Raw genomic sequence first — 67,607 nt, 5'->3', positions numbered from 1 at the left:
TTAATATAATTTTTAAAGCAACTCTTTTACAATTATTTAAAAAAACACATTGTTTTGTTATTCAGGATACGTGTACATAGAAAACGATGGAGTAAAATTTGAGAGGAGAAGTTGCCGAACACTGGATAAGACCTTGTTGGAGAGCTTCTATTAAGCCCAGCTTCTCTCAGAATTTCCAACACTTCCAAAGTCTAAACAGTTCAGATTAGTACAAAGATTCTAAGACTAATTAGTTACAAAATCTAGAAAATAAACTAGAAATCAGAAGATGAGTAAACCAGTTTTTTTTAAAAAAAAATCTAACAAAATGATTACTCATCAGCTGATTCTCGGAATTTTTGGCTCGTAGAGTAACTAAGCCCTAAACAAACTCCCACCAAAACTGCACCTATGCTTTGATCTTGTTCACACCAGTAGCTTCAGCACAGTTGTTTTATTTCTGAAAATTCACCATTTCACAAACACCAAATGGATCGTAACACGAAGATCACAATGGAGAGGAACTGAGGAAGGTCTTGTTGGCTGTGGAGGACAACAGCTCTTGAACGGCGAACCAGTAACCACCAAATGCGGAGGTATTGCTTTTCAAGACCAGCCATCAAAAAACTGGAAACCAGTCTGCCTCGGAAACCACACATTGTACAGATTGTACACTGTACAAGTTCACTCGTCTTCACGTATGAAATTATGGATACGGCCTGGCGAATACGAAATGTAAATGTGTCTTATTCACCTAAGACCAAGTCTAATAGTATAGCCCACTATTAACTCCAATTTATCTATAGCCAATCTAATAGACAATTCATACAATAGTTGTTTATCATACTATTAATATATGGTCCCACCTGTCATACACACATTGCGTCTTAGAGTCCGTGCTGCAGCTGGCTACATATCTGTAGCTCGCTCATCTTCTCTCTCATCTTTTATCTCATTAAAATATGTTTATAGCTGGCTAATAGCCTGCTATTATACCTGCTCTAATTCAGCTCGTGTTCATCACAACTTCCCAGCTCATAGACGTGACAACTGATGGACTGAGATGGCCTATAACCTGCCCGGGTCAAATATTTTGCTTAGAGGTAAAGATCATTGCAAATTGCAGCTGTGCTCAGAACTAAATTAACTATGAGTCTGAACGGAGGATGTACACTTGAGTAATTAACAAGATCCAATTAACAATTAACAAGCTGTAGACAGGCTAATTTCTGAACCTGGTCCTTCTGCTTATCTGCTCCCATCATTGAAGGCTCACTTAGGTAGATTTTTGGAACAATATCACTCCATATCATATTCAGATATCATATTCAGTAGAGTGTAGACCATGTCCCTTTTCTGACTAGTACAAGATACCTGCGGGGATCACTTGCAAGGCCGGGCAAGCAAGCAAGAGAAAAGATGCAGGGACAAGCACAGCTTCAGATTGACATTTCCTGCAAAAAAATCAGCAATTTGTGTTACTTTGCATGGCAACGGCAAGCCCTTTTGTGTGCATGGGGGAATCCTTGGAAACGACCTTCATCTTTACTACATCTCTTTCAGAGGTTGGTTGTCAATTACACCTCTCACTTTCAGCTTTATATTGGATCCCCTAAAATATAGTTTGATAGATGATAACAGTTAACAAAAATATATTCCACTGTCAGAGATTTGTGCTAATCATTTAGTAGCTGTAATTTAAGTAGTGAACCTAACGATTCTTTACACCACTTATAGCCATTCCAATCTTTTACCATTTGTTTTTTTGATGGATACAACTGTAAAGGGGGGAAAAATCTCAAGAATGCAAGGTCACGCTTACGAGTAGGAGAGCACAACAAAGTGGAAAAGACGTTCAAAAGGGTTAAGATGAATGCTGAAGAGACCCCATCCAAGCATGATCCACCCAACAGTTAAAAGAACAGCACTAACAAAGACACACACTTTTCTGATCAAGAAACGAACAAAAAGGGAGATGTATAAATAAAAAAAAACAAGTGATAATCCATTAATTGTTCAAGGTGTCAATGATACCATCTCACGAGCTGATGAGCTTAGTAGTTGGTATACACCCGTGAGTGTGTGGCTGACAGCTAGGAGTAGAGTATATATATGTTGGGCTGAATGATGCTGTTTGTTGAACTGTGACAGTACTAGTACAAATATACTCCCTCCGTTTAAGAAAAAACTCAATTTAAAAGATAATGTGACCCTCTTAAAATAATAAATTTGAACTACTCTTTATCTAGATTATATTAGGAGGGATCATATCTTCTCCTATATTAAGTTTTTTTTTATACGGAGGGAGTATACAGGAGAGTACCAATGTAAGTGGATTTGGTTATGCACTAGACGTAGTACACATAAGTAGGTGTAGGAGAAAGAAGATACCATTTGGAATTTGTTCTAGAAGGTTAATTTGGTTTTATTATTGGTTGCGACGTTGCCGTCCGAGGAGATCGTTTTCTATTGTTTAGAGGTGAAGTCTACCTTTTTCATGTATTCGACACGCGTAATTTCTTTTTCTACGAGATGGCATGCAATTTTTACTTTAACTCCCTTTATCGTGAATATGTGGATTTAATTTAAAATTTGGTGGAGTGGTACATGATATTATACTCAGGTTGTAGACCTTTTCCCGTATTTTCTGTATTATACTCCCTCCGTTTTAAATATTTGACGCCGTTGACTATTTTAAATATGTTTGATCATTTGTCTTATTAAAAAAATTTAAGTAATTATTTTTTTTCTATCATTTGATTCATTGTTAAATATACTTATATGTATATATATAGTTTTATATATTTCACAAAAGTTTTTGAATAAGACGAACGATCAAACATGTGCTAAAAAATCTACGGTGTTAAATATTTAGAAACGGAAGGAGTATTTGAGAGCCACGAGGAGGATATGGGCCAAGCATGAAAAAAGGCCAACTTAGTCTTGGCTCTCAGTTCAGTTTGCATTCCAGCTTGTAGCCTGTAGGCCCAAATATAGCCCAATGAATTATTTTCGAGGTAGAATAACTGGCTAGATGAGACCATTGCAGTGCAGTAATATTGTCAAATCAACTAATCACAAGGACAAAATTCACTAAATTATTATTTATTCCATGGACAAAAAATTACATAGACTCTGCACAAATATCTATCATGACTTAATCACATCTCAAAACCCTAAACTCTGAGTACTATATTTATCGAAAACTCCTTAGACTAAACTTAAGACGACGACAACCGGCACATGCGGTGAGTGGTGACGGACTAAGGTGACACACCTGCCAAGAATAAAATCAAAAGGACATTTTAGTATAACATCTCAAATTTTTAACAGATCGCACAAAATTCAGAGAGTTTCAAATTCAAATATGAATTTACCTGAAGATCTATGAAGATGGGGGACTAGCAGGCGCTGGAGCAGCGGAAGGCATCAATGGCGGCACTGATGGCGCTGTCAAATCAAACACGTCACCAGATTAATCAGATTAATCTCTTCAAACAAACAATGCATTAGAAATAATAAACATGCTTTACGATAGGGTTTAATTAGGGTGTAATTTGATTAGCAAGAACTTACTGTTGCACATGGAGAACGTCTGAAGTGGGACCGTGGCGCCGCAGGTGTTGGGGAGCGTCATCATCTTCATCATGTCGACGGGGAGCGGGAGGAACTTGCTCAGGTCGCCATTGATGCCGTGGCACAGGCAGATGGGCGCCGTGCTCACCAGCGACTTGAACCCCTCGCAGCAGGTGCCCGGCGGCGTCTGCGCGCTGCTGTTCGTCAGGTAGTCCGCGCACGACATCATCGACAACAGCGGCGTCAAGCACTCCTTTGGCTGCGGCGGCGATGGCGGCGCCGGTGCCGCCGGCGAGGCGGGTGATGCTTGAGACGGTGGCGAGACCGGCGAGCTGGGGAACGGGAACGGGAACGCCGGGAAGCCGGACCCAGACGACGGCGGAGCGCCGCCCGGCGAGGCGGGCGCAGGGAACGGCAGCGGGAGCGGGAACGGGAACCGGAAGCCAGAGCCAGCCGAAGGCGGAGCGGCGCCGCCGCCGCCAGAAGAGCCGCCGATGGGGATCAGCGGGAACGGGAGCGTGAGGAACGGGAAGAGCGGGAACGGCAAGCCGGGTAATCCCGGCAATGTCGGCGCTCCTCCTCCGGTGGCAGCTTTGGACTCCCCGGCTGCGGCAATGGCAGGCTCGGACGCCGCTTCATGGTTGAACCCTTGGACCCTCGCTTCTGCGGCCGGTGCCAGCGCCGCCGCCGCCACGACGGCGAAGGCGAAGAAGAGGGCGGCGAGCTTGGACGACGGCGCCATTCTGTCTCGTCGGCGAGAGATCGGTGGTGGGTGGTGAGATTGGTGTTGCGGCTTTGGCTGATTGTTGTGCAGAGCAACGTGGGATCGCTCGCAATTTATAGCGTTAGAATGTAGAGATTTGGAGTTTGAATGTTCGTGTAATAAGATTGGACTCTGGATTAATTTCTTGTACGTAAAAGCAGATTTTAGTTTGAACGTTCATGTAACGAGATTGAACTCTCGACTGATTTTCGTACGTGATTAAGAGATATCTAATGAACTTATTACGGGTGCAAAGTGTATGATGTTTTCTCATCTGTGCTTTCGTTTAACGTTAAGGATGCAATAGAGAACATCATGATACAGCCTGCAATCCTGACGATCTCAAACTACATGGGTGAAATTTTTCAAATTTTCAGATATAAGTTGACAGAATTTGTAAGTTTGCAGTTGTTTTCATACACACAGGAGGAGAGGAGAACGCCATTGTTACGGCACATGGAGTCTGAAGCTAATACTTCGTCCTGATACTTATCTGAATTCTGGATTACGCTGGCTGAACAATTTTTGCGAGTCCAACCAGTGTGAAGCTGTCTCTTTTGTTTTGATTGCCTCGAAGAGATAATATAAGCTCGTAGTAGTAATAATTCTTAATTTCTGGTGATATTGAGGACATATAACTCTTTTTTTTCAGATAAACCGCAGAGTATTCCTTTGTTTTACCTCAAAAAAGAAAAGTATGTCGTTGTCCAGAGTTAAAACTTCAATTTGTAATTATCAGAACTATACTGAAGATACGGGACTCTGCAGTCCTGAACAAATAAATGCCGTCTCGTCATTTGGATATATCATATATGCATAGTTACGGCAATTGCGTGATGAAGTCTGGAGCTGATACTTCTGTTTGTAATAAACCAGAGATTTAAACCAAACACAAGAATTTTGATGAGTCCAATCAGTGTGAAGTTCTATCTCTGGGTTCGCTTGTCTTCCAGATCACACAGCTTCTAGCTATTCTGAATTTAGATTGATATTGAAAACACAGAATTCTTCATATTTTTAGATAAACCGGAGTACTATTTCTTTTATGGGAACAGAGAGTTTTTTTTCTATGTTTTCCTCCAGCATTGGTCTTCCAGAATGTTTGGGTTAATGAGAAGCCTACCAAAGCAAAGCGTTTGTCGATCATTTATTTTATAGATTCTGGAGAGTCCCGTTTATCTGTTTGAATCTTTTCTTCCGGACATCACAGATCTTCAAAAGTTCAGAATAGATTTGGCTTCGAATTTTAGGATTTCACTACAGCTTGCAAGCTGCAAGCAACAGGGGCATCAATCTGGCAAGCAACAACAGGGCATCAACACGCATAGCGGTTCAATAGATTACGTAACTCGACACAGGCAGCACACAGTAAAACATATACTAGCATAAAAACCTGAGATAATATAGCATCAGCACTGGCAATCTGGCACAAGTCAAACAGCCTCAAAATCATAGTACATCTCAAGAGATAAGAGATAACAACGCATTACAGGAGCAACAGCTGCCAAGTGCCAAGTCGGCGGCTAGGAAGAGAGGACAAAGCATTACTGGAGCAACAGTTGCCAAGTCGGCGCAGCAGCAACTTTTTCAGCCGTAGCCAAGCCACCATCAGCAATATACAAGCTAAAGAAGAACAGTGAGCACATCAGCCATAGCCAAGCAATCTGCAATCAGAAGGGTTTGATCTGCAATCAAAGAGAAAACTATGTGCCAAACCGGTAGCAATACAAATGTGTACAGTACACAGTCAGAACAAGAGCATAATTTAGACAAATTTGTTTGTCAGATCAAATTTTTAAGCAAAACATAAGAAACAGCACAAAAGGGTATAGCAGAAGCAAAATTTGGACACAATGATTAGGGATCACTTATTCATTATAGTTCTTCCATGCTGCTCTACCACAGCAAAACGTTTCAGACACCATCAAACCAGACTTAAGGATACACATTACAGGTAAATAGTACACAATGAAACGGGACACGACCAAGGACCAGACCAGACAACCATAGCTCCATTGGGGAAGACAAATAGGCAGACTTGTGAACCCTAGAACAGCAGCAGCTCCATGGCTGAGGACTTACTGGCCACCACGGAGGCGGAGCACCAGGTGGAGTGTGGACTCCTTCTGGATGTTGTAATCCGCAAGGGTGCGGCCATCCTCAAGCTGCTTACCAGCAAAGATCAGACGCTGCTGGTCCGGGGGGATGCCCTCCTTGTCCTGGATCTTCGCCTTCACGTTGTCAATAGTGTCGGACGACTCAACCTCAAGGGTAATGGTCTTGCCAGTCAGGGTCTTCACGAAGATCTGCATCCCACCCCTGAGCCTGAGAACCAGGTGAAGGGTGGACTCCTTCTGGATGTTGTAGTCAGCCAAGGTGCGGCCATCCTCCAGCTGCTTGCCGGCGAAGATGAGGCGCTGCTGGTCCGGGGGGATACCCTCCTTGTCCTGGATCTTGGCCTTCACGTTGTCGATCGTGTCCGAGGACTCGACCTCAAGCGTGATGGTCTTGCCGGTCAGGGTCTTGACGAAGATCTGCATACCACCCCTGAGCCTGAGCACAAGGTGGAGGGTGGACTCCTTCTGGATGTTGTAGTCGGCAAGGGTGCGGCCGTCCTCCAGCTGCTTGCCAGCGAAGATGAGACGCTGCTGGTCCGGGGGGATGCCCTCCTTGTCCTGGATCTTGGCCTTCACATTGTCGATCGTGTCCGAGGACTCGACCTCAAGTGTGATGGTCTTGCCAGTCAGGGTCTTGACGAAGATCTGCATACCTCCCCTGAGCCTAAGCACAAGGTGGAGGGTGGATTCCTTCTGGATGTTGTAGTCGGCAAGGGTGCGGCCGTCCTCCAGCTGCTTGCCGGCGAAGATGAGACGCTGCTGGTCCGGGGGGATGCCCTCCTTGTCCTGGATCTTGGCCTTCACGTTGTCGATCGTGTCCGAGGACTCGACCTCGAGGGTGATGGTCTTGCCGGTCAGGGTCTTGACGAAGATCTGCATACCTCCCCTGAGCCTGAGCACAAGGTGGAGGGTGGACTCCTTCTGGATGTTGTAGTCAGCAAGGGTGCGGCCATCCTCCAGCTGCTTGCCGGCGAAGATGAGACGCTGCTGGTCTGGGGGGATGCCCTCCTTGTCCTGGATCTTGGCCTTGACATTGTCAATGGTGTCAGACGACTCGACCTCAAGGGTGATGGTCTTGCCAGTCAAGGTCTTGACGAAGATCTGCATGCCTCCCCTGAGCCTGAGCACAAGGTGGAGGGTAGACTCCTTCTGGATGTTGTAGTCGGCCAGGGTGCGGCCATCCTCAAGCTGCTTGCCAGCGAAGATGAGACGCTGCTGGTCCGGGGGGATGCCCTCCTTGTCCTGGATCTTGGCCTTGACATTGTCAATGGTGTCAGACGACTCGACCTCAAGGGTGATGGTCTTGCCAGTCAAGGTCTTGACGAAGATCTGCATGCCTCCCCTGAGCCTGAGCACAAGGTGGAGGGTGGACTCCTTCTGGATGTTGTAGTCGGCCAGGGTGCGGCCATCCTCAAGCTGCTTGCCAGCAAAGATGAGACGCTGCTGGTCCGGGGGGATGCCCTCCTTGTCCTGGATCTTGGCCTTGACATTGTCAATGGTGTCCGAGGACTCAACCTCGAGGGTGATGGTCTTGCCGGTGAGGGTCTTCACAAAGATCTGCATCTGCACACACAATTACCGAAGCATGGTCAGCAACTATGAACATGAAATTATAACAATACCAAGCAAGTACAGCAGAAATCAGTCAATCAAATTATTCCAATATGTTAGATACACGACCTAAACCACAATAACATCAGTGTACCTATCAACACCAACAGTGACCTAACAAAATAGAGAGACGCACCGTGCTCGAGTTCACAAAAATAATCTGCAGGTCTATGAACTACTAGAATTCCATCGGCAAACTGATTCAATAACTACTAGCACTATCCCGAGAGCACATAAGGCAGGTTAATTAACATAGGCTAGAATTTACAGGTGCAACAGTTGATAAGATAGGCATAAGCAAGTAAAATATCCTGAAAGCTATGCTATGTAATCACTAATCAACAAGACGCAGCCCTTAGATTAAACATGAACAGAGTAGAATCTATGCAACTAGAGGGACTGAATCAAAAACAACCTAAGCAAAATATACCTGAAGCTGCTACTTGGATCAACGAGAAAAACAGAGACTAAATCCTACTAATTGAACAGATCGGAACAAATCACAACCCTAGCACAGTTCTACTTCTAGATCCGAACCAATCAATACTTGGACCACGAACAGCATCGCTCATAATCACAGATCCAGCATACCACGCGAACCCCATCTAAACCTGTTCAAATCTACCACAGATCGCAAAACGGAGACTAACCACAACATCTCACAATCACGAACAGGCCGGGAAATCAAATCAAACGCGAGGAACGGAGAGGATCAGAAAATCGCATACCTTGAGAAGGCGATTCGACGCTTCGCTTCGAGGGGAGATTTTTTTTTCTCTGCGATTTTGGGGTTCGATTGACGGAGGAAGAGGCGAGGAGGGGGTGGGGTATTTATAGGTGGGGAGGGGGGGACTCGTGAGTGGGCCCAGGGGTGCGGTGGGTGGGGCCCAGTGAGAATATAGACAAATAAAGAAAGGAGAGAGGGAGAGGCGGTTTGGGGAGTCCGTCCCCACCACGCAAACGCGAGAAGGAAAGAAAGGAACGGAAAGGGGGCGGGTCCAGACGGCGCCGCGGAGATATCGAGGAGGTGGAAAGCTGATGCCGTTTGCTCACGGCGGGGTTGGTGGCCGTTAACACGCAGCGAAGCGGCGTTACTGCCGTGTACGTTTTGTGACCTTTCGAAAGAGAGCCCCAGCCCAAGAAAGGCTGGCCAGGTTTTTTTGTACTGTGTACGATTACGATGGAAGAAAACATACTCGTTGTTTTGTATTGGTACATACTGGGCCGTAGTAAAATTAGAATCAGTTGTTAATTGGTTATTATATATACCATCTTAAGCTACCAAAATTAATAAAGTTGTGATGGCTATGGTATATTTTGGTAGTGAATTATATTGATTTGGTATATATTAGAATCAATCCAACCACAACACAACCAAAAATACCTGAAGCTCAATATTGATGGTGCTTTTCGACTATCTAGCAAATGTGGTGAATGGGGCTTTATAATTGAAGCAGCCCAGGATGCACTTTGTGCAGAGACTGATGTGATATATATATATATATATATATATATATATATATATATATATATATATATATATATATATATATATATATATATATATATATATATATATATATATATATATATATATATATATATATATATATATATATATATATATATATATATATATATATATATATATATATATATATATATATATTAAATTTGTTTGGTGCTATATAAGAAACATAATATCTTCGTCCCATAGGTGTCTTCCCAGGGAAAAAAATATCTTTCAAAAAATCAAATAGCCAAAAGAAAATCATGATCAACAAAATAATCATCAGGTCGACATTCCTGATGGCACGTAGCATCTGCCCTGGCCTCCCACGCGCAGGCGCAGCGACGTCGGCGTGCCGACGTGATAACGGAGACGGAGGGAGACGCGCATCTGCCAACGGCTACGGCGCCGTGCCTTGCGGTCCAACCACACCCCACGTCTCTTTCTCTCTCTCCTGAATTTTCTTTCCTTTTTTCCATCATCAAAGCTGCATGATTTGGCCACACGCTGGTAGTACCAGCAAGAGCCAAGGACCATTCTTGCTTTAATAAAAAAATCAAAGAAAAATCGAGAGGCTGAGGCTGAGCCTGAGGGAGAGAGGCTGTGGTTTTCGCAAAGGCGGTTTTCCTTCTTATCCGCTGGTTTTTGGTTTTCCCTCGTCGTCGTCTTCCTCGTTTGAGAATCACAGTGACTTTGCAATAGACAGGCATTGCAGAGAAGAGAGAGATTGAGAGAGATTCCTATCTCTCATCTTCAGATGACTGTTTGTTTGTAGAGATTCTTTGCAGTATTTGCAGCTGAACTGCATCAAAATTTTTAATCAGATGGTTTCTTGTAGTGTTAGTTTTTCTCGTTGTAAGTAAAGGATTTCTAGTTCTGTACTCATGTACTGGTACTGAAAGTCTGAAACTTGGCGTGCCGCGTTCAGTTCAGTTCAGTAGTGTCTAGGCAAGGTATCTTCAGATAATCAGATGAATAGCATGAACAAAAAACTAGTAACTGAACACTACATGATTTTAATCAATGGCATGAACGAAAATAGAGAAACAATACATGATTTTAATCAGAATGTCAACCTGACAACCTGGATTTGCTCAAGGGCTCCATCGGTTGATTTAATAAACCAAAGTCAAAGCTAAAATTTGAATTTTCAAACTTAATTTTAAAATATTTTCAATGTAGTTTTTTTAAACATTGTCTTTTACCTCCTCCGTCCCAAAAAAACCTAATCCCAGCTACAAACCTGGACATAGGTTCATAGCTAGGGTTTGTCTTTTTCTTGGGACGGAGTAATAGCTCATTAAAAACACATATACAAAAGTTTTACCTGTAAATCAATTTGTATTATACTCCCTCCGTCCCATAATATAAGGGATTTTGAGTTTTTGCTTGTACTATTTGATCACTCATCTTATTCAAAAAAATTATGCAAATATAAAAAATGAAAAGTTGTGCTTAAAGTACTTTGGATAATAAAACAAGTCACAAAAAAATAAATAATAATTTCAAAATTTTTTGAATAAGACGAGTGATCAAAGAGTGCAAGCAAAAACACAAAATCCCTTATATTATGGGACGGAGGGAGTATTATGGTTTATTAGGGAATGTGGGTAACTGATGAGGTTGCAGGTTGCTGTCGTTTGTCATCTAATCCTGCTAATGCTACTAGATTTTGTTAGTAAAATTGTGCTACGTGCGTAAGGTGAAAGGAGCTGTTTGCTGAGAATTATTTTTTTGTTTCCCAAGCTGATCAGGACAGCATGTTTTACGGTGGCTCTTAAGTCAGCAACCAATTGCTTAAATGACACTTGCAGGTAAACAAACACGCAATTCATCATTGACTTGTAGGATCAACCGACGACTCCGTCGTAATTTAATAGGGCCATACAATTGAAAACGACCCTGCAACTAATGCCAAACCACTCGTGACGTGTTTTAGTTGGAACTAATCTCTTCTTTGTACTGCAAGTTGAAGCTAATTCCAGGACTAATAGTAGTTAATGTTTGGCCAAATGGCGATTAAAACTATGCTTAACGATGAGCAAGATAAGAACAATATGTGCATTGGATGACTAGGCAGGTGGCAGCATTCGTTAGGCTCGGTTGAATTGAACCATTAGTTGCGGGGTGCATACATATTGAACAAGACTATTATGAGCCTCCAAGCTGGAATTATGTGGATGTTTCTGCTTTCGATTTCAGAAGTCTTTCTTATGAATTGAATGTTCTAGGATAATCTAGAAGACTAGAACGAGCGTTCCATGAAAATTCTAGAATTAGTTCCTTCCTAACATTGAATTCAGTTCCCGTACCTATGCGTATCCATCGAGTTCCTCCAATGTCTTTTTTTTTCTTAATCTCATTGCGCAAATTATTTGTATTTTGAGAATATGTTACTCTCATAACTTATTTGGGTTCAGAGACAATGGCAAGAGTCTCCAGCGATTGGAATATTACTGTGAGTATTGAAATGGCACACCGCACAGATCGTTCTTCTTTTGACATATTTTTTTGGACAAAATTCTTTTGATCTTTGCCACAAATCATTATTGTCGGAAACAATATCTTGATCTAGTAGACCTATTTTGTTTCAATACCAAGATCTAGTAGTCATGATCAGAGAGTATATATTTAGAAGTCTGTCCATTCAGATTCTTTGACACAATGTTTATACATGACATGAAAAATTTCTTCGACAATATTGCTTCTTGTAGCCAGCTCTTTTGGTTGTGGAAATAAGTAGAGAACTACAGTCTAGAGACACACTCTGAGCTTCTTTTTTTTTTTGAACGAATTACACACTCTGAGCTTTCAGCCGAAAACTAACAATCCCATTCATATTTGCTCTTATTCACGGCCATTTCTCTTGTTCAGACAAAAAGCATAATGAATTCAAGGATATATATATATAACGCAATGAACTCTCCAGTCTTACTATACTGCAACAAGCTTCCCTGTAACTTCAGTAAGGTAATGACATAATGTCCTACTAACAATGTCACAAAGTCACAGGTCTTTTTGTTTCATCAGAGTTATGCGCTTATCCCACTTCACTTCTTTTGCCTCCTCTTCAGTCTTCAGATAGCGAGCAAGTGACTCAGAGGAAAAGGAAGAACAATGCTTCAGTAATTTTCTGAATTTGGTTTCTCGAACACAGCTGCTTGTCTGATTGTCGTGCTACATCTGAATACAGGATGTCTTGTGCTATTGCTTTGGAAGATAGCTATTGAAATCTAGCTCAACATCTCTTAATTCTTTGGAAGTGTACTGCTTCCTGACCCTGTACTCTACTATTGTAGATCATTCAGATAAGTGCGATATTTACATAAACTCATTCTCAAATCATTTACTTTTGCATAGAAAAATTGCTCAAAAACAAGAGATTGGACAGGCATCTTGTTTTTGTTTCAGACTCTCAGTTGCGCTGGTCCATTGGTTAGAAAATTAATCCTCTTGGTTTGCCTCCTAGCAGCTATGTCAGGTGTGAGGGCCATGGCGACGGCGAGCCGGCCGTCTGCATTGGCTCCGGCAGCCGGTGGACGGGGAGAGGAAGCACCGAAGCAGGCACAGCGAGGGAAGAGAGGCCGATCGGATGAAGACACTTTGGACCGCTGTATAGATGGCCATATGGGCCGAGCCTTCCCGTGCAGGCCCAGGTACGGAGCGGCCCATCTAGCCGTGCCGTGCTTGGGCCGGCATGGCATGGCCCCTTTCTTTTTCGTTTTTAGCGAATCTCGTCCATATTTTCTCCTATTTCCCCTCATTTCTCCTAATTTCGCTATGTTTTTCCTAACTTTTTTCTGCTTTTATCTTTTTTCCTAGCCTAATATTTCAAATTATAGGGTTAAATATATGGATGGGCTGGCAACAACCCATGCACCTCTAGCGGTTTGCACATAATGACCCGTAGCCTTCTCGACCAAGGCCACGTGGCCCAGTACGACACGGCCTATTAACCATGCCGCCATCGGGGCACGCGTCGTGCTCAGGCGGGGTAATCCGTTTTGCCACCTATAGATAGCTGGTTTCTTGAGGTTACCCTTGGATCGTTGTCTCAAGGTGAGAGGGCTGTAGTAATGGTAAGCTTGTCGTCACTCGTCAGCAACAATGTTAGACCTCGACAGATAGGAAACTAAAGTAGCCACGGCGAGGGAGGAGAGAGGCAGATGCAGATGAGGGTGGTTCTACGAATTTGTTGGACACCGATGTAGATGGTTGTGAAGCAATTAAAAATGGATCAATTTGTACATTATTATTATAATCGATATAATTAGTAGCGACTGAAATATGATTTTTTTTCTAAAAATAATTATGATTACCGCCAATGGTAGCGAGACAAATCAAAACTTTCCTGCAAAATCATAAGGTCACTAGGAATAGTAGCGCCACAATTTTCGCTACCGATTTAGTGCGATAGGAGTGAACAAGCAGCATATGACTATTGACCATAGTTTGATTTCAATATCAAAAGTTTTTGTGTAAATTGTGATATAAAGGGTTGTTGCTACATAAGAAAGAGCATGTAGGAGTATAAAGCTATAGGACTTCAAAGAAGTTTGAAGCTTAGTATCTATAAACTTTTCTTTTTATAATCTTCTAGTTCTCTTATTTATTTAGCTGTTTCGAAGCTTTTGTAAAATTTGGCTATTAATATCCAACTGTAAATATAAAGACGGGATTTCTATCAATTATGTAAAAGAATCCTAAAATTTTAGGAAATGTTAGATCCAAATATGTGGTCCCGAGTTTACAACATATTTGCAAACGAAAAATAATTTGTGAATAAAACTTTTATATACGTGTTCTTAGCGATCTAAAAGCAAAGGCTGAAAAATAAACTTCGATGAGAAAACTTCAAAATCAACTCTAAATTTAAAGTTAAAAATTTAAATTTTGGCTGATAAGCTTAAGTATAAGTATAGGCGAGAAGATGAGACCACTTATTTGTAAAACTTTAGGATCGCTTCATCGCCTTATCAACATTAAATACGGAGTACAATAGATCCGGACGTTGGATTAATCATGCACGGTCCGGATTGAGTCGCGGAAGAGATCTGCATTTTCTGCGAAAACCCTCGCACTATTTCTAATTTTATTATTACCCTTGTTGCCTTCCTCCCCCTCCTATACCTCCCCTCGGCGGCGAGGCGGCGGAGCTCCGGCGAGCCTGGAGCACGTCGGGGTTTCCCCTCCCGCGGCCTCGCCGTATCGGATCGCCGGCGTATGGCCTACGTCTACCTAGGTATTCCTTCCATGCATGGCCTCCGTGCTCCGGCTAGCCGTCCCGCCCCCACGGTCGCCGCCGTGTCCCCGCGTGCTGCCGGCCACCTCCGGGGCGCGGCGGTGCGGCGGGCTCAAGCTGTAATCAGCCGAAGAGGCCTCGATATCCCTTATCCCACCACCTGCAGATAGTGATACAGTGCTCCAAGTGTGCGCTAATTCTCTGAAGTCTGAACATGCCCTTGGCAACCGATTTAACCCAGTGTCAGCGATACTCTATTAGTTGGTAGGAGTACTACTAACTATGTCATATTAGTCACAATTCACCAATTCTATTGTCTTGAATTGCAGTTTTTTTTGGTTAATTTACAATTTATTTCCCCTCTTCAGAGTTCAGATACTATGCGAGGAATTGAGAGACAGCCGAGCTTCAGGTACATTCTGAATCCTCCAAGCTTACCACACTTCGGTTTTCTTACCAATATTCAGTTATACGGTATCAGAAAGACAGCGAAGAGAAGTTGGTGAAGAGTATCATATTCTAATGCGAGATTACTCATTTACTCTGTTGCTTCAGCCTTCATTATAGTGCTCACCTAAGCAGCATCTTAATATACCAACCACTACGAGTACACTTGACAAGTTGTCAATCACAGTGTGGTGATTAATGACAAGTATTTTAACTTTCTAGTTTCTACATCAGTAAAGTGGTTGTTACTATGTATGTAGATAGCTAGATGTGGTGTGACTGTCATGGACCATATCTGCAAGTATTTGGTCCAGGAATCCATCATAGGTCTAAGTATGTTGCCCACATCCTAAATTGCAAACAATGCCAGTGGTTGGGTATAGTAGGTGCAAGGCATGATCGTTCAGATTAGATCTCGTCTTCAGGAAAAAAAAAGAAAACAAAAGATGAGATGTTTGTTTTGCTTTTGGATGCCATCATCTTCAACTTGGTAGCTATGTTTGTTTGTTTGTAGCCTGCAAGAAACTGCATCTTTCAATTGTTTGCATAAAGTTCCACAAAAAGAGCATAGCTGTTGACTAGCCTACAAGTTAATATCCTGTATTAACAATGTGTATCTTTCAGCACAAATAAAAATGGAGCATCTTCCATATCCCAACGACCCTGATGTAGCCTGCAAGAGACTGCATATCTCTTCTGAAACTTTGAAAATATAAAAATATATTGCAGAATAAGAGCTTTGCTGTGATGACTAATCTTCTCTAGTTGGTGGTCCCATGTGGTCAGAGGTGTCTCTAAGGAAGCTAAGAAAGAGCTGAACTCTGTGATTATCTTAGTGGCCTGGGAAATTTGGAAACACCGGAATGACTGCATCTTCAACAATGCCACACCTAGTACTGCTGCCGTATTGGATGCTTTGGCAAGGGAGAGTTTATTATTGTGTACTGCTGGGGCAAGAGCTCTTCATGAACTCTTGGCCCGGTCGCTCTCCACCTAGGAGCTTAGCTCCTGCGGGAGTTGTTGCGCATCGCCTCGGCGATGTTTTTGTGTTTTTCTCTTCTTTTTTCAGAGTGTTCCTTTGTGAAGCACTCTGCTGTACATACCTTTTCTTCTCCTTAATGAAATGAAACGCATGGCTCTTGCGTTTTTGAGAAAAAAAAGTATCTTTCATCAATACAATATGTTATATACTGACTATTCCATATTCATGATAAAACGGACCATTTTGTTTTATGATAACAGGTGTCCCTTTTGGTCGATTTGAAATTATATTAAGGGACGTAGACCAAATCACTATGCAAATGAGGAACAATGATGTTCTGAAATCTGTTTTGGATATGCAACTTCTATATTTGCAAGGTACCTGCAGCTTATGAAGCCTGAAATCCTGGCAAGGTACTAATGAAGACAAGCAGTTCCATGAAGTCCTTATATAACAACAGTGAAGTTCTATATTGTTTTATGTTCTATTTTCTTAGTTAGTATCTTGTTTAGAGAAAAGGCTTTACACCCTGCTTTTTTAGTAAGCAACAAGAGTACAGGCATGGTGTCACTGGGGACGATTCCAGCTTAACTCTTAGTGTTTGCAGGTTTCCTATCTGTTACGCCTTTAATATCTCAAAGAGTACAGATTTAATAGGCAAAGCCCAGAGAAGTACTAGCACCCAAAAAATTTGTTGCTGATGTTGAACTGAAAGTAAGAACCAGACTAGGTAAGCAAAACCTATGATCCACAGAAAAAAGAATTAAGTCTGCTCACAACTACACTTAGGTGTCAAACATAGGTTGCTACGGGACCACTGAATTTAATTTAAGTTGATAAAAAGATAAAGTATGATAGCAGCATGGAAATATTTTTAGTTAAGAAAAATGCTTATATGGTTTTCCTATATCTAAGTGTACGCTTCAGATAATATCTTTGGTCCAAATTTAATGTGGTCCGTTTTGGGACGAGGTAGTGGTATTTTTCATCTAACTGTTAATGATTGCCATTCATTTTTCTACAAGCTTTATCTTCAATATTATGAGTCTATAACATTCTCTATTCCAATGTATTCTACCCAAAATAATTAGGCACGGCCAAGTACATAGAGGTTATTACCTTAATTTTTACAGTTCAAGGTCAAGACCATACTTTATAACCAAACATTTGGTTGTTTGATGATTAAAAGGAAATAGGACCATCAGACCCCATGCATTAATAGAGGACAGATTTGAGCAAAACTCAGCTTTTAAGGATCTAATCTACCTCAAGCAAGGCTGTATTCTCTTTTCATGCCAAGTGAAAACTAGGCAGGTGCACTTGCTCCGGCACTTCATTTTCTTCTTCAGTCCATACTCATGCAAGTAGCTTGCTTGGATGATTTTGAGTAAATTTAGGATGTTACTGGAGGGCACAAAGGAATTCAGGTAGATCAAGCTATTGTGCATGTAAAATGTGTATCACATAGATCCAACATTTCGTTCCATTCTATTTGGTGGAGACTGGCCCAGAATACTTATGGTAACTTGTCAAAGACAGCAGCATGTGAGAGTGACTATGCAACAAATCTTTTGCATTGGTAATATGCAACTATCTGGAGCAGATCATGCAGAAATTAAGCGCTAGCAAGAAAATGTTTAGGGAGAAATGGCATATTTAAGCTCACGATAAAGTAATCCTTGAACATTAAGATCAAGAACAGCTAAAACATCACATGTTATCAAATATACACCTGTCTTATGAAATGGCCCAAATGAGATGACAGCAGACTTTTGGAATAGGAAAAGCCAGCTAACTTGTTAGTTGTCACCTTTATTTAAGTAGTCTTGAGCTTACTCTTATTCTCACACTCTCTCAGCCCATTCTGTTCCTTCTCATCCCTCTTTCTGGTGTGTAGTGTGTCCAATAATTAGGAAGCAGGGCTGGTTGCTTCTGCGATAGGAGAAAACTGCAAACCAGTGTAGGGGCAAAAATGGCTGCCTGCTGACAAGTTCTAGTTCACAGTCAATAAAGCCATTCACCTTGGAAGTGACTCCCTATTCTGATCAGCAGTCATACACAAATTCATGCAGTGTATGATCTTGGTCTCCATGCATGAACTCTGCTACCCCACATTCTGAAGATTAACTGATGCTTAGATATGTGCATGGCAAAGTAATACACTAGTTCGTGAGTATTTCCTTCAGGACACTTATGTTCTTTCTTTGTTTGGAGTACTGAGGCACCTCACCAATGGAGATAAAGATGAAGGGGATATTCAAAGGTTTGAAGATAATCTCTCAAATATTCGGTAAGCGAAGCAGATTGTTTATCTTTGCTGCATCTACCTCTATTTTCAGTTTTTGATGAATTAGCTGAACCACAATAGCAATGCACAGTTTCTATACCATTGGTTATATACCAGTATGACCATTGCTCCCTTTCGGTTATCCAGCACTGCAGAAGCAACAAGAGATGGAAATCGGGTGCCCTACAGACGTCAGGCATGTGTCTCACATAGGCGTGGGCACTAGTGATTCATGCCCAAGCTGGGTAAGGATCTCATATCTCATAGCTGGAAGGTTTCTCCAAGTAATCTTCTTTGCAATGATCTATACATTTTCCTATTCTCTGGTTGTGATTTTTTATGGCAATTTTACTAGATGAGTGAATTCAGAGGATTGGAAGAGTTGTCAGCAGGCTCCATGGGCTCCTTTGCACAGTCAAGGAAGACATCCTGGGCATCTCAAGGCAAGTATCTCCCTCGATCTCTTCCTTCTGTCCACTTATGCGCTCCTTTTTCAGTGTTTGCTCTTCATGAAGTTTTCAGTCGGGACGGGACGCTAATGATGTCTGAAACCTTTGCTCATGCAAGAAAGCATAACTAGTCATGTACTTGTGTCTAGCTAGTTGATTCAGAATCTACATACTCCAGTACAAGCTTGAACCTTCTGTTCTACAGTAGTGGCATACCATACCATTGCTCTGTCTGCTCTTCTCCATTAATTCTGGTTTTGGAAACTTCAGCCTAGTTTGGTGTCAAGGTAGACTTGATTGTCATATCAGCACTTGCACCCTTTTTTGCCATTGTCTGTCCCCATCCTGGTGGAATGCGATGTTCAGACTTGCAGCGTCGCCCCTTGCTGACTAACTCTGGAGGAGTGATATGTCGGATCTTTCGTGGGAAATCTTGTGTTGTCAGGGGACCAAACGTCGGTGAGTGAGGTGGCGTGCCTCTCTACAGTTCGTCCACTGATGCAGCTCCGATCTCTTGACTGAGTTGGATGACTGAATTCATGCTTTTTTTCTTCTCTTGAAAGAGTTTCATCATGATTTTAGTGGGTTATGATGTAAACCCTGCACAATCTGCTTTTGCCCAACCCGTTTAGCAAACAGAATTTCAGAAGTCATGAGAAAGGTTAAGTCCTCAGGAGTTCTCTTTGCGATTCTCGACAGAATTGAACTGATTTTCATAAAATTCATGTAGAATTCCCATATCCCCGAGAAGGCCTAACAGTCTTTCTGGTGAATCATACCATTCTTTAACAAATCATGTCACCCTACCTCCTCTCATTTCATTATGTTTTGTCTTTGAATTGCTGCAGATTTTGACAAACCACCAAGAGCCACGCTCCCAACAGAAGTCTGCACAGACAAATCCGGCCAGGAGGCCGCCTCCTGCTGCCATGACATCCCGAGAGGCCCCAAGAACCCGAGGAGGAAGAAGGCAGCAAGAGCATCATCCGCGAGCTCCTTCTTGTCGAGGTCAAGGTCCTCCTCGTTTGTGACAGCGTGCGGTGATTTCAGCGAGTTGCGTGGCGGCCTCCGAGTCGCCTAGTTTGAATGACAGTTCATATAGTTTTCTGGTGTGTGTTTTCTTCGTGCTGTTCGATCAGGAGGAGAATAAAATCGCCTGAAATAATCGTATGAGCGTTGTGATGGATGCTAAGCGTCTAGATTAGGGACATGTGTAATGTGTCCATGACTGAACAAACTATGCATTGTACTGCTTTTTTTGAGTTTTGGCTATTTCTGAAGTTTGAAAAGTTGACCGGACCTGAAAATGGTGAATAAACAAAAATGTTCCACCTAGTCTGAACAATTATTCTCTGAAGACATTGTCAGATTTTGTGGATGCGCAAGTCTTTTGTCTATTCCTGAAAAAAATTGTCATATTTGGTGGCTCCATGCTCCCTGCCTTCTTGACCAATCCTGAAACTTTTTACAGCATCTTTGAGCATTCTAGGAGGACGCAAGAGCCCCTACCAAATCAAATTCTCAGAATTTTTTTTTTTACTGAATGTTACTACTGCTGTTTGTTCAGAGATTCCTCTCACAATGTTCCAACACACCTACTATATTCGATCCAGGAGGCTTCTGAAATTTTTCTATGACATGAATGATTGTCCTTTCTGAACTACAAGATGAACTCAAATTCTTCTCTGAATCTCTCTCTGTGCATAGATAAGATTAGCTGCTCGCCGCCTATGCAGAGAATTCTTTTCTGAATCCTTCTACTACTGCCGACCAACGCATGGTGTCGTCGCCTCAAGCCTCGCCATGTGTGTGGGTTAACATCTCGACTTCTCGAGTCATCCCTCATCTGAAAATGACGTTGGATACGTATCCAAATCGAAGCATTAAACTGTGAATTTTCATGAGCACTTGTCACTCTGTCAGACCATCACCTGTACAACACATATTATGCCAATGAAATACCCAATTAGTAATAATCAAAGTGACAACCTGTGGCAAGTGCTAACTCCTTGTAAAGTGACACGTCCATTGCATTCAGACAAAGCCTCTGACTAGGCTTATTATTACCAAGTCTCCAATTCATTAATTCTGAATTTCTGTATCACCACTACAAATACCCAGCAACCCAGCTTTGTCTGATCGATCAGATCAGGCACAGCACTGCAGTGAAATCGATCACTAGTCGTGGTGGTATCAACTATCAAGTGTGCAAGAAAAAATGGCGGGAGCAGTGGCAACTGTCAGTGTGGGGCTCGCGTGGTTGGGTCTCATGGCCGCAGCGGCGAGCGCGACGCAGTTCAGAGTCGGAGGAGGCAGAGGCTGGAGCGTCCCCGACGCCAACGCCGAGCCGTACAACTCGTGGGCCGGCAGGATGAGGTTCCAGATCGGCGACCAGCTGCGTAAGTCGCCGCGCCGCCGCCGAGATGATCGCCGGCGAGGATTTCGCCGGCCGTGCAAGCGTGGTGATGATCTCACGGTTTCTTTCTTTTTTTTTTTTGGTTGGTGCAGTGTTCGTGTACCCGAAGGAGATGGACGCGGTGGTGGTGGTGGATCAGGGGGCGTACGACGCGTGCAACACGTCGTCGTCGGTGGCCGGCGGCGGCGGCGGAAGGTACGACGACGGCAACACGGTGTTCACGTTCGACAGGTCGGGGCCCTTCTTCTTCATCAGCGGCAACGAGGCCAACTGCCGCGCCGGCGAGAAGCTCGTCGTCGTCGTCATGGCAGACCGCGGCGGCCGCCACGCGCCTCCGCCGTCGCCGCCGGCTGTGCCTCCTCCCGTCGCGCCGGTGCCGATGCCGAGCCCGGCGTCGTCGCCACCGTCGCCTGCGCCAGCCGCCGCCACCCCGAGCTTGGCGCCGTCTCCGGTAGCTACGACGCCGAGCCCATCGCCGTCGGTTTCACCTATGGCGCCGGCGCCTGCTCCGACGACGTCAACACCGAGCTCGCCACCGGCGCCAGCGGCCATGGCACCGTCGCCGTCAACTACCCCTGGAGGCGTGGCCCAGCCGCCGCCGCCGCCGGGGACCGATGGGGCGAACGCGACGACGCCGGCGGCGCCCGCAGCCAACGACCGGAGTGGCGCCGCCGCCGCTGCTCCGGTGGTGGCCGGCGTCGTCGTCACGTCGCTGGGAGCATACATCGGCTACGCCATGCTAGCTATCTGAAGCTTTCTGCTTCTGCAGTGACGTGTTCTTTTATTTGTGCAGTGTAAAGTTAAATGAAATCGAGTGGTATATTGTTACAGATACCGTAGAGACTAGAGAGGATTATCTCTGGATTTGTTTTTGCATTGGTGGAATAATGATAGTGAAATAAAAATGTGGTTGAGTACTTGAGTCATTGAGTCTGCATGTTTGCGTTGGAAGCATTGAAGAGTTTTTTTTCTTTCAAATGAAAAATTGTGGGATGATACAAAGGAACTTAGCAGAGGAAAATGGTGTAAGTCTAAAAAAAACTCACGTATGAGACATGACTCGAACGTAGGCTAGCTTAGTGGTAAGAACGCTACCAGGGTTTAGACCAGCCTTTGTTCGAGGCATGTCTCGTGCGTGGGTTCTCTCACCATTTTCCCTCTCTATCAATAACAGCTGCTAAGTTCTTTTTTTATCATCCCACATTTTTAAAGCATAGAAGAGTTTAGCTACCAACGTAATGAAATGTAAATAGGTTAGAATTCTTGCAACTAGCCAACTATTGCTTTGAAGTATTATTTTACTAACTTTTTGGATTGTTGAAGAATTATAATAAAATGCTATTGCTTCTTTGACTATTTGCTTGATTGGTTATTGATCCTTACTTTATAAGTTGTCCTCATATATTCTTGGTAAGTTATGAAGAGTTTAGCTACCAATGTAATGAAATGTAAATAGGTTAGAATTCTTGCAACTAGCCAACTATTGCTTTGAAGTATTATTTTACTAACTTTTTGGATTGTTGAAGAATTATAATAAAATGCTATTGCTTCTTTGACTATTTGCTTGATTGGTTATTGATCCTTACTTTATAAGTTGTCCTCATATATTCTTGGTAAGTTATAAGAAAGCAAAGTTTTGTACATACCTCCACTCTTAATAAAATTTGGTCAATCTTTCTTTGGCTAATCCGGCAAAAAGAAAAGAAAAGAAAAAAGAAACAAAAAGAAAGCAAAGTTCCTGTCGTTGAATTATAAGAACTGTAGTTCGCTTGGAGCTGAAGTGTGATCTATCACTAAAATGTCGATATGAAAATAATAAAATGAAAAGGATTAAATTCGGGGCCCTCATTACACCTTGTATTTCTCCTTCGTGTTTTCTAATAATGAAGATTTGTTTTTTAAACTCATATATATAAATTCTAAAGGGATAAGTCTATTTGACCCCCCTGAACTATTGCGTTCGTCTAAAATACACCCCTTCACTTCAAAATCAGATATCTATCCCCCTTAACTTTCAAAACCATTCAAATTACCCCCCTGTCTTCAATTGAAGTGGTTTTAAACAGATCTTTAATCCAGCACATCATTTTGTTTCACTAAGATGTGTGAGATATCATGGTATAGATTGAAACTGAGAGGAGTGGTGGCTGGTATATCGGACTCAAAAGGAGTGGTGCCTTTTATTTTTCGTTTTTAAGGGGGAATCGGATCTATAGTTGAACTTTTTTTTCGTATAAGAGAGGGAATCGGATAGAAGTCGGACTTTTTTTTTAATTTTTTTCGCTTTTTTTTTCTTTCGCCCGGTTTTTTTGACCAGACAATTATTGTTGGGGAATCAGACAAATTCATTTTTCCCCTGATTTTTCTTTTACCGCATCAGATTTGGTTTTTCTTTTCTTTTTTCGCACGTTTTCTTCTGCCCGTTTTTTTTGGATCGGACTATTTTGGTTTTTTGGCCCGGTCTTTTTTCGCCCCTTTTTTCTAGATAGGACAGATTTGCAGATTTGGTTTTTCTTTTTTTTCGCACGTTCTCTTTCGCCCTGTTTTTTTTGAAAGAACCACGGTAGGGGAAGCCTCCACCGTTAAGATTTTATATTAATAAAGGGGAAAAAATTACAATAAATTTAACCACTGTAACAATGTATTTCTCTCAGAATTTTTGACTCTATGAACTAAAAGGGAGAGATCATTCCTAAAGAGAACTCTCCAAGAGGGAACAATGTTTTCAAAAATTAAACTATTCCTCTGCTTCCAAATGTTCCAAGCAGCATAAAGCACCTTCTCAACAAAATGGGTAGAGTTATATGAATTTCTGGCCGTGACCAACATTTCACCAAAGCTTAAAGAAAGATTCCAAACCACACTAAATTACGCCCAACATTGAGTGCTAAAAGGACACTGGAAAAATAAGTGGAGAGTTGTTTCCCTTGATCCTGTTGAACAAAGTACACAGAGCAAGGAAGCATTTTGAGGGGAGCAACGCCCTATTTTTTTTGGATCGGATAATTTTGGTTTTTTTTTCGCTGGTTTTTTTCGCCTTTTTTTTCTGGATCGGACATATTTGGTTTTTTTTCGTACTTTTTTTCGCCCGGTTTTTTTATTGGATAAATTTAGTTTTTTTCGTCCGTTTTTTTTACGGACGATGGAATTTAAGTAGTAGAGATAAAGATAAAAGAGGCTACTGTATAACAACTTCTCCGTGCTTATCACCTCGTCCAGTCCAGATAGAAACCTCAACAAACTGGCCCTAGCTATTCGCTCCCGCAGCATTCGAACTCTTTAAATCGGAAGAGCCCCTCACCCCTCAGCTTTCACCCGCGCCGCCTTTTCCACCACCAAACCCTTCGAGTCCCCGTCGCAGTTGCGGCATTCCGACGAACACCTCGCGCGCGCGCGCGTCGCCGCCTCCATCTCCTGCGTCGCCGCGGCGTCTCACACCAACACCTCGCTCGCTCGCGTCGCGTCGCGTCGCTTGATCTCGCACCGGGGGGGAGATGGGCAGGGGCAGAGGGAAACAGCGGAAGGAGGCCGAGGCGGCGCGCGAGGAGGAGGAGCGGCGGTGCCTCCTCGAGGCGAGCCCCCTGCGCAAGGAGGCCGTGGAGGCGATGCGGCTGGATCGCGAGGGCCGCCACGACGAGGCGATCGCGCGCGCGGACGAGCTCGCGGCCAAGCACCCGGAGTCCGCCGTCGTGCTCCACCTCGCCGCCGGCCTCCACCAGAACGCCTCCACCCGCTCCGCCCGCGACGGCTCCGACGGCCAGGCTTCGGTGATGCACCTCGTCTACGCGCGCGACCTCTACGCGCAGGCCAAGCGTCTCGCCCCCAACTGCGTCCAGATCGCCACCGGCTTCGCCATGGCGAAGGTCGCCAGCGCCAAGGACTACGAGCCGGATCGCGAGATCATGCGTGCCCTAGCCATCTCCTCCCCCACCGACCCGGCGGAGAACAACGTCGCGTTCGACCTCGACCGCACCCTGAGCACCACCATGGACAGGTTGGCGAAAGCGAGGGAGGCCGCGCTCTTCCACTCTCACCATATCATGTCCCACATGTCCGCCAAGATCATTCCCGCCGTCGTCGTCGACATGCTCGACATCTCCAAGCGCGAGGGCGCGGCCACGGCGAAGAAGCAAGCGAAGAAGGCGCTCGTCGAGCGATTCGGCTACTCGGCGCGCGCGCACTTGACCCACGCAAAGATCAGCTTGGATTTCGCGCGCGGCCTCGACCCAAACATTGACAAGAAGCCGTTTCTGAATAGCATCCTCGACGCATTGAACAATTTGGTTGAAGAGTTCAGCAATTCGCTTGAGATTGCCATGTTCCGCGCGAAGCTCTGGTTTGTCATGGGGAAGTATTGTTCTGTGGAAGTGGAGTGTGACCGGGCAATCCGTATGGAGGAGCCTACTGATCCCAGGGAGGAGGACGTGCCTCCTGGATCTATCCCCGGAGAGAAGCCTGAGGATAGGAAATCTTATATCCGCACAGAGCTCAAACGTTTGCTTCAGAAGCTTGTCTTGGTGTGTAGAGATTACTGGTGCTCACTGGCAAGCGAGAAGCAGGACAGCTTTCGATTGGTGGGACTCAAGTATTTGCACCTACACTTTGTTACTTTCTATCAAGATGACCATGAAGCTGCAAAGACCATATCTGATGCACTCAACTTTGTCAAGAAAAACAAGTCATGGAGGTTCTGGATTTGTCCCTATTGTGTTGGCAAGAAGATCCCAGACATTGATTCGCTCTTGCAACACATGCGCAGCAAGCATCCCGAAGGGGGTTTCTGGACGAACCTGCGGCAAGTTTTTGATCCAGAATCGATCTCTGATACATATCAGGGTGATCATTTCTCGGACAATGCAACAATCTGTCAAGATTCAGAGGAGAATTATGTCTTACATTTCAAAAGGATGGATGATATTTTCAAGTACTTGTTTCTTCGAGCAGCTGATAATATTGAAGAAAAGCCATTTTCTCAAATACGAGAGGAAAAATGCAGAAATGGAGTTTTTATCCTTGAGAAGATTAAGCTAAAGCTGAATAATGTCCCCACAGATATTTCAAGCTCTGAGGTTTGAGAATCTTCTGTTTTGCATGGCCTTGTTTCAACATTGTTTTGTTAAATTCACTCATACTGACAGCCATCTTTGTTATGTTGCAGTTCAATGAGGCTTGTGCTGAAATCCGAGACCTGTGGCGTTATTTTCTTGAAATCTCTCTTATGGATTATCGTGTAGCCATCTCACCGCTCGCAATGTGTTTCATATCGGTATGTTAAGTCTAGAGATTCTTGTTTATGTATAGTTATACATCTGATCTCCCTTTACTGAGTACTGAGTCTATACTATAATCTTAACAGGACCAGTTACTAACATGCATGACTGAAGATAAAGAGGCTGCCAGTAATAGTATTGATGTTGCTGCTATTAATGCAGTATTTCCTTTTGTTGATGTCTGTCCTGATATTGATGCAATATTTCCTAACGTTGATGATGCCCCTGACGGCAATGATGCTGATACATCAACATCAGGTTATTCAGAATTTCGGATCCTCTTTCAATGCAACCTGTCTTGCTTTGATACATATCTTGTTATGTTCATGCATCTCTCAAATTATATATTGGCAGAAACCTTATAGCTACCCCCCAAAAAGCAACCCACATGACTTTTATTCAAATAAAGAAACCCAATAGTTACTTCAGTTTAATTTCATAATGTGAGAAATGCAGTATCTACGTTTGTGCGAATGTCACATTTTAACTCTTTCTAATAATCTGCAACGAATCATCACATTAAAATTTTTATTAAGAAAACCATTCCAGTTGTTTGGTAGTATTAACATTACATAGTTGCTTTGTTTTCAGGACAACTTTAACATTCCCTATCCAAAAGGTAATTATCAGATGGTCTAATCATCCCTGAAAACGGTTAAACCTCTTTCAATTACTAGTTGTACCTCTGATTTATTTGTCAATGTGAACATAGTAATTTATTTGGCGCCTGCTGTCTGGGTGAATTCTGCTCCTACCAAACGTCAGCGGCACTACACCAATGAATGATGACACAAAAGAGGGACCGTCGCCTATCCTCGATACCCTTTTCTGCCCTGTACCGGAGAGCGTGGAAGTGTAGAACACCTGTTTCTTCGATGCTCTAAAGTCAGAGCGCTATGGTCCTTTCTTGGCTTTGATGTGTCTCTTGCCTACCTCCCTGCCTTGGAGCATCTCTGAACGACAATCCTTCCTGCACTCCCTGCCAGCCCTCCTTCGATCCCTTGAACGATTTTGGTGTGCATCCCTTGGAACATTTGGAAATGTCGCAACAACAAGGTCTTAAACAATGTCGACGAACAAACCAGTCAAACCGCCTGGTGCTGCGTGGATGATGTGCTGCACTGGACTGGAGCTGCAAAACGATGGTCCATCAAGCCTTGGTTGAATAGGGCCGTAGGTTCTTAGCTTTTTCCAGTTCCTAATTCCGTTTCCTCCTCCTGTCCCCCTGTAACTCTTTTTCAATCACATTGTAATATTGCTTACGAATATATTAATATAAAGGTTCAGGCTGGCGTAAGCCCACCGTCGTTTCTGTCAAAAATATAAATTTCACAATTATCAGTTGTATCTGTGATTTCTTTGTTAATGTGAACATAGTAATCTCTTTGTAATTACATGATCTATCCATGGTTTTTTTTGCCGGGTCAGCCAAAGATTGGCTGACCAATTTCTTAAGATTGGGGAGAAAAACAAAGGAATATTACAGCGACATTACAAACAGCGTGAACAAGCGAAAGAGAAAGAGACAATACAACAACGATTACTCGCCGAATTGGGAGAAGATCCCAGCTACCCTCCACACCGCGATTTCTTCTTTTATATTCTCGGCTACTTGCTCCGTGGTCATCGACACATGCTGAAAAATTCTAGCATTTCGTTCCTTCCAAATAAGCCAGCAAATTAACATGAAGGCACTGTCGAAGTCCACTTTGTAGCTCGTCCGAAAACGGCGTCGCGTTGCAAGCCACCAGTCAGCAAGTCTGCTGTCACCGTCTGCCGGGATTGCAAAGTTTGCATTGCACCATCTTCTGATCTTTCGCCATACCTCCGCCGTAAAAGGACAGGTTACAAACAAGTGGTGGCAATCCTCGTCTTCTCTCTGACACAGCGAGCAGAGGGGGTCGTGCGGCCAATTTCGCTTCGCAAGATTGTCGGCGGTGAGACATCGATCCTTCAACGCAAGCCACATGAAGAAACGCACACGCGAGGGGGCCCTGGATCTCCACAGTAGCTCGCCATAGGGGCAGTCCTCAGCAGCTATGAAGAAAACATCATAAGCCGACGCCGCCGAGAATTTCCCGTCGCCCGTCAGCTTCCATCTGATCTCGTCAGGCGATGGGAGCAGGGAGAAATCGTGGACCTCATCCCATAACTGAAAAAATTCGCCCATTGCTTCATTGGATAGTGCACCCTGCAGACCACGGACCCATTTGTTGTTGCACAAGGTTTAGCAACTGAAAGTCTAGCACGCCCCACATAAGAAAACAGCGTTGGCCATCGCCAAGCAAAGCAGCCGTGCCCAGTCCAGTTTGCTGTCCAAAAATCAGTGTTTTCGCCATTTCCGACAATGTACTTCGCCACTGATCTTTTGCCGGGTCGGCGAAGGAGCCGACCAAATTTCATTAAGATTGAAAGGGGGAATAAGTACATATTTTACACGACATTATACTGTCGGTCCAGAGGTTAAGACCCCTGGAAACAGGAGTGGGGAGGGGAAGCAAAGAAAGAAAAACTGCGGTAATGCTAGGGCTACTCCTCACAACTTTCAAATACCACCGCAGTTCTCCAAACTGCTACTTCCTCTTTGATGTCTGCCACTAGATGCTCTGCTGTTTTGCTCTTTTGATCAAAGACTCTAGCATTGTGTTCTTTCCATATTAACCAGCTTACCAGCAGGAACAGGGTGTCAAAAGCACGCCTGTAGCGCGTCTGAAAACTGCACCGCGCTAGCTGCCACCATTCTGGCAGAGATAGATTTTGACGTCCTGGGGGTGGAAAACTCACGTTGAGCTAAGACCTCAGCAAAGACCAGACTCTAATGGTGAAGGAACATTTGGAGAGGAGATGATCACAGTCTTCTAGCTCTGTCAAACACAGGGGCAAGCAGGATCATGTGGCCATCCGCGCTTAGCAAGGTTGTCCGCTGTGAGGCAGCGACTTTTCACCATCAACCACATAAAGAATCTCACCCGAGCTGGTGCCCTAGCCTTCCAAATCATCTCCCCATAAGGGCAGCGTACTGCCGTAAGGAAGAAAAACTCATAGGCCGATGCAACGGAGAATTGCCCATTGGTTGAGAACTTCCAAAGGATAGAATCCTCCACCCCTTGCTGCAGCTGAACCAGCTGCAGTTCATCCCATAGGGCTAGATAATCGAGCAACGCCCTTCCTGACAAGGAGCCCTGCAGTCTCCTAACCCAAGTATTATTGGATAACCCCTGACTTATTGTTAGATTAGCTCTGCCCACAAAAGAAAATAGGATGGGCCATCTGCTAGCGATGCTCCCGTCGCCAGGAAGCCAATTTCCCCTCCAAAAGTTCGTGTCACATCCATCGCCTAGCATATGGACTGCAGTTGAGCTGATGATGTCTTGAAGATCTCTGTCCGTCCCCCAACCAGCCATTGTCCATGGCCTATCTTTGTGCTCCAGTCTTTTGAAATCCCATTTCATCCTTAATGCTTTCCCAAAAAGATCGATGTCTTTAATTCCAAGGCCGCCATTTGAAATTGGCCGGCACAGATCCCTCCAAGCAACAAGACAGTGCCCTCCATTAATCTCTTCCTGCCCCTTCCACAAGAATACGCGACGGCGCCTTTCCATTTCTTTGATCGCCCACCTAGGCAGCTGTAGAACAGAGAGGAAATGGACCGGAATGGCCATCAACACTGATTTGATCAGGCATAGTCTACCGTCAGGTGAGAGTAATTTGGGTTTCCAACCTGCAACCTTCTTAGCCATCTTGTCAAGAGTGGGTTGAACCTCCGCTTTGGTAGGCTTCCTGATCGAGAGAGGTAGCCCGAGGTAAGTAATTGGGAAATCTTCCAATCTGCAGGCTAGAGTGTTCTGCGCCAATGTCTTCTGAGACTCAGCACATCTTATGGGGGTAACGGCACTCTTGGAGAAATTGATGTGAAGCCCAGTAGCAGTCCCAAACAGATTCAGCAGAGCTTTTACCGCTTCCACCTCATGAACCAGCGGCTTAAGAAAGATAATAGCGTCGTCAGCATAGATCGATATGTTTGGAGCTCGGTTCCTCAAGTTTACTTTGTCGATGAGGCCAATGGTGGTAGTTTGCTAGAGCATTGAGTGCATTGTGTCCATTACCAAAACAAAGAGGAGAGGAGAGAGAGGGTCTCCTTGCCGTAAACCTTTCTGCGGCTTGAAGGATTCACCCAGGGCGCCATTCAGATCAACCCTAGTTTCAGCTGTCAAGAAAAGGGCAGCCACCCAGCTTCTCCATTTCGGCCCAAACCCCCTAAAACGCAGCATATTCAGCAGAAAGCTCCAAGACACTGAATCAAAGGCCTTCGAGATGTCAAGTGTGAAAAGAAGCATCGCCTTGTGATTTCGATGGAATTGTGTGGCCAACCCCTTCACAAAAATGAAATTCTCATGGATGGAACGGCCTCTGATAAAGGCAGACTGGGAGTGAGCCACCAGCTCATCCATGCGAGGGGCAAGCCTGAGGGCCAAAATCTTTGTTGCGAGCTTAGCAAAGCTGTGAATAAGACTTATTGGTCTGAAATCCTTCAAAAGTGTCGGTGCATCTTTCTTCGGGAGAAGGGTAATGATGGCCGTATTCAAGAGTTCAAGATTTTGTGAGTTGCCTGTGCAAAATTTATGAAGAGCTTCTAGGACTTCTTTTTTTATTACATCCCAGCATCTCTGATAGAAGAGGCCAGTGAAGCCGTCAGGACCAGGGGATTTCTCATTCTGCATGGCCTTGATTGTAGCCCAGACCTCTTCCTCCGTGAAGGCATCATCCAGCTCAGATAAGTTTGCCCTAGCCAAATGAATTTCTTGGAAAAGGATTTGTTTTAAATCACCCTGTGAGGCCCCCATCACATATTCGAAATGGGTCTTCGCCATCTGTTCCATATCCTCCTGCGTGGTGGCAATGACGCCATCATGCTCCAGCCAGAGTATCTTCAATTTCCTTTGGTGTGATTTCATTTTCATGAAGAAGTAAGCAGTGCTGGCGTCTCCCTCTCGAAGGTTTCTGACCCTGGCACGCTGCCGAATCCTAATTCTTTCAAGTGATGCAAGAGCCAAACAGCGCCCTTTGAGCGCAGCTCGCAGCTGCCGCTCCAAGTCAGATAGAATTCTAATTTCCTGTGCCACATCAAAACGGAGAATGATTTCATTCGCAATCTGAAGTTGTAGCCTGAAATTACTCATTTTCTTCTGACCCCACTTAGACAAGATCTTACTCAACCGCGCCATCTTGACATACAGAATGCAAAAGGGGTCGGTGCTATCCACACTGCGCTCCCAAGATTCTTTCACCACTTCCATGAATCCATCTAATTTTGTCCAAAACGTCTCAAACCGAAACCTCCTAGAGATAGGTTTGAACTCACCACATGTCAGCAAAAGAGGGCAATGGTCAGAGTTTGAGGAGCTCAAAGCCTGCAGATGCGCCTCAGGAAAGAGATCTTCCCAGGAGGTTGTCACAAGAATTCTGTCCAGCTTCACCAAAGTTGGTCTGGCTTGTTCGCTGCTCCAGGTATAGCGTCTGCCAAACATGTACATTTCCTTCAATTCTAAATCATTAATCTTGCTTCGGAAGGCATTCAACAGTCGTCTATTAATCCTCGAGTTGTTCTTGTCTTCTGCTGCAGCGATAAGGTTGAAATTGCCCGCAATTAACCACTCCCCCAAACAAATCTCCCGGATCACTGACAATTCTTCCAGAAACAAAAGCTTTTCTTCATCACCTTGTGGCCCATAAACTGAAGTTAAGGACCATGATCTGTTAGCAGCCAACCAGCACAAATTAACAGTAACAGACCAAGTGCCAATATGAACCACATCCCCTCGGAACAGAGCACTCTTCCAGGCAATTATTACTCCCCCTCTAGTCTCCTCAGCGGGCAAAAACACGAACCCATCAAAATCCAGACCACAAAGTTCATAAATTAGCGACTGGTTGACAGCGGACAACTTGGACTCCTGAAAACAAACGACAGAGGAACTAGAGGAGATTACAGACTCTTTCACCAACGCACGCTTAGCAGGGTTATTAAGACCCCTTACATTCCACACTAGGAAACTAAAACCTAACATAGGGAACTGGACACACTTCAGATTAGCTGAAAAGGGAAACAAAGCAATCAGGCCGGAGACGCGACCTCCACCCCCGGAAGAACTTCAGGCAGAGGTTGAAGGGGTGCGGCCATGTCGATTTGCAACAGTTCTGCAATGGCCTGGACATGATGCGGAGGCAGCGGTTCATCAAAGAGCTTCTCGAATTCCTGAACCGCTTCCTGGTTTGCCTCTTCTTCCTCCTCAATAATTCCCAACTTCTTCATAGTCACCTTCTGGGCTTTGGAGATCGTGTGCCGCCGTGTCCCATTCCCCTGCAGAGCCAACCGCGGGCTTCGCCATGGCGTGAATCCTTCTAGGATAGTTGCACGGCGTCGAGTCCTAGTGACTGGGACAGAGGCCGGCGGCCCCCCTAGGATGGATGGAGGCGGTGTGGTGGAGATCGACGAAATGAAGGCCGAGATTCTGGCTTGAACCTCCGGTGGTGCCTCGTTCTCATCAGTCGCACGCTCTTCGCGTGCCCGACGACCGACAGCTGCCAGAGCGCCCTGGTCAACGGCCACCGCTTGGGCTGGACACCTGCGGCGGCTGTAAACTAACGGAAACTCCGTCAGGCCAACGGGCCTGGTCAGTCGCGCTGGAGTGGCCAGGAGCCCATCTTCAGTTGCCGGGAGCACGATAGCTGACAGCCCATCTCCGTCTGCAGGCCCATCTCCATCCGTAGGCCCATCCTCAGCTGCAAGCCCATCTTCAGTTACCAGCACCTCTTGAACTGTCCAGGCCGGCTCCCTTGATGGCCCGTCGTCGGTCGCAATCGCGCCAATGCTAGCCGAGTCGCCCCGCGACTTCCCGCCCAGCGGATCAAGCACTGTATCCGACGTCACCGCCATTAAGGGCAACTCCACCGACGAAATTTCGAACTCTTCGAAAGACAGCCTTCTCACCAACGGCAACACGGCATGCTCCAGCATTAAACACGCTGGCGCGGTGGCAGGACGCTGAAGACTCGCTTCCCCTAGGGAAGCACATCCGTGAACCGAGTCCACCGCGTCCGGAAGGCCCGTCGTGGGTGTACCCAGCGCTGTCTCCGCGGACACCACCGGCTCCAATGGCGGTACCACCGCCGGCACAGCAGCAACCCTATGGCTGCCTTTAAGCCAGGGAACGATGTGAATCTCATGTTCAGAATCGCCTATCCTGCTCAAGGATTACAGGCCGATTAGTTTGGTGCACAGTTTCTCTAAGTTGGCTGCAAAGATTATGGCACAACGACTGGCGCCGAAGCTAGAAGCACTAATCCCTTGCTCGCAAACTGCCTTCATTAAGGGCCGCTGCATTCACGAGAATTTTGTTTTTGTCAAGGGCCTGGTGCAACAATTCCACCGGCAGAAGAAGGCAACGATGATGTTGAAGCTTGACATTTCCAAAGCGTTTGACACTGTCTCTTGGGGTTTTCTGCTGTCAATGATGGAGTTTAGGGGATTTGGCCCGAATTGGCGAAGATGGATCTCGGCTGCCCTCCTAACTGAAGAAACAAGCATTTTGATTAACGGGGTGCTGTCAGATCCAATTAAACCGGCTCGAGGACTGAGACAAGGCGACCCTCTATCGCCGTTGCTTTTTATCTTAGTCATGGATGCTCTGCAAGCTTTGGTTTCTCGGGCAAAGCTGGCTGGTTTGCTTTCGCCTCTAAATGCAAGAAGAGATTTGCTCTCGGTGTATGCCGATGACGCGGTGCTGTTCTTCAAGCCAACAACCACTGAAGCCAACACTATCAAGAGATTGCTGACTCTTTTTGGTGAGGCAACGGGACTCAAAACCAACTTCTGCAAGAGCGCTATTACACCGATTCAGTGCAGCAATGAACAACGAGTTCTGGTTGAATCCATCCTCTCTTGCCGAGTTGAAGACTTCCCCATCGTCTACCTAGGCCTCCCGCTGGGAACAAGGAAACCAACGAAAGCAGAGCTCCAACCGATCTATCCATGGTGATTGTGTGTTCTTATCATCCAGTAACTCCTGGCCAATCTGCTGAGGAAATGCCAAGTATTGATGTTCCCAACAAAGAAAACAAGGACAAAGACATGTTTATCTTGCATGTGATCATACAGGTAGTACAAAGTTGCATGCAGTATGTTTTGTCATGTGCTAACTTCTGAGTTCTGATTAACTATGAACATGCGCAGTCACTGTGGAATTTGAGGTGCTTCAGAGATGAGATTTTAAGGGCACCACCTGCAACAATCCTACATATCAAAGAAAACTTCTGCATCGCTGACCTATTCTATGGAATCTTCTTTGCTTGGGAGAATAATGACACAACGGAGTGGATGTTTTACTGACCTCTCTGAAGGTTAATCTCTGTAAAATTGCAAATGATAACATGTTTCAGAAGGTATGTGGGTTTCTTTGCATTGTCATTGTTCCACACTTCCATATGCACTGGAATGAACAAACTTAGATATACGAGTGCAATGTTCTTTAGTTGGCAAGCTCTGTTAATCAATTCGTTGCTGTTTTTCCTGATTAACATGTAAAGTGCCGAACTAATCGGTCGGAGGCTACCATGATCTTTATTCTGCTTCAGAACTTTATCCTTCATGTATATTTTTCTGCCTTCACAAGGTTAAACCTGGTGAATCAATTTCAGTTGCAGGCTGGAAAAGAATTGCTTCTGAGGTTGTGGCAACGATTCTTCAAGCACTGCATATGTCAGAAACTCCTCTGCATTTTGATTTCAACAGTGAGATTGAGGAACGTGAAGTAAGTCCTGTCAGCTGCGGAGATTGCATATGCCGAACACACGATCTGTTCGGGATTAAGTTCCATGTGCAAATGAGCTGCAGGTGTGGGAAGTGTTTTGGTGAGAAAGAACATACTACGATTTTCTGTAGACTTGATGCCAGTTCACCTCAAACAACAAAGGTGTGTCACATCAGATTTCCTGTGTAGCTAAAATTTTATATTATATGCAAGAGTAGCAAATAGTTATTGATAACTTTTTGCAGATCGAATCCTTTGCAGAGCTTCCGGTTCTCTATGATGAACAGTTGTGCTTTGGGGACAATTGCAAGCATTGTGGAAGTCCGAAGAACGTTGATGTTTCTCCTTCAAACACACCACATATCTTTACAATAGGTAAAGGTCCTTGTCTACAATAGTAAACTGCAATTTAATATTTGCTCTCTTTTTCCTGCCTAAACAGAATTACAGAACATGATATTGGTTGTTCCTAAAAAAACATGTTATTGGAGATATACATGACAACCACTTGTTGTAACTCAAACATATCCTGAAACTTTAAGGTTGACTTCTATTAAGTTTGATACGGTTTGTTATTATGCTGGTTAGGAAGGAGGCTTTTTGCTATGTTCTTTTATCCTTTTGGTTTCCTAAAGTTAACATCAAAATGTTTGTTTGGTGTTCCCTTTTTGCCATTATGCTGCAGGTTTATACTGGTTTGGTGATTGTGAAAACCAGGTTCAGCTATCTGAAGTTCTAGTTGGCATTGCACATCCCATTGATATCAAACTTCTCTGCAAGGGTGTTCACTCCTCGGCAAAATATTCTCTGGCCTCAATGGTATGTGCAAAGAAAACCTTTGACTTTTTCATGAATTAAATTGTTGATATAACAGAAAAGTAATGTTATCCTTGATTGCCATGATAAGGAAATCCGAAAAGGAGGGGAAAACAATGAGCGATACGGTGTTGGTTGATATGCATTGTCCTGAGAGTTCTATGTGTCATTGTGTTCCTGGGTTGGTATTGTGTCTTAATATCACAAAATATATGGATTATACTCATGAGGTGAAAGAGGTCACAGGGACATTACATGTACTACTTGTCTTAAGAAAGAGATGGTGTTAGCATGACAAGAGGTTTTACTAGAATTAAAAGGACCAAGCTTATATTGGCCTTTACCAGATTGAAATCGGTTAGGCTACAGTGGATAATGGGTTCAAGCTATGATTCATAATATTCATATCTGAGTTGGTCGTATAGTATTTTGGGGAATATTTGCAAGTTACCAATGGTCCTGTCAGTGAAATTATTTGTCCTCAAACCATACTGATCTCGAAGACTGAAAGTTTCAAGACAAGTATTGGAGCAATAATTTGAGTACCTAGTCTGTGTAAGCAATACTGGTGAATAATAGAGAGGATCCTGAGTATCTCTGTGAACTTTTTATCACCATGTTTCATCGATTGAGCATTAAAATGAAGCACCATGGCCGGGTAATCTTTATTGGACTTCTTTTGATCTCTGTTACTCTCCAGTTGTCTTGATATATTTTTCATTTGCTTTATTCTAAAATATCACCACTAGAAATCTTATGCAGTGGTGCAAAACTTACATCAGACTACCCTTAAAATTTATTCCCTTGCTCTATTGAGTTTTACTTCAGTTTTTTTTTTCGCATGGTTTGTTCGATGCTCCTTAACCTGCCTGCTAACTTCAACATAACCGTGCCTAGCAAATATATTACCTTTTCATACGCCGAGGTTATTTATTCCATATTATCCAAAACTCTGCAGATCTCCTATGCCAATGGGCGGTACTTCTGCTTTGCTCGCGACCAGGATAAGTGGCTCATCTCTGATGCTGAGACTATTGAGGTAGATAACTTGCTCATGGCCTCTGCAGCAGCCATGTAGGCTTCTTGATTCTGATCTGCTCTCTGATTCTGAGCTGTTAATTGTGTACAGGCAGAAGATTCATGGGAGCAGTTGCTTGAACGCTTCAGAGACTGCAGGCTCCAACCTGAAGTTCTTTTTTTCGAGATCATCAATTAGATAGATGGACTGCCTGGAAGAACCCTGTCATAATATTGTATTCATAGCTTCAAGTTAATTTTGACATTTTTGCAAGCAACTTGCTTGTCATTATCTTGATGCTAACAGTTTTGATATATCTCCTTGTAAAACTACCATTTCTTACCAGTTTTGGAATGTTCTTGATCATTGAACAGCCTGTATTTGTTCCATTCCTTCTCTTTCCAGTTTCCAGTGGTGTCAAGGAAAGTTACCTCTTTGTGATTGAAAAAATAAAGAGGAAAAATATACTCTTTTTGGTTAAGCAGCAAGGCTGCAAATAACGAGCAAAAACAAACTTGTCAATTTGTTCCAGCTGCAGTAGCTGTGTGCATGCATGTTTATAATCTGTCAACATTGAGGGGTTCTTGATTATGGAACTTAATGAACTCAAATTTCAGTCAGAAAACATTCACAAAAAGGACATTTAAGAGTACGACTTGTTTCTTTCTGGTGCCAGATTATGACTGTTCCGGCTCGAGTTAATACTGATGACACAATTAACAGATTACAACCACTTGTTTTTTTCACCAATAGACTATGACACAATTAACTGTGCTACTTAAGATTTGCCAAATGCAGAGGATCAGTTCATGTCTAACTACAACTAGTTTTGTACTCCGTATTTTTGTTTGCACGTCTAATCAGTGTACACAATGCTAGATACCCAGAAAATATTTAGTAAATGAAGTTTTCTTCATTAAGGATTGCTTATATAACTAGTACTCCCTCCGTCCCAAAAAAAGACAAACTCTGGGTTTCCGTATCCAACGTTTGACCATTCGTCTTATTTAAAAAAATTATGAAAAAAATTAAAAAGACAAGTCACGCATAAAGTATTAATCATGTTTTATCATCTAACAACAATAAAAATACTAATTATTAAAAATTTTCATATAAGACGGACAGTAAAACGTTGGACACGAAAATCAGAGTTTGTCTTTTTTTTTTTTTAACGGAGGGAGTAGACTAGTAGCAGTTCTTTCATGTTGTTTGACAGAGTCTTGGGAGATGCTCGATTTAGCTCTGTTTGGCGCATGCTTAAACGCTCGCTCTTCGCTGCAGGTGGGCCCCATCTGTCATTGTAAGGTTGGACTGGTAATTCCAAGCCCAACTCGTTATGGGCCGAAAATGTTGGGCCTTATTGGGCATCTGAGGCGGCACCGAACAAAAAAAGTTGGGCCGGATTTTCTCCCCTCGGCCTCTTCGTCTACCCGTCGCTTCCGCTTGGACTCCGACCAGTGGAGGGCAACCAGCCGCCGCCGCCGGCCGCCGTCTCGTCTTGGGATCGCACGCGGCGCGGAAGAGGTAGGGTGGTTGCTAGGTGAGTCAGCCTCCTCCGATCTCTCCCTCGGACGCGTCGCGATGATCTGGGGTTTCATGGGAATGCCTCTTGCTTTGCGAATTTGAGCCATTTCGATCTTCTTTGCAGTGAGGAGGGAGGTGGTTGGAGGAGGATGAGCGAGGGGAGGCCGGTGCCGAGGAGGGAGAGCCCATGGGGCTTGCCGGAGGGGGACAAGCGGGAGCCCAAGGCGCACCGCTGCAACGACCGCGCCGAGGACGTCGTCCAGGTTCCACCCCCTCTCAACCCTAATCCAACCACAGCTCACGACCTGATTGATCTCTTATTATCTTCCTACCGATGAATGAGTGGTGATGAATGTGTAATGGAAATTGCGGAGCTCAGAGCTACCCGGATGATAGTTTTGTGGAGAACCTCTTGTCGCTATGCCTGTTTGCTAGTACTAAATTTGGATCTTGAAGGCGCTTGATAGTGAAATTGGCTGTAATTGCATCGTTAAACATAGTTGTTTTGGCATTACTAGCCTTTCTTACTTACAATTATTTCAGTGTTTACCTAACTGAATGTCTTCTCTTCGTGTTACATAACAAGATTGCATGATGTTCTCTGCCCACCAGCCACCATGATCCTGCATGTGCATTGCGCCATTGCTGCGATTGTTGTTGCTTTCAGGCTGCAGGTGGTATTTCCATGTTTGATCCCAAAACCATGTTTAGGAACGGCCTAGATGGCAATCAGATTCTTATGCTTACCCAGGATGAAATAAGCCTCAGTAATTAACCCAAAAACCAATGGCGGAGCTTCATCGAAATAGTGAGGGGGCCAAATGTCTGAACATTAGATCCTCAGTATTGATCAAGTACAGAAATAAACTCAAATTGGTTCATTTGCACTTATTGGCCATATTACTGGTCTATACTCCTAGGTGAATAAGAAAAGTGGGAACTAATAGGCAAATTATAACAACATACACTACTAGGTGAATAAGAAAAGTGGGAACTAATAGGCAAATTATAACAACATACACTGCTAGGTGAATAAGAAACCTCGGGGAGGCCATGAACCCATTTAATCACAAGTAGAAATGGACGAATTTTCAGTATGGAATTGCCCCTAATTTCAACTAGCATGCTGGTTCCACTCACACTGAACCTGCCAGGGTCCAAAATTTTCATCCTGTCTGGGATTTTCAGTAAAGAGTTTTCATCAGTTATCAGCGTCTGCTATGTAATGAATGTTTCCCAAGAATGCTGAAGAATTTTGCTCTGTGCCTCAATGTGTTGATTATATTATAGCAAATGATGATATTGTTAATTCTGAAATTCTTGGCCATCTTTATGTTGAACTCATCCTGTCTAGGATATTCAGTAAAGAGTTTTCATTGGTTATCTGCGTCTGCTACGTAATGAATGTTTCCCAAGAATGCTGAAGAATTTTGCTCTATGCCTCATTATGTTGATCATATTAGGGAAAATGATGCAATTGTTAATTCTGAAAATTTTGTCCATTTCTATGTTGAACTGGTTTTCTAATTTCTGTTGCAGGCTTGCTTTGAGGGGAATCCTTTCAAGACAGTTCCAGGTCCATTCAAGCTCTTTTGGCAATGCATGCGTTCGAAACCTGGGTATGTACAACTTCTTACAATTTGTATGTTTCATGCTTTTGTTCACACATATATTCCCAGTAATATGAGGCAACATACGTTTCAATAGGTCTAGCACATTAAGAACTAATATGATTGATAAAGGACATTGGAATCATCTGATTGAGGGGTTTTAAGGAGTGGTCACAGGATGCTCATGATAAGGTGGACCATTATATTGTGCCTATTGTTTGATATGTTCTTCTCTTTATGCTCCTTCTTGCCGGTGGCTCTTCCACCATAGGTCCTTCAGCAGCCTAAAGAAATATGTGCCATGTGAATATACCTAGTGGCTGCAGAAAATGCTCATGATGACTAATCTTTGCAGTGTAAAAGGCTCTAGTGTTGTGATTCCTTTCACCACATGGATTAGCATGAGCTTTGTTTTCTGACCAACTGAACTTGTAATCTCTGAGAGTTGTGTGAATTAGATTGTAAGGCAACTTTGTATTTGAGAAGTTATATAGGGCTATTCTCAATTAAATACAAATCCAATAAAATTTTATGTATGCTTCTTGGCCTGTTTTGCCATGTAGTTATTCGTTGCTTGGTTACATGTGTCATGTATCACCTTCTAGGATGGTGGTTTGGTTGCTTTCTTCACTTCCAATGGCGGGTAGGGTTTCTTTTCAAATGAAATTTGTTGTTGTCAAACCTGGGAAAGGGAAAGGAAAATATGGTCTATCTCAATTTGGCTGGTTCAGTTTGGTCAAGTTAGGAGCACTGACACTGTCTGGCTGGGAGCAACTGCTTCAAACAGGCTAATGCTAGAACCACTGAACTGACCAATAGCCACTCAAGTGAGAAAAAGAAGTATTGTTGCTAGTTGCTACCATACCTTGGGGTAGAAATCGAGGCAACCCTTTCGATAGACATTCTTTCCCCAAGAAGCTTCTGTACTTCAGAAAACTGTTGTAGACAAAACGCTATTTACTTGAGTCCACTAAAATGTGAAGCTGTGAGAAATGTTGTTATGACAAATGTACTTGTGTGTGACTAGTAGTAGTTAGATTGTAATGAGCATCGTAACCCTGAATATTTCTCTTACGTTTGTATCTGAAGTTTTCATGTAACAACCTGTTATTTACAGGGAGGAGCCAACGGAGCCGTATACTTACCTGCAGCTGGATCCTCCCAAGAGAGCGGAAGTCAAGCTAGAGTAAACAGCACCTAAGTCGTCCACAAGAGTGTTTAGTTTATTTCATAGTGGTTTGCCTTCAAAACAACGCCTTTATCTCCTAGGGACCATGTTGTGCACAATGCCTTATGTTTGCATATTCAAGAATAAAAATTTGACAATCCTGATCCAGAGTAATGCCTTATGTTTGCATGTTTGAAATTGCTGTTGCTGATGTAAGAATTCCCTCCCGATAGAATGATACCTGCACTTTCAAGATGAGTTACTCAGGGCCAAAAGAGTAAAAGGCCCTGCTCAACTTACTATTTTTTTGACCCCACGAAAAAGAGTGAAATGGCTTCTGAAACAGGTTCACTTATTATGGTGTCTGAGCTCTGTACTGTACGTATAAGAGTAGCAATGTAGCATTATGAATGCGCTACTGTGTGTAGATCAGTTGTGGGATTGTTTACTGTATTTGTCAGTGCATGAGTCTTAATGAATGAGACGGTACTTTGGTACAGGTCCATAATGATAATCTGCTTCACTACACAAAATCTGACACTCCCTAATCAGCCTCTGATTATTTCCTTTTGTTCTTTCTTGCTTGCATGAGTATTTACACAAGGCTGTACTGTACATGTTGGTTGCTCTACAGATATTCTTCAAGAGCCAGCACTTGGTTGATCTACAGATATTGTTACTGCTACTGCTACTACTGCTGCACATGGTGATGGGCCAGGGAGGCATCAAAGCTAGAGACCGTGCCGTCCACGGTGAGTCAGTCTTCTCTGTTATTATTCTATCGCCTCAATGCACAATAACACCAGTGCCTTCATATGCACCCAACCTCTGCATTGCAAAATTTTGCAACTGTTGCAAGTGACTGATCCAACTCCTAGGTTGGTTGCAGATCCAAAGCTGCAATTATCTGACACGGATGCAGATATGATCCTGAACTCGAAAACCGTTTGTGTTGCAGATCCCAATCACGCATCGATCGACCTGGGACTGAGCTACTGAGCTAAGCTTACCATGGTGATCTTGATTCTTGTAACGTAGAGACTACACCATCTTCTGCTACATATAGCCCGGAATGCACCAATGCATGAGTGGATCAGCTCACCTGAAAGCCTGAAACTGAACTGACCTGATCACCTGACCATCAATGGCGTCCAAGAACAGCTGCGCCTGCCACGGCGTCGTCGTCACCCTGGCCTCGTGCCTCCTCCTCGTCGCCGCCGCCGTCTCCGTCTCTGTCCTCGCCGCGCACGTCGCCGTCGGCCGCGTCTGGTCTCCTGCCGGCGCCGCCGCCGCCGCCGGCCATCACCATTCACTCTCACCGGCTTGGGTGCCATCACCGTCATCACGCCATGCTCATCATGCCAGGGAACTCGTGAACCGCCGAGTACGTACGCCATGCTCATGCCACACTCAGACTCAACGGTGTTTGTGCAGTGATGATGTGATCCGTAATGGGCAATGGATGCAGAATTGCAGCAGTGCAGTTTCAGATGCAGGAAGTGTCAATGCAAAAAAAAAAAAGTCAGCGATGTTGCTGTGACATGTTTTTGATAAATATTTTTGACATGTATATTTGACAAATATTTTTGTTTGTGCATGCGTGTGTGTCAGGTTCAGGTCGGGAGGATGGAGGCCGGGCTGGTCCAGGCGCGGGTGTCCATCCGGCGAGCCAGCCGCACGCGCAGCTGCACGCCGGACGACGGCGGCGGGTTCATCCCCAGGGGCGCCGTGTACCGCGACGCCTACGCCTTCCACCAGTAAGTAAATTCACCACTCCGTATTTTCGTTCCCAAAAACACACAAATACACATAAGGGCTCAAGAGACGGAGGCAAAACGATAAATCGGTAACCTCACTAAATTCTTATTGAAAAACATCACATTCACACAGTTGTCTCCTTTGCCAATCCGTAACCTCACTAAATTCTTATTGAAAATGTCATATTTATACGGTTGTCTCCTTTGCCACTCCACATCTGGCCACGCATACCCAATTACTCACTCCGTTTTATGTTTTATATTATTAGACGCTTTAATTTTTTAATTAATTTTTTTAAAGTTTGATAAAGTTTATAGGAAAATATAATAACATTTTTAATGTATAACAAACATGTTATCAAAATATATTAATGTTACATCTAATTAAACTAATTTGATGTTGTAGATGTAGGCAATTTTTTTTATGAATTTAATTAAACCTAAAAAAATTTGAAAAAAAATCAAAAGGAATTATAATATATTATAAAACAATGGGGCTAGTAACCAAGAGCTATATATGTGTAATTAAGTTGGCCGCGGCTAGCTGCTGCCGGCTAAGCTAGGATAAGCATTCGTGATTCGTCGACACCCGATCGAGGGCATTAACACGCCTTCCTCGCCGATTTGGACGGCAAACGGCCTGACCAAATGCAGCCATCACTAAACTCTACACTACACGGATATATGAATTCTTCGTACGGGCTCGTGCGATGACTCGATGATCGATCGGTTGTTGGTTGATGGGTGCATCGCTTTGGCTCTGCTCTTTGTTTGGTGAGACATGCATGCTTTGTGACGGCAACGCCTAGCTAATCTTACAGGCAGAGACCACACTGCTCCATTATTAGAGGTCATCACAATTCATCATCATCATCAGCCGGCTTCTAGATGATTTTGTAATTAGAGTACTCTTAATTATTTGTGCTCAATTTATAGATATAACGTGTGGACCTACCTAATTATAACCTACCTAGTACACGTAGTACTTCACTACTTTGACAAAATGCACCTGTAGTATACTAGAGGTACTATATACGGAGTATATGTAAGTTGTCATGTAATGGTAGACGATTTTTATAAATTGCATGCAATTGAATTTCACTCTACTTGCGTACCCAGTACAGTAAAATTTTGCTACTAGAGCATTGTACTGTACTACATTTATTTTTAATAAACGATGCCGCTGATTTTTTAATACACGTTTGATCATTTGTTTTATTTAAAAAATGTAATTATCATTTATTTTATTATGAGTTGTTTGATCATAAAAAATTTGATATTCATCAAAGTTTTTAAATAAAATGAATTATCAACATCAAAGGACGCCGTACGGAGGAAGCAATACTATCGTAAAACAAGGGGAGGTTAATTTTAATTGTGGTCATGATTAATTAACAGCCAATAATTAACTGTTACTGCATCATTTGATCATTGATTATACTATCATCAGGAGTTACATTGAGATGGAGAAGAGGTTCAAGGTGTGGACGTACAGAGAGGGCGAGCCGCCGGTCGTGCAAAAGGGCGGCGCCGCCTTCGCCGGCAACGACGGCATAGAGGGCCACCTCATCGCCGAGCTGGACAGCAGCGGCGGCGGCGGCCGGCACCGGGCACGCCACCCCGGCGAGGCGCACGCCTTCTTCCTCCCCATCAGCGTCGCCAGCATCGCCGGCTACGTCTACCGCCGCGACATGATCGACTTCTGGGACCCCCAGCTCCGGCTCGTCGCCGGCTACGTCGACGGCCTCGCCGCCATGTACCCCTTCTGGAATCGCAGCCGCGGCGCCGATCACTTCCTCGTCTCCTGCCACCAATGGGTAAATTACACTCCACACTCTCCTGCGCTACTTTTCGCGGGAATTGAGAAATACTCCCTCCGTTCAAAAATATAAATATTTTTAGCATGGTGTCAAAGTCAACATTTTTAATTTTGACTATTAGTAGTAAAAAAAATAAAAAGCTTAATTATGTAAAATTGATATTACTAGATTTATCATTAAAAAAACTATCATAAAATACAAAATTTTTAAAACATATTACTTTTATAGATATTATTAGTCAAAGTAATATCTCGAAAACTGTATCGAAGTTTAAAAATACTTATATTTTAGGAGAGATAGTATATGTAATTTCAGTAAAGGCGTTGAAATTAATTAATTCTACGAAATTATGGATAAATTAATGAATGAATTAATTAATTCCGCGTCTCAAATGGGGTCACTTGTATCGTACCCGTCAAGCTCTGCATTCAAATACAAACAGTCTAGCACTCTAGCAGTCTAGCTTGTTAGTTCGTTAACCAGGCAGTTTGGTGATCAGTTGCTTTCACGAGTTTAAATGCATAATAATTAATAAACCGGCAACATTTTAGTACTAGCTGTGATGCCACAATAGGTAACGAAACGTATCATGTTTAGCTATGCAGAGAGACCATAGTTATAGGGAGACATGATGACACATGAACAGCATCATGTATCCATTTGATCGTGACACGAATCAAATATATGCTGCTTAATTGATTATTGCATCTTTTTTTTTAAGGGAACAAAAGAAATTCAAACTTAATTGACTCGATCGCTGCGACATGTGTGCGTGCGTGTAGGCCCCGATCCTGTCCGCTGCCAAGGCGGAGCTACGCGGCAACGCCATCCGCGTCATGTGCGACGCCGACATGTCGGACGGCTTCGACCCCGCCACGGACGTCGCGCTGCCGCCGGTGGTCGCCAGCGCCCGCGCGACGCCGCCGCAGGGCCGCGTGGCTTCGGAACGCACGGTGCTCGCGTTCTTCGCCGCCGGCGGTGGCGGCGGCGGCGCCGTGAGGGAGGCGCTGCTGGCGCGGTGGGAGGGGCGGGATGACCGGGTGGTGGTGTACGGTCGCCTCCCGGCGGGTGTGGACCACGGCGAGCTCATGCGCAGGGCGCGGTTCTGCCTGTGCCCGTGCGGCGGCGGCGAGGGCGCGGCCGCGGCGAGCCGCCGCGTCGTGGAGGCGATCACCGCCGGGTGCGTGCCGGTGCTCGTCGACGACGGCGGCTACTCGCCGCCGTTCAGCGACGTGCTGGACTGGGCACGGTTCTCCGTCGCCGTCCCCGCGGAACGCGTCGGCGAGATCAAGGACATCCTCGGCGGCGTCTCGGACCGCCGCTACGGCGTGCTCCGCCGCCGCGTGCTGCGCGTCCGGCGCCACTTCCGGCTGAACCGGCCGCCGGCCAAGCGGTTCGACGTGGTCAACATGGTCATCCACTCCATCTGGCTCCGCCGCCTCAACCTCAGCCTCCCCTACTGAATTACAGAATGAACAACAAAAAAGAAAGTTAATTAGGTCCCTGCAGTTTGGAACGCGAGAAAATTTCACGTTCCTACAAAATTTGAACTGTTCTATGTTCGAAACGAGACCGGCCAGTGTGATGGATCTGACCAAGCTAGCTAAGCTAACCAAAGTGTGCAGTAGAACACTGTACACTGCATTTCTGCATTTATAGACAATAGGTTGTGTTCGAATGAGTTATTCCTAATTTCTCGCCCCTCGTTTTCTACACGCAGGCTTGCTAAAATGTTGCACTTTTTTTTCTATACAAAGTGATTTATAAATCATATTGATTTATTTTTTAAAATTTTTAGTTAATATTTAATTAATCATGTATTAATAAGTCGTTCCAAATGCGCAGTATGAAGTTTCTATAATACATGTAACGTATGGAATGCAGAGAGTCTAATTAATTCAAGGGAATGTTTCTCGTTCTCACGTCATTTAAAATATTATAAAAAGATCTGAGAAGAGTAAGATTACTCTGTAAACATATAAATTTAAATTCATCCTATATAAATATATACGTAAATAAAAGGAATTGATTACGAATAATGGCGGCATGCATAAAATGAGGTGATTCCCTCGAGGTAAAGAAATCCTACCTGGCTACCTCCACAGTAACATAAATGTACCAGTGCAATGCAATGTGCAGTAAGGTTAGATGAGACGTGGTCAAGATTAGCTGCAGACGTACGTACTTTTGCAGATCTATAGATCACGGCCGGCCGGCGGGGTGGAGCACCGGAGTTTAACTCCGGTGGTCCAGGCCGAGTTTCAATACTCCATCTGCCCCATTTTTTCTTCCGTGTTCTACTGCTACATGCAAACAAACAAGCAGCAATGGCAATGGCAGTAGAAGAAAGAAAAGGGGAGCGATTTCAATTGAATGCTGCCTCTATCTTGAAACTGAAAAGATACACGCACAGAGATCAAAATCAGATCAGATCGATCAGACCAGATCGATGGGTCGATGGATGGACTGAATTTATTGGTGGTTTCATGGCAGTTATTTCTGCACCAAGGGTTATTGAATGTGGGCATGTGAACTCACCGGCAAGCCTCGCCGGCGCCAGCTTGGCCGGCCGGCATCCAAACCGATCCTTCTTCAACGCTAATGCTCTCCTAAAATATATAAGAATTTTTAGTCTCTAGAATTTATCCTAAAATATAATACCTTCTACAAAAATTTTTTGCTCAACCAATCATAACTCACCACCTTTCAAATTTTCCACCTACCTCTACTTCCCATCCAATTATAACCCTAGCTTTATTATTTTTTTAAAAAAAGTTTTGTTATTTAATTCTATCTACTTTTTTTAATAATTATGTCCAGCTTTAAATATACTTATATTCTGAATGGAGGGAGTAGTACTCAGCTTGTCCTCATCTCTGCACTTCTGCAGTAAAAATTAATATGGTTGGTTATAGTTGCCATGGCTAGCCGTCCAGCGAAATGCAACCTGATTATTAGCTGAGGTAGTAGTAGCTAGATGTTCTTTTGTTTTAGTACACCTCAGTGCGATTGCGGTCCAGCTAGCTGATGATCCGTATGGCACGGTGTCTGAACTGTAGACTGTAGAGTACACTTTTGTATGCTGCTCTGTGCGTGGCACGATAATATGGGTGCACTCGAGCTGTCAACACAGTCGATCGCCCATGTACGTGCCTGCCCGTCCAGCTCTGTGTACGCTACACTAATAATTTCGTGTGTACAGGTTGATTCAAAAAGTAATAATGTCAAACATGGATTGATTCTTAGGGATGTTTAGTTCACAAAAATAAAATTTTTGGGTGTCACATCAGACATTTGACCACACGTCGGAAGGGGTTTTCGGACACGAATGAAAAAACTAATTTCATAACTTGCCTGGAAACCACGAGACGAATCTTTTGAGCCTAATTAATCCGTCATTAGCAAATGTACGCTACTGTAGTATTTATGGCTAATCATGGACTAATTAAGCTCAAAAGATTTCCCTCCTAACTGTGCAATTAGTTTTTTAATTTATCTATATTTAATACTCCATGCATATGTCCAAAGATTTAATGTGATGTTTTTGGGAAAAAGTTTCTGGGAACTAAATAGGACCTTAGTCTGTTGGTTACAGTGACCTGAGGCCTGGTTTAGTTCCCAACTTTTTCTTTAAACTTCTAACTTTTCTATCACATTAAAACTTTCCTACACACAAACTTCTAACGTTTCCGTCACATCGTATCAATTTCAATTAAACTTTTAATTTTGGTGTGACCTAAACACACCCTGAGTAACTTCTAAAGATTTTGAGTTCAAATATTCGTACAAGCGAATTTTAGATTGGGTTATTTGATGGACTAAGTTCCCAATTTAAAATTTCAGATTAGGTTGTTTGATAAGATAAGTTCCTAATTTAAAAGGTTGCATACAACTGATTGAATGTAGAGAAAAAAAATACCATTCTCTAAAAAAAAAAAAAGAAGATGGATACAGTTACGTACTACGATAGGATATTATCTTTTTTGCGGGAAAATTATCTGTCACTAAAAAAATTATTAATGTTATTTCACAAAAAAATCTTAATAGTTTTTTGTTTAATAATTAATGAGTTAAGGGTTTGATGATCCGTATAGCACGGCATTTGTACTGTTAGAGTAAAATTTACTTTGTAGCATGATATCATGCTGCTTTATGTGTGGCATGATATGGGTGCGCTCGAGTACATTCCTAGCTAGTACGCTACACTAATGATCCGTATGTACATGTTGATTTAAAAGTAATAATGTCAAACAGGAGATGGTACTTGCTACTAATATAAGCTTTGTGTTAAAGTTTTGACCCTCTTCGTCAGGTTATAGACACCGACGTATCAGCGGCGTAGTAAGGCCCACAAGATGGATACCATTTCTTATTGGCTGCTGTGATGATTTTCGGTTAATGGCATATTCAATGGTAGAGATAAATACGATCTCCTAGACGACTTAAGATTATTTAAAGAACATATTTTTATAAAAGTTAAGACGATGAAGGCTCTAACCATTAACTTAAAAAATATTACTTTTATTATTGTCTCTCATGCAAAACATGTTTCCATATTATAAATACTAGAGTTATTGCTGAGCTGTCTTTACTCATAGCAATGACGTCTCTCTCTTACATGTGAACAAATATTCTTAATAATTAGCAACGCTAAGAGATCAGTATTAACAACCATTATACATGTCCTTAGCTGTAGCTAGAATGTAATTTTTGAAACATAAGTTTAAATTAGTTTAAATGTTTCTTCATCGTATTTTCTATTTTACCTTTTAAGTACTGCTAAGAGTATATAATGTAAAGATCTTATTCTAAAATCATTTTCGGTTGGGATAAGTCGATCTATTTCTCTCCCCCCTCAACTATCATGCCATTAATCTCGACTTTAATGTTTTTAATTAGATCGAGTACATGGTAACATGAAATGGTACAATCATCATATATGTCATGTTGCTCTGTATATGGCGCGACATGAGTGTGCTCGAGCTATCAACACGGTCGCCCATGTACGTTCATCCAACTCTGTACGTTCTTAGTACACTACACTAATTATCCATATGTGCCAAGTTGATCAAAAGTAATTATATCAAACAAAAATTGGTACTCGCTTCTGTGCTTGTGAAATTAATTAAAGTTTTGATCGTTCTCGAGTTTAGGTACATGAGTTTACAAACAGTGACGCATGCAGCTAGCGGCGTCGTAAAACCTAGAAGAGAGAATAGCAACATTTCTTGTTGGCTGCGACCTTCAGCATAGAAGCTACAACAGGAATGTAAATTTTGGAATTTAAAGTTTAGATTAAATCTAAATTCTTTTTTTCATCGTTTTCTGTTTCCGTACATACTTTCAAAATGCTAAAATTAAGTAGAGAGATGTAAAGATCTTATCCTAAAATCTTGGTTTGTTTGTTATTTTTTTTGTCTTTCAATCATAGCTCAATCCATTAGAGCGAGTGCAATAAAATGATGTAAGAGAATTATACAAGTTAGTACATCACATTTATACTTACGTGAATAAAAGAGAAGAGAAGAAAGAAAAAAAAACTATAGATTTATAGCCAACTGCAAAATAATCTCTACTAATGAACTATACAAAATAGACGGGAGAATTAGGTATAATGAAATATATATTTTAATGAACTATACAAAATAGACGGGAGAATTAGGTATAATGAAATATATATTTATAGCTAACTAATATGTGAGTGAACTATATATTAGGTTGATTATAAATGATGTTTTAATTTTTACATCTAATAGTTAACTATTGGTAACGTTGGAATTGCAGAATAGCGGGATGATTACCATGATCTGGTACCATGATCTGGTATTTTGAATGAAAAAAAATATTTATATTTTTAATTTAAATTCTATGGGCTTTAATTTCCATACCAACCGATTCAAACGTTGTGGCTCCGTCAAAGCTCTAATCAATTGGAATCCAAAACCTTAATTGCTACACCCATTATTTAAGTCGTACTTTTTTTAATCACTGTTGCTGCTTCCCAACCGTTTAGGGAAGTCGAGCTTCTAGAACGTGTGGTGCGTCTTTTAATTTTTTTTTGACATAGTAACAACTTTTAGTCTCAGAATTTGTTCCAAAATATAACAACTTCTTCCATTCACTTTTCTCACATATCTCCACTACTCATCCAATTACAACCTCCACTATTCACTTTTACATACTTTCTTAATTATCGTGTCCAACCCTAAAACTTCTTATATTATTATGGGACGGAGGGATTACAAGGACGCATCGATGAATCCTTGCATGTTGTTTAAGAAAGAAAAACAATTGGAATAGTTTAAGGTCTTTTTTTTTCTCTCTCTCTCAACCATGCAAAAGGGTCGTGCTTCAATATAGTATTAAAATTGTTGGTTTTATGCTGAAATTTAGTGTTCTTTTCAATCGCAGATGGAAGGGTTTTCAAATGAGAAAAAAAAAATCACAGATGGAAATCAGAAATCACACCAACCATGGGTAATTCATCATTTTGAGGGGGGAAAACAATGGAAGCGATCTCATACTTGGCTAGCACCAAGGGTCATAAAAAACTATTGGAAACTGTTTGATTTTTTTAAAAAATAGAAGGTTTTATGCTAGCTGGAGATCATCGCTTTTTTTTTTTTAAAAAAAGAAGGTTTTGTGCTAGCTGGAGATCATCGCATACTACTCGATACATCTGCCAAAATTAAATTAAGTTTTTTTTTAATAAAATTTGGTCCAATTTCACCAGTAGTGAATGGTTTCGAAACTATTCGGGAGCGGTTCTTTTGATAGTTCAGTTTTATAAACCTTGGCTATCCCACATCATCCTTTAATTAAACTGTATATTCCTTCCAAAACAAAGATGCAAATTAATCATATAAGGCAGGGTAAAGGCTATGGGCGTTCATATGAATGAACACATGTTTACGAGTATGTGTTTGCACCGTGTTTTGCAAAAAAAACTAATTAACATAGGTATTTCTCGACTTGGAAACCAATATATATATGAGCAGATCAAGCAGCAGTAGGTACACTTAATCCTGGATAAAAACAAGAGAGAAAAGAAAAAAGAGATCCACTAATAAAACAAAAAAAAATCAAAGAAGAAGAAGATATCAAGAGAACACTCTATTTAAGTAAAAATTTAAGACATCATCTGCATATCCATCCATCCGTCCGTCCATCCGCCATCCAACGGACAGCAGCTACCGAAGTATTTATATCGTAGTACTTAATTAGGCGGACGCGGCGGCGCCGCCTCCGCCGCCGGTGGCGAGCTCGCCGCCGACGCGGCGCTCGACGAGGGCGGCGCGGAGCGGGTTCTTCATGACGACGGTGAAGGCGAAGGTCTCGGTGGGGTCGGGGGGGCCCTCGCCGGCGGGCGGGACCCAGCGGAACTCGCGGACCATGTTGGCGAGCATGAGCTGGATGTGGAGGACGCCGAGGGTGGCGGCGGGGCAGATGCGGCGGCCGGCGCCGAACGGCATCATGCGGAGGGCGCGGGTGGCGGTGATGTCGGTGTCGAAGCCCTCGCCGCCCTCGAGGAACCGCTCGGGGCGCCACGCCTCCGGGTCCGGCCACGTCGCCGGGTTCTCCGTCACCCACGCCGTGTAGAACTCCACGCTGGCGTCCGCCGGCACGCGGTACCCGCCGAGCTCCGTGTCCCTCGTCGCCGCGTGCGACAGCACGAAGTGGCTCGGCGGGTGTCGCCGGAATGTCTCCTTCACCACCGCCTGCACATGCGCACGCCGGCGATCGAGCGCCGCGAATCCATCCATTTCGGTTAGCAATTCAGCATATCCCCAATTCCCCATCACCCGTATCTTCTTTTTTTTTTCATTTTTTTTTCATTTTATTATACAATGAAATGAAGCGAACTGCTTCTCTGTCTCACAAGAAAAACAAATTATAGGTATGAGTTTGGACAGGCGTATAACCAGATTCAAAACTACGATACAACTTTTTTTTTTAAGAATGGTTTTACTCCCGTTGTTTCATAAAAAAACAAAACTAATATATGATGTGATACATTATAGTTAATACTTATATAGATACCAAGAGATTAGTTCTCAACAATTAATACTACACGTTATTGGTGGATAGGGAGTTTTTTTTACTGTCTCAATCCAATCTCGGTGAGCTCCTCAATCCGCATCACCCATGTCATTTTTTTTTAAAAAAATGTTTTTTATTCTTCGGATTATACTATGAAATGTTAATTACTATAACAATTAATACTAGTACATGTTAATGGTAGATGGGGAATTTTTTATGTTGTTTAACTCATGGGGATGCTTGTTTGCACGAACAATATGATGGGGACTTATCAGGGTTTTTTGCAAAAATTCATGGTGTAAATTAAAAGGGCAACCTCAATAGCTGATGAAATTAATACAGTGCAGTGCTTATCATTTTCAGCTAAACAGAGGAGCAAATGAAAGCTCGTTTTCTCAGAACACAAGTAACATGTCCTTTTCATGACATTTGCTTGTAGAAAATGCCATTTGGACTGCGCCGGCTTTGTTAGTGCCAGATCAGTGCCTTAATTTCTGTGGTGAACTTAATTAGTAGCCGCAATCTTGGTTTGCAGCTCGGGATCCAGCTCAAGAACAAAAGAAATTAAACATGGTACTTAATTACTACTGATCGATTGACAGTGACACTCCTTTTAGTTGTGACAAAAGTTTGGTTGGTAGCTGATTGGTCTGCCAATGATTGACAACAAGAACAATTGTCCATTTGACTCCTAGTGTGAGTCCCACTAACCTTTTTACCATAAAATTTCTATAAACCTCAACTCATTCAAATTTTTAAGAAAACATGTTTCATTTTGTCCTTGAACAGTGCATTCTAATACATGGCCACAAAATTTGAGTTTTTTTAGGAAAAAAACAGTCAAAATTGTCAGATCAAGTTTGATACTAATATATGCAGCTACAATTAGGTAGTGGATTAAGTAGTAATTAAACCAGAAGAGTAGAAGTAATAATAATTTGGTTGGTTAATAAATAAATAAATATTACCTGCAAGTAGGGCATGGCCTCGACGTCGGCCTCGGTGATGCGCGCGGTGGTGCCGACCTTGGAGACGACCTCGCCGTAGAGCTTGTCCTGGACGCCGGCGTCGAGGACGAGGTGCATCATGGCCCACTCCAGCGCGGTGGCGCTGGTGTCCGTGCCGGCGCTCATCACCTCGGAGCAGAGCGTCACCAGCTCGTCCTCGCCGAGCCTCTTCCCCCGCCCCGGCGGCTCCAGGTCGAACAGCGAGTCCACGTACGCCTCGCCGGGCGCGCTCACCATCTCCACGCCGCCGACCACCGTGTTCCCGTCGGCGTTCCTCTCGCCGCCGCCCCTGATGAACTCCCGGCGCGCGCGCACCAGCGGCGCCAGGCAGCCGAGCTGGCGCCGCCGGAGTTCGCGCGCCGCGGCGAGCTGCTTGGTGAAGAGCGGCGTGAGGAGCGGGAGGAAGTCCGGGAGCTTGGGCATGGTCATCATCATCACGTCCTTGAGCACCTCCTCGATCTCGCGGATGAGCTCGTCGGGGATCTTGGCGCCGAAGCAGATGCAGATGAGGATGCTGCAGATGGAGAGGCGGCAGTTGGCCATCATCCTGACGGCGCCGGTGGCGGCGAACTCGGCGCGGAGCCGCCGGAGGTGGCTCCCGACGGCCCACTCGCGGATCCACGAGAATCCCTTCACCCGCGGCGGCGACACGATCTCGGCGACGAAGTTGCGGCGGAGCGCGCGCCAGAGCGGGCCGTACGGCGCCGAGTTGACGGTGCACTTGCCGACGCTGAAGAGCAGCCGCGTCGGGCTGTCCTCGGGGCGGCTGGCGAACGCCGCGCCCTGCTTGACGAGCGCGTCGTGGATGAGGTCGGCGTCGGTGACGACGATGAGCGTGCGCTGCCCCATCCGCATGGTGAAGATGGGCCCGTACTTCTCGCGGAGGTCGCGCACCACGTACATGAAGGGCCGCCGCTGGAGGATCACCTGGAACAGGTTGCCGACCACCGGCCACCCCGGCGGCCCCGGCGGGAGGCCGTCGGCGCCGCCGGTCCTGGAACACCGCCGCCACCACATCGCCGCCAGCACCGCCGCCGACACCACCAGCAGCACGTCGTTCATGTCCACCATCTTCGACCTCGCCGCCGCCGTCGAACACTCGATCGATCGATCACTCTCAGCTTCTTCACCTCGTAGCTTGGTATAGCTCGCCGGAGTGGAGGAAGAGTGGGTGGGTGGGAGAGATATATAGCGGCGGAGGCATGTACACAGTGGGGTGGGGGGAGTAAATGCGGAGCCATCTACCATCTGAAAGGGAGACATGAATGCTCGCTCCAGTGTGACATTAATGGCGAGCTCGTGAAAGCTCAGCTCTCTGCCCTAACCCTAACCCTAGCCGTGGTAGTGGAAAATGGGAAGAAAAACCAGCGGCTTGGCCCGTGATGAGCTAACCTGGCTGTCCACCATGGCCATGGCCGCTGCTGTTTTTTTTTTTTCTTCAGCCGTTAGCCATTTGCTTCCCGCGCTTTAATTCCCGCGTTCGGTTGGGAAGACGACCCACACACTCATCACTCGGAGTAGTACTCTACTGACGCGTTTGCAAAGTAGCAAACTGGCGGCTGCACACGGTTTTTCGTTTATGCACAGTAAAAGCATCTCCAACAATCACTTCAAATTTGACTCTCCAAATATCGGGCCTGTTCATTTTAATGTTATTTTCAACCTTACCAAATTTTGGTAAGTTGCCAAAAAAATGGCTACATTTAGTTTGCTGCCAAATTTTGGTAACTATATAAGAAACGTACCAAAATTTTGGCAACTATATCAAAATTTGGTAATGTTTTTTTTTATCAATGTGAACAGGCCCATCTATTTGGTCAACTCTCCATTTAATTTAGCAAGTTAAACTCTCTTTTACTCCAACAGCCTCTCCATTCGTCCTCTCTATTCTGAGTCTATATGATAATTGGGCCCACACGTCAGTCTCTACACCTCCTTCTCCCTCATCTTTCTCCCCTTCTCTCCAAACCCCCCTTCCCACTCCCATCCGTCGCCGCCGCCCCATCCCCATCCCCACCGCCGCTCGAGCTGTGTCCCCATGCACCGCCGGTGCCGCTCTGACGGCAAATTCGTGCGGCAGGCAGGGAGGGAGCTCTCTTCGCCGGCGGTGGTGTGGCGATGCGAGGAGGTGGGCGGTCGCGTGCGGTGGTGCGGCGACGCGGGGAGGCGGGAGGCGAGACGCCGGCGACTCGCGACGACGACCTTGACGCCGCTCGGGGCGGAGCTCGGCGGCGGCGGCTCGCGACGACCTCAACGGCGGATCTAGAAGGGGGCGGCGGCGGAGCTCGAGGCGGAGCTCGGCGGTGGCGGTGGCGGTGGCCGGCCGCATGACGACGGGGCGGCGGGGGCTGGCCGCGCGACGACGGGGCGGTGGCGCCCTCATCATTGGTGCGTGCCGCGTGGAGAGAGAGGGGGAAACAGGCGTGGGTCCCACATATGGTTAGCCGGTTTTGGCTGGCCAACTTTGGCTAGTCTGGTGGGGAATTTAGCCAGCCAGATGGCTTGGAGAGGTATTTAGCTAGTCTGTTGGAGTAGATTTTTTGTGCAAGTTAGCCAAATTTTAACTTGGAAAGCCATTTGGCTAGGCTCTTGGAGATGCTCTAATGTATTTTACTCATTTGAGTAAAGTGTACGAGCGGTCCTTAAACTTGTAGAGGTGTGTCATCTTGGTCCCTAAACTCTCAAAATGCATATCCAAATCCCAGAACTTGTCATAGTGTGTCATCTAGGTCCCAAATCGCCACAACCCCTTTAGAATCCTACGTGGTATTGATGTGGCATGCCACACGGACATGACGTGGCATCATTTTAACTGACAAATGCGACCCATTTAAAATATTTCCTTTTTTTCCTTCTCTTTTTTCCCTTTCTTCTCCTTTCTATAAGAAGAAAGGAAAAAAAAGAAGAATGAGAAGAAAACGAAAAAGAAAATAAGAAAAAAAAAGACACGTCACGTCAATGTGGCATGCCACATCAGCGTCACATAGGATCTTAGAGGGGATGTGTCAATTTAGGACCTAGATGATACACTTTGACAAGTTCTGGGATTTGGATATACATTTTGAGAGTTTAGGGATTTATATGACACAACCCTATAAGTTTAAGAACCGCCAATACATTTTACTCATTTGACCCGCTTGTTTAGTTCCAAAGTTTTTCTTCAAACTTCCAACTTTTCCATCACATCAAAACTTTCCTACACACATAATCTTCCAACTTTTCTATCACATCATTCCAATTTCAACCAAACTTCCAATTTTGGTGTGAACTAAACACAGCCTAAGAGTCATTTGAATAGTAGAAACTGAAAACCATAGGAATGGAAAAAACACATGTTCTAACAAGAATTCAAGTGCAAAAAAAGAGAATTTTAAAACACATAAAAAAACACATTAATGTCCTTTTCATTAGACCGCAGGAGAAACGCATGAATCAGATGAGAGTGATAGACTCAAAGGAAGATTTTCAATAAGTTAAAACTCTTGCTAAATTTTCTCTAAAATCTCTATAGGATCATTCATTTCATAGGAATTCCAAAGGATAGGATATGATCCAATGCTTTATTGTAAAGGTTTTCATAGGAATTTTTCTATAGTATTAAAATCTTTCAAAATTATCCTTTGTTTTTCCTATAAATTAAAGTGATCCTAAATTAAGTTGTTTCGGGCTCGTCAGCTGGAACGCAAAAATTTCACACGACAATGTTTTATTTCGATGACATTTGAAATCGAGAAATTTTCATGCGTTCCAAAATGGATGCAGGATCTTGGAAGCAAAGAGTTCCAAAATATAGGTGGAACATGAGAAGATAACTGGAAGCTTTAGCTTGGTGTCTTAAATGTGTGCTATCTTATGGTTGTAAGATACCCTTTTTAATGTTTCTCGAGTCTAAGCGCTTTGTGGTGAACGATTTTTGTGTTGATGTGAGTCTAAATATTCTGTATCGTTTTGACGGTGTACGTCTGGTTGGATGCAGATGCTGGCTTTTAGAAATCAATCATATATAAAAAAAAGGCATCGTGAAATCAATTATATATTAAAAAAAAAGGCATTGTGAGGATATTGCTAGTGTGTTCGGATCACTGTGTTTTATCACTCACTGTCTCTTTAAAAGTTGACACAAAGGCGGAACCACTTCCCAACATTTCGGCGTTAGAGGCAGCGAGCGAAATCGGTTACTGAACACATACACACATACACGCCGTCTTCTCGCCGTCGCTGTCCATGGCGATAAAGGCGATCGACTGATCCATCGGCTGAATGAATCAAGAGCTTTCTGTTGCGATTTGATGGAGATGTGGGTACTTGAATTCCAAAGACAATTCAGGAAAGAACTCTAATTCGTTTCGTTAGTGGTAATAACAGCAATGGAGATATCAGAACATGAAACAGCTTTAGTAGACAAGGCACGGTACGAGTACTAGCAGGTTGCCACTGTAACTGTCCGGCTGCTGGTAGTTGAGTCACTTGAGTGCAAGGGGAACCGGAGTAACTTGCCTGTCCTTGGATCCAGCAGGCTTGACGACCGAGCTGCAGAAATGCACAAAGTGCTAGTGGTGATCCTTGCCTTGTTCATGATCACTGGTAGCTGGTGTGACTAGTGCATTACTTAATTCAATCAGTTGGGAGTAGGATTTATCAACCCGTTTTGATGGGGTTACCGCCACACCATGATTTGGTGGTTACCGTGAAAACTACACGGTTATCGCGAGGTATATCGTGGTTTAAAAACTGAGAAGGTTACCGCACGTGGTAACCGTGCAGTTTTATAAACCATGGTTGGGAGAGATGAAGTTTTTTGTCTCCAATCCAACATTGATCCCAGGAAGCGCTTCTATAGGGTTCTATTCCCTTTGTTCCATATTAAAGTCATTTTTAGTTCTATCCTAAGTTAAACTTCAGTAAGTTTTTTACCGAGTATATGGAAAAATTCACCAATGTTTAAACATCAAACTAATTTTGTTAAATTCACCATAATATATGTCTTGATGGTACATTTATATATTATTGTAGATATTGGTGTATTTGCTTTTTATAAAATTGGTTAAAGTTAGAGAAATTTGACTTAGGATAAAATTAAAATGACTTGCAATATGAAACAAAGGGTAGTACTTGTTTGTTTAGGAGTAGGGGTGTTAGTTATGCTAACAAGTACTAGTAGTACTAGACTACTAGTATGCCGTGTTATCTGATTCAGGACCAGAAAGGTAGTGAGAATCATTATGGTTCTTGTGCCCACGCAAGACTGGCCAGATCTGGGTTAAGTGATGACTACTCAGCTAGCCTGTTTCCCTTCCTGAAAACTCAGTTCATAATTCAGGTTATTTTGCAGGTAATAAAGATTCAGAAGAAAAAATACAGTTGGATGTCTATTTCTTTTCTTGTCTTCTAAGTAATGTTTCACATGATAGTATGGAGCTTGTAGTTCTTACTTTTGATCACAAATATCCAATGCCAGCGAGGCAATTCAGTAATCCACAAATTCATGGTGTCAAAGATAAAAAAAATAAAGCAAAAGAGAAGTCATACATGTGCTTCAGAGAAGCACCTAAACAGATACACTTTTCACAGTTCATGGCATTCCCAAATGGGAAAAAAATGGGAAAATTGCTGAACATATTAAGAGTATATATCAGACATAATTCGAGTAATCCTGAGAAAAAATGGATTTCTAGATTCTACAAGTATACTGCTGTTATCTACTTTAGTATGTTTTTCATTTTTGTGATGTGCAGAACGAAGGAAGGACTGAACCTGAAAGAATCTTCTACGGTTAAGCCACTGACTGCGCATCTGAAGAACCAACACCCTGATTATCTTTCTCACTTGGTCTCCGCTTCATCGATTTCCTGACTTCTTCTTCCTTTTTATCAACAAACTGCATGAGTTCTTTGAAGCTACCAAGACGCTTTGGCCTCCTCCGCTGCATTTCAGCAACGGCTTCAGCTGCAATCTCGGCGGTGCCAGCACTATCGTCTTTGGGCTCATCAGGTTCTTCAGAACCTGAGTACTTGGAATATTGCCAGCAGACTCTTGCAAAGAACATCACGAGAGCGAATACGCATATCAGAGCGCACATAAGAAAGAGGCCCCAAAAACTTCTGAGGCCGAGCCTGGTTGCTCCCATTTCACTGTCATCAGAGCTGCAGCTCGACCGCGAGAACCACTCGTCATGTATTCTTTGTAGCTGGCCACTCTCTGAAAGTTGAAGGATTGCAGTTGACATGTCTGCAGCAAGAGGAGAATCTCTCTGGAATGCCTGCAAAGGAAAACATCAAAGCAGATTAAATTGTTCCGTCCACAGTACAAGACATGGGGATTATGCTTAGTTCAGAATTTAGATGCAAGGGCAGGAGTGCCCAGGAAAGGTGAAGGATGAAGGATAGTGAACATACGAATCCCCATCCTTCCTTTGTGAATTCCTGTCCTACAATTCTGAAGTTACAATGGTATGACAGGAAGATCTCGATATATGGCATCTCATCAACAATTGCAGCAACACCACCATCTTTGGGTCCACGATTAAGGGCATCAGCGTACTCGTCGATTGTGTTTAGCGGTACCAAGTGAGATTCAGGAACATTGAGCTCTTCAATCAGGTAATTTCTAGTAAACTTTCCAGCCTGGTATCCAATAGGTAAAGCACTTGAAAGCAAACTGTCAAGCCCAGTTATTCCAGTTGCAAGCTGTTGGACTGTGAGAATCGACGTCAGACTAGCAGTATAACTTGAATTGATGATCAGCACGACAAACAGCCATATGATCAGCACAAACCGCCCAAGCGCACTTACAGTGTTCTGTCCTGAAGAGAGTTGGATGATATATAAGTCCATTGAAATGGGAAAACATGGAATAGTTTAACACGATGTCATAAAATGCATCAAATGGACTTACTGTGTGCAAAAAACATTGTTGAGAAACTAAACCTGAAAAGGAAGAAAAAAAATAATCTGTTACTTTCTTACTATTAATATTTACACAAATTAACAAGATAAAAATATTAAACTATTTGTTGCTCACGAATAAAAAAAAAGTAATAAAGGTGTTTTTTTTTTTGCCTCCATTGAATAAGGTTTCACAAATGCTCCCAGTCTGAGTTCTGGTTCCAGAAAGATATGCTGACCTATGATATAACCAAATTCTTTTCTTTTTAACAAAAAATAGACATATCCTTAAGAGGAGCAACGGAAACGTACCAAAATATTGTTATCATCTGCCGTCTTGGAGAGCCTCGAAACTCCTCATTGGTCCGATGTTCAAGAATCCAAACAACTATTCCGACAAAAATAAAAAGAACACCTGTTACACACCACATTTCTAATGTGAAGGGTTTAAGGAAAGCCCAGGCACTTGAACTTGCTTCTTTCACCGGCACTACTATCACAAGCCCTGACTCAATATAAGGCTGTGAGAATTCTGCAATCTTTGTCCTGTTTCTCACAATAGCAAAGTCGCCTACAGCAGCATCAAGGGACTACAAGAAAATAAATACAAATCAGAGGAATAAAATCAAACTTTTAGAAGAAGAAAGAGCAAAGACCAAGGACATACATTGGCAGCAACCATGTTAATAATGTCATCATAGTTAGGATTCTTTAAACCATCCCCAATTACTATGAATTGGCAAGGAACTGGATACGGGAGAAGTTTAATTGCTGCGTTGAATATCTCAATGCAGTACCCAGTCACATTATCAGGGCCAGTATCACGTGACATTAACTCCTTAAAGCTTGGTTTATTTGGAACACCAACTCTCAGAGGCTGCCCATTGTTTGGAAAAACCCAGCCCTTAGGCTTAGAAGCAGAGTGACCCGGCCATACCACATTTTTAAGCCGCTGCGCACTCGTAGATGTATTTGGTTGCTTCTCATATAGAATTTCAGGAGCAGCAACAGAAAGTCCAGAATAATTAGACCAATAGCCAATCAAATGGGGCACAGAACCACCGATATTAAGGATATCATATGCTGGGCGTACCAAATTGCGGTCTGAATCAAACTGGAGCTGGCCTGTTAGGCCTGTAAAGTTTGTGAGGAGAAGTTGCTGTAGCAACTGCTCACCACTATCAAATAACTTGAGGGCTGAGAGACGCAGTGTGCTGTTCATTGAATCATGCAACCTTGGATCTGCAGAGAAATTTATCTCCTCCCCATTATCGAGAAGTTGATCGATAGCACGGGCAACAATCCAAACCGAGTCATAAGCATAAAAACCATATGAGTTCAAGCCAGAAGCAATGCTCCTATTACGAGCTACATTGTTCCATTTAGATATGAACTCCCTCTTGGTTTCAGAATCAGGGAAGTGCTGACGAAGAACAATTAATCCTTGCATATAGCTCATGGTTTTAAGATCTCCAGACATGGAGGAGTCCATGACAGCAGCTAGCCAATCGGTTACTATCCAGACATAGCCACTGTCCATCATCCGGAGCTTGTTAGCTATAGAAAATATTCTCATCCCTGCGTCAGGATTGACGTGCACAACAAACACTCTTGATTCCATCATGTTTGCTCTAAACAGTACATCATTGATTGTAGCTGCATTTGAATTTGGAGGAACCGCTGCTTTGTATGAAATTCTTGCCCGACTTAATGCAAGCGCATCACTAAGGGCTGCCACCGCACCTCTCCCATAATCATCATCAACAAAAATAGCAGTGACCTCTTTCCATTGATAGTAGTCAACGATGCTAGCAACGGCATGCATTTGGAAGTAGTCACTCATGGTACTCCTTAAAAAGTACGGATACTCTGATGCAGAAAGTGTTGGATCAGTTGCTGCGAACGATAAAAGAGGAACATGTAGCTCATTAACAACATGTGAAATAACATGGCCTATTCCAGAGGATTGTGGACCAATGACAGCAACCACGTTTTTCTCCATTAACTGCAATGCTGTAACAAAATAATGCTTTATGAATCAGTTCATGGACAATTCAAGTGATTACCGGCTATAATAATTGACAAATTGAAGCTGAATTTGTATGTAAAGAAAGAACCGGCAACAGTTTCATTCTGCTCAGATAGTATAAGATACTACTATTGATTTGTATTATGCAAATATTTTTTTTTGTCTAAAAGCAATAGGCAAAGCAGTTATGGTTCAAAATATGGCTATTGGTGTCTTGAATATCTGTTTTTGATGATGCTCACACAAATAATTTAGTTATGCTGTTGCCGACACATGCCACAAAAAGAAAAAAGAATGTGGCATGAGAATAAAGTAAAGAATTGGGTGCTCTTTAATGTGTTTCTTGTATCATAAGGAACATAAGCAATCTCATGAGTTATGGCACTTGAGATGTCATTGTACCAGTATGCTTTTTGTCTGTTCTCCTTTCATTGCCAGGACAATCAGGTTAGCGCAATTCTCAAGAAAGGACAACGCCATCAAAAGTTCAACAAAACAGTTGTTTCAAATATTTCCAACTAAAGCATTATTGAGGAATCATGCAAAACGCGTGCAAGCAAGTTATTGTATTAAATTAGAGGTTAAACGAAGCTTGACCAAGTTATATACTAAGACATCAAAGTGCAAATAATGCTTCACAGCTGAATTCTTTTTGTCATAGTCACTAGTCAACATTTAGTTCCTCTGAATTTGTTGTGCCCAACAACAGAAGTGAATATATAAAAAGGAAAGACACTGACAACATAACTAAATTATCTACTACAAGTGAAATGAAATAACCAATATGATTACTTTAAAACGAATCGAATGGAACAAGTTTCTTCATACATGTGACCAAAGGCCAAGTACTGCACAATATGTTATCGAAAGCAACTAGGCAATGCCAATAATCAACTCCAACGTGTAAGTTCTGACGTTTAGTAGCAAGTAGCAACTAACTTTTGATTTTATAAAAGGGCTTGCTGATTGCAGTTGCAATAATTTACATCCACCACCATACCAGGAACAGTATGGACTATGGTGGTCAGATTGTGCTTCCCTCATCTCCACCACTATCAGTGAGTCTTATGCTAAAGTTGCTAAAGGGCAAAGGGGACTAGATAGATGAACCAGTCCAGAAACAAGATTGAAACTTCTTCCCAAATTAGTTTTCTTGGGTCACAGCAACTCACTCACTCATCATCATTTCACTCATTTTGCAAATTCAGCTACTAAATTAAGCTTAACACTATTTTCTTCATCAAATTTCTAACTGTACCTAGCTGGTTGGTAATTGGGATAAAGCCCAATACCAATCCAATCAGATTAGAATACTGTCACTCTGTCAGTGGAGGAGAACTCATCAGCTCACTCAAAATTCGAGTCCATGGAAAATCAAAAGGGTCCAATCAAAACCATTACTTTTTCAAAGAATTCCACATCACAGCTAGCATAATCAAGAAGCAATGAACTGACCTTCGATTGTTCCAAGAAACCCGCTGCAGTTGGTGTCCTGGGAGATGAGGCTGAGCGTGGTCCCGGCCAGCACGGTCCGGTCGGCGTTGACGTCGCCGACGGCGAGCTCGATGGCGAGCCCCGCCGCGCGCCCAATCACCGAGTCGTAGGTGTAGAGCGCGCCGATTGACACCTCGCTCGGCCGCTCCCCCGCCCCCGCCCCCGCCGCCGCCACCGCCAGCCACAGCACCACCAACACCGCCGCCGCCGCCGCCGCGCCGCCCATTGCCCCTGGTCGTCGCCGCACTAGAGTGACCCGCTCCAAGAACGAAATCTTGGCGCCGCTCGCATCGATTCTTGGCCGCAATCCAAGAAAGCGTGGGGGAAGAACATGCGATTCTAGACCTGGATCGAAGCTACAGTGCTCGTACCATCATCATCACCATCGGTTTCACCACAACCAGAGATGATTCTGAGGTGGGCATGCGAGGAGGAGGAAGAGGAGGCCGAGCTCTCGCGCTCACTGATGGAGCAGAATGCTTGGGGGCGAATTGACAAGTACACCTACTGCTACAGCAAGTCTCTCAGCTGCAACCAGGACAAGGGAGTGTACTGCGACAGCATCAGCAGCAGCAGCAGCGCGCGCGTGTGTGCATGTGTGCATCGCCATTGTCACACACATGAGGAGAGAGAAAGTGAGAGCGATGGAGAGAGAGAGAGAGAGAGGAGGAGAGAGGGACAGGGCAGTGCGCGATGGAGACGGGAGCAAGGGAGGAATTTTTTTGCGTGGCCATGGCGTTCGTGGTGAGAGAGAGAGAGAGAGAGAAAGCCATGGCGAAACCGCAAAAAAAAAAGGGAGATATTTTTCGTGGATGGGGTGATCCGAGCCGTAGCCGTTGCAGGGAAAGGATCTCGACCGTCGGATGATCACTACGGCTCATCTTGGCCGTCCAACCTGACACTTGTAGGATTAAGGTGTTGTAAAGAGCTGATGGATATAAGGGATGCAATGCAACTGAGTTTGCGACATCGATGACACAAACGAATACATTATAAATATTAGAAACTTTTAAAACTCTATTTCATCTAATATATTATCGTGCAATCCTTTTACGCGTTCACGAAAAAATATTAGAAACTTTTCTAACAAATGCTGATGAAGAAAATTTTTCGGAGAAACTGTACCATTTAGGATCTTAAGGCTGTGTTCGGCATTGCTTGTTCCCATCCTCTACTCTCTTGTTTTCCGCGTGCACGCTTTGCAAAATGCTAAACGGTGTAATTTTTGTAAAAAAAAATTCTATAGGACAGCTGCTTTAAAAAATCATACTAACCCATTTTTTTAAGTATTTTTAGCTGATACTTAATTTATCATGGACTAATCCATCGCTCCGTTTTTCATGCGGGAGTTGAGGTTCCTAGTTCTCACCCAAGAACACAGCCCAAAAGAACTCACACAATAACCTACATTGGGTATGTCAAAATAACACGATAGTTTTTTTTTAGTTCTTGAATGCTAAATAAATTTATCAAACTTTAATACTTTATCCGTTTCAAAATATAAGTAACTTTGAACATTTAAAATGCATCTTCAAATATAACAATTTCATCACATATATTGTCTTTTCAGCCAATTACAACATTCGTCTATTTAATTTCACATAATTTTTTTATATCCTAGTCTAACCTCGAAAGTTAATATTTTGAGACGGATATAGCAATACGGAGCAGTACAAGTAGTGTGTCATGTTAAGCATAAAAGAAAGAACAGGGTATCACGTGCCAAATTGAAATAGCCCTTTATTCGATCTCTTCCTTTATTCCATTTAGCTGCTACTGTTCACATTTGTCTGCTACAAAAAAAGGCCTAATACCGGCAGAGCATCGTGGCCCCAATATAAAGAGAGCTGGACATAGATAGGATTGGATTGCATCAGTGCAGACCTTTTTTTTTTTTTTCTATTGTGTCCTTCACGCTGCTCATTCTCTGAAAACAGAGATGCAGGAAAGATAGGTTAGCTTGTTGCATACTACTCGGGATAACCTGATTTTGGACCATGCTTTTGGCATTTACGAGAGAGAATTATACCTTAATTGCAACAGCACCATGGAGAAAACAGCCATCTCTTTCCGGGAGAGCTCCTTGTCAGGAAGCCATCTTTGGTTTCATCTCCTTGTCCGTCCTTGCAAGTCGTCATACAGCAACAACATCAATTATTCGATTGCAAAGTTCTTCCTTCGTACTAAAATATTATAAGGATGATTTCTATACTTTTACATATTGTATTTTTTTTTGAGAAACACAGTACAAACGCAGGCGCTCACAACGTGCGCATACTCACCCCTATGAACGCACACACGTACACCCTACCCCTATGAGCACCTCCAGAAGACTGGGCCGGCATGTCTTGAGATTGACGAAGTCACCACAGGCGCCTCGCTGTCGACGGGTACGTCGCCTATCACTGAAAGAATAATTAGCCGTAAATACGAGCAATTTTACAATTCTTGACAACGTACCATAAGATAGCAAAAATTTAATGTAAAATTTAGTAGTAGTACCTAGATACCAAGAGATACTAAATTTATAATAAAAAAATAGTAAACCTCAAATACCATAAAATTGCTCATTTTGAAAAAGGTATGCAGGAATTCTTATATTTTAAAATAAAAACAAATGGAGTAGTATTCGTGGAGATAGTACTATAATTAAACCCGGCTAGCACTGTCACTCAATATCCTCGATTTATGTGATTACGTTGGAAAATGTACGTAATGAAAATTCAATAATTTGATTAGTATAATCACACATTCACACGTGAACCCCGTTGAGGACAGTTCGGCCATGAAAAATTCCTAATGGTTCACACTTGAACACCCTTTACATACTTCTTATTCAGTGTCCTTTTCACTAATCCAGCTCATGGGCCCGAAATGGAACGGCCCATAGGGCCCATCAAGAAAGCTCAGTTGCATAGCTAGTGGGTTTCATTAGCTATTTGGTTGCGGAGTAAATTCTCTGTCGTCCCTCAACTTTAGGA

At 43.5% G+C, this 67,607-nt stretch overlaps 10 protein-coding genes and 1 long non-coding RNA gene across 15 annotated transcripts; 6 read left to right on the top strand and 5 right to left on the bottom strand.

Annotated features, from left to right (window-relative positions):
- Nucleotides 1-3,068: 3,068 nt before the first annotated feature.
- LOC107281315 (leucine-rich repeat extensin-like protein 5) lies at nt 3,069-4,436 on the bottom strand. Its single transcript, XM_066311201.1, has 3 exons — nt 3,556-4,436; nt 3,357-3,429; nt 3,069-3,256 (listed from the first exon to the last, which is right to left on the bottom strand). The coding sequence occupies exons 1-2, from the start codon at nt 4,295-4,297 to the stop codon at nt 3,365-3,367; spliced, it is 807 nt and encodes a 268-aa protein (XP_066167298.1). The 5' UTR covers nt 4,298-4,436; the 3' UTR covers nt 3,069-3,256; nt 3,357-3,364.
- Nucleotides 4,437-6,161: 1,725 nt separating this feature from the next.
- LOC4341860 (polyubiquitin) lies at nt 6,162-8,847 on the bottom strand. Its single transcript, XM_015787471.3, has 2 exons — nt 8,775-8,847; nt 6,162-7,998 (listed from the first exon to the last, which is right to left on the bottom strand). Exon 2 carries the CDS (start codon nt 7,996-7,998, stop codon nt 6,397-6,399), a length of 1,602 nt encoding a protein of 533 aa, XP_015642957.1. The 5' UTR covers nt 8,775-8,847; the 3' UTR covers nt 6,162-6,396.
- A 5,824-nt stretch (nt 8,848-14,671) lies between these two features.
- LOC4341859 (CRIB domain-containing protein RIC10) lies at nt 14,672-20,360 on the top strand. Of its 2 annotated transcripts, NM_001421712.1 has the most exons (7): nt 14,678-15,062; nt 15,167-15,210; nt 16,488-16,640; nt 18,442-18,517; nt 18,662-18,759; nt 18,870-18,957; nt 19,812-20,248. In NM_001421712.1, the coding sequence occupies exons 4-7, from the start codon at nt 18,460-18,462 to the stop codon at nt 20,042-20,044; spliced, it is 477 nt and encodes a 158-aa protein (NP_001408641.1). In that variant the 5' UTR covers nt 14,678-15,062; nt 15,167-15,210; nt 16,488-16,640; nt 18,442-18,459; the 3' UTR covers nt 20,045-20,248. The 2 variants fall into 2 exon arrangements, with proteins under 2 accessions (XP_066167279.1, NP_001408641.1); XM_066311182.1 differs by having other exon boundaries at nt 14,672-15,062; nt 16,488-18,517; nt 19,812-20,360.
- A 744-nt stretch (nt 20,361-21,104) lies between these two features.
- LOC4341858 (early nodulin-like protein 1) lies at nt 21,105-22,383 on the top strand. Its single transcript, NM_001421711.1, has 2 exons — nt 21,105-21,362; nt 21,472-22,383. The coding sequence occupies exons 1-2, from the start codon at nt 21,182-21,184 to the stop codon at nt 22,128-22,130; spliced, it is 840 nt and encodes a 279-aa protein (NP_001408640.1). The 5' UTR covers nt 21,105-21,181; the 3' UTR covers nt 22,131-22,383.
- Nucleotides 22,384-24,692: 2,309 nt separating this feature from the next.
- Nucleotides 24,693-27,953, top strand: LOC9268553 (uncharacterized). Of its 2 annotated transcripts, none has more exons than XM_015788991.3 (5): nt 24,693-26,448; nt 26,538-26,645; nt 26,736-26,907; nt 27,241-27,268; nt 27,415-27,953. In XM_015788991.3, exons 1-4 carry the CDS (start codon nt 24,874-24,876, stop codon nt 27,249-27,251), a joined length of 1,866 nt encoding a protein of 621 aa, XP_015644477.1. In that variant the 5' UTR covers nt 24,693-24,873; the 3' UTR covers nt 27,252-27,268; nt 27,415-27,953. The 2 variants fall into 2 exon arrangements, with proteins under 2 accessions (XP_015644477.1, XP_015644476.1); XM_015788990.3 differs by having other exon boundaries at nt 27,362-27,953.
- Nucleotides 27,954-29,002: 1,049 nt separating this feature from the next.
- LOC112939426 (uncharacterized) lies at nt 29,003-33,260 on the bottom strand. Its single transcript, XM_066311903.1, has one exon. It carries the CDS (start codon nt 32,715-32,717, stop codon nt 30,726-30,728), a length of 1,992 nt encoding a protein of 663 aa, XP_066168000.1. The 5' UTR covers nt 32,718-33,260; the 3' UTR covers nt 29,003-30,725.
- Nucleotides 33,261-36,165: 2,905 nt separating this feature from the next.
- On the top strand, nt 36,166-37,678 carry LOC107278111 (uncharacterized). Its single transcript, XR_001546702.3, has 4 exons — nt 36,166-36,278; nt 36,367-36,933; nt 37,234-37,314; nt 37,405-37,678. It is a non-coding gene; the product is annotated as an uncharacterized lncRNA (long non-coding RNA).
- A 1,030-nt stretch (nt 37,679-38,708) lies between these two features.
- On the top strand, nt 38,709-41,897 carry LOC112936023 (uncharacterized). The gene is made up of 4 exons (XM_026026508.2): nt 38,709-38,833; nt 38,942-39,080; nt 40,357-40,436; nt 41,545-41,897. The coding sequence occupies exons 2-4, from the start codon at nt 38,967-38,969 to the stop codon at nt 41,615-41,617; spliced, it is 267 nt and encodes an 88-aa protein (XP_025882293.1). The 5' UTR covers nt 38,709-38,833; nt 38,942-38,966; the 3' UTR covers nt 41,618-41,897.
- A 205-nt stretch (nt 41,898-42,102) lies between these two features.
- LOC4341856 (probable glycosyltransferase At5g20260) lies at nt 42,103-46,885 on the top strand. 2 transcript variants are annotated; one of them, XM_015785598.3, is made up of 5 exons: nt 42,103-42,347; nt 42,554-42,979; nt 43,207-43,352; nt 44,803-45,169; nt 45,955-46,885. In XM_015785598.3, the coding sequence occupies exons 2-5, from the start codon at nt 42,740-42,742 to the stop codon at nt 46,633-46,635; spliced, it is 1,434 nt and encodes a 477-aa protein (XP_015641084.1). In that variant the 5' UTR covers nt 42,103-42,347; nt 42,554-42,739; the 3' UTR covers nt 46,636-46,885. The 2 variants fall into 2 exon arrangements, with proteins under 2 accessions (XP_015641084.1, XP_066167297.1); XM_066311200.1 differs by lacking the exon at nt 42,103-42,347 and having other exon boundaries at nt 42,698-42,979; nt 43,064-43,352.
- Nucleotides 46,886-52,135: 5,250 nt separating this feature from the next.
- LOC4341855 (cytochrome P450 77A3) lies at nt 52,136-55,377 on the bottom strand. Its single transcript, XM_015786456.3, has 2 exons — nt 54,181-55,377; nt 52,136-52,890 (listed from the first exon to the last, which is right to left on the bottom strand). The coding sequence occupies exons 1-2, from the start codon at nt 55,288-55,290 to the stop codon at nt 52,393-52,395; spliced, it is 1,608 nt and encodes a 535-aa protein (XP_015641942.2). The 5' UTR covers nt 55,291-55,377; the 3' UTR covers nt 52,136-52,392.
- Nucleotides 55,378-59,726: 4,349 nt separating this feature from the next.
- On the bottom strand, nt 59,727-65,347 carry LOC4341854 (glutamate receptor 3.4). Of its 2 annotated transcripts, none has more exons than XR_010742246.1 (6): nt 64,588-65,186; nt 61,771-63,116; nt 61,416-61,693; nt 61,114-61,145; nt 60,615-61,016; nt 59,727-60,478 (listed from the first exon to the last, which is right to left on the bottom strand). XR_010742246.1 is itself a non-coding variant. In XM_015788947.3 (6 exons), exons 1-6 carry the CDS (start codon nt 64,850-64,852, stop codon nt 59,993-59,995), a joined length of 2,814 nt encoding a protein of 937 aa, XP_015644433.1. In that variant the 5' UTR covers nt 64,853-65,347; the 3' UTR covers nt 59,727-59,992. The 2 variants fall into 2 exon arrangements, 1 of the variants encoding a protein (XP_015644433.1); XM_015788947.3 differs by having other exon boundaries at nt 60,615-61,021; nt 64,588-65,347.
- Between the last annotated feature and the right edge of the window lie 2,260 nt (nt 65,348-67,607).

Source organism: Oryza sativa, chromosome 6 (genome assembly GCF_034140825.1).
Source record: "Oryza sativa Japonica Group chromosome 6, ASM3414082v1".
Taxonomy (NCBI): domain Eukaryota; kingdom Viridiplantae; phylum Streptophyta; class Magnoliopsida; order Poales; family Poaceae; genus Oryza; species Oryza sativa.
Note: the sequence above shows the minus strand (reverse complement) of the source record. Positions and strands in the feature narration are given on the sequence as shown.

Excerpts from the sequence above, each read along its gene's own strand:
- LOC107281315 (XM_066311201.1), bottom strand. The coding sequence starts at position 4,297 with ATGGCGCCGTCGTCCAAGCTCGCCGCCCTCTTCTTCGCCTTCGCCGTC. Across the intron at positions 3,430-3,555 it reads GACGTTCTCCATGTGCAACA|CGCCATCAGTGCCGCCATTG; the intron begins GTAAGTTCTTGC and ends TTGATTTGACAG.
- LOC4341860 (XM_015787471.3), bottom strand. The coding sequence starts at position 7,998 with ATGCAGATCTTTGTGAAGACCCTCACCGGCAAGACCATCACCCTCGAG.
- LOC4341859 (XM_066311182.1), top strand. The coding sequence starts at position 18,460 with ATGGAGATAAAGATGAAGGGGATATTCAAAGGTTTGAAGATAATCTCT. Across the intron at positions 18,760-18,869 it reads GTGATTCATGCCCAAGCTGG|ATGAGTGAATTCAGAGGATT; the intron begins GTAAGGATCTCA and ends CAATTTTACTAG. Across the intron at positions 18,958-19,811 it reads GACATCCTGGGCATCTCAAG|ATTTTGACAAACCACCAAGA; the intron begins GCAAGTATCTCC and ends GAATTGCTGCAG.
- LOC4341858 (NM_001421711.1), top strand. The coding sequence starts at position 21,182 with ATGGCGGGAGCAGTGGCAACTGTCAGTGTGGGGCTCGCGTGGTTGGGT. Across the intron at positions 21,363-21,471 it reads CCAGATCGGCGACCAGCTGC|TGTTCGTGTACCCGAAGGAG; the intron begins GTAAGTCGCCGC and ends TGGTTGGTGCAG.
- LOC9268553 (XM_015788991.3), top strand. The coding sequence starts at position 24,874 with ATGGGCAGGGGCAGAGGGAAACAGCGGAAGGAGGCCGAGGCGGCGCGC. Across the intron at positions 26,449-26,537 it reads CAGATATTTCAAGCTCTGAG|TTCAATGAGGCTTGTGCTGA; the intron begins GTTTGAGAATCT and ends GTTATGTTGCAG. Across the intron at positions 26,646-26,735 it reads TCGCAATGTGTTTCATATCG|GACCAGTTACTAACATGCAT; the intron begins GTATGTTAAGTC and ends TAATCTTAACAG.
- LOC112939426 (XM_066311903.1), bottom strand. The coding sequence starts at position 32,717 with ATGTTAGGTTTTAGTTTCCTAGTGTGGAATGTAAGGGGTCTTAATAAC.
- LOC112936023 (XM_026026508.2), top strand. The coding sequence starts at position 38,967 with ATGAGCGAGGGGAGGCCGGTGCCGAGGAGGGAGAGCCCATGGGGCTTG. Across the intron at positions 39,081-40,356 it reads GCGCCGAGGACGTCGTCCAG|GCTTGCTTTGAGGGGAATCC; the intron begins GTTCCACCCCCT and ends TTTCTGTTGCAG. Across the intron at positions 40,437-41,544 it reads TGCATGCGTTCGAAACCTGG|GGAGGAGCCAACGGAGCCGT; the intron begins GTATGTACAACT and ends TGTTATTTACAG.
- LOC4341856 (XM_015785598.3), top strand. The coding sequence starts at position 42,740 with ATGGCGTCCAAGAACAGCTGCGCCTGCCACGGCGTCGTCGTCACCCTG. Across the intron at positions 42,980-43,206 it reads GGGAACTCGTGAACCGCCGA|GTTCAGGTCGGGAGGATGGA; the intron begins GTACGTACGCCA and ends CGTGTGTGTCAG. Across the intron at positions 43,353-44,802 it reads GACGCCTACGCCTTCCACCA|GAGTTACATTGAGATGGAGA; the intron begins GTAAGTAAATTC and ends TACTATCATCAG.
- LOC4341855 (XM_015786456.3), bottom strand. The coding sequence starts at position 55,290 with ATGGTGGACATGAACGACGTGCTGCTGGTGGTGTCGGCGGCGGTGCTG. Across the intron at positions 52,891-54,180 it reads AGGCCATGCCCTACTTGCAG|GCGGTGGTGAAGGAGACATT; the intron begins GTAATATTTATT and ends GCGCATGTGCAG.
- LOC4341854 (XM_015788947.3), bottom strand. The coding sequence starts at position 64,852 with ATGGGCGGCGCGGCGGCGGCGGCGGCGGTGTTGGTGGTGCTGTGGCTG. Across the intron at positions 63,117-64,587 it reads GTTTCTTGGAACAATCGAAG|CATTGCAGTTAATGGAGAAA; the intron begins GTCAGTTCATTG and ends ATTTTGTTACAG. Across the intron at positions 61,022-61,113 it reads AACAATGTTTTTTGCACACA|GACAGAACACTGTAAGTGCG; the intron begins GTAAGTCCATTT and ends AACTCTCTTCAG.